Source organism: Bidens hawaiensis, unplaced genomic scaffold, assembly GCF_021521415.1.
Source record: "Bidens hawaiensis isolate Kalapana, Puna unplaced genomic scaffold, B.hawaiensis_p1.1 tig00022664_1, whole genome shotgun sequence".
Taxonomy (NCBI): Eukaryota; Viridiplantae; Streptophyta; class Magnoliopsida; order Asterales; family Asteraceae; genus Bidens; species Bidens hawaiensis.
Genome location: NW_027493531.1, coordinates 155,361 through 227,449, shown reverse-complemented (window position 1 = coordinate 227,449; position 72,089 = coordinate 155,361). Strand labels below are relative to the sequence as shown.

The window sequence follows — 72,089 nt, the reverse complement described above, 5'->3', positions numbered from 1 at the left end:
AAAATAATAAAATGAAGCATTCTTGAATTCCGTACCATTGTCACAACGAATGCCCTTCAGCTTCAGATTCAGCTGATTCTCCATAAGCACCACGAACCTTTTGATCAATTCTGCAGTTTCACTCTTATTTGACAAGAAAAACACTCAAGTAAAACGTGAGTAGTCATCAGTAATAACTAGACAATAAGAGCTACGAGAAAGACTCAAAACATGAACCGAACCAAAAAGGTCCATATGCAGTAATTGAAAAACAGATGAAATGGTATTAATCAATTTTGTCTTATGAGTTTTTCGACTGTGTTTACCCAAGGCACAAGCCACACACTTTTCAACAGTTACAAAATCTTTGACGGGTAAACCATGCACCAAATAATTTTAGCAAGACGGTTTAAGTTTTTCACATTTGCATGACCAAGACGACGATGCCAAAGCATGGCATTATGTTCAGACACTTTTTAAAGCAAACAGGTTATTTTATCAGGAACATTTTTGTTCATGTCGATCACGTAAGCTTTATCTTTTCTTTGTGATCGAACAAGAATCCAGTCTTCTTGTGTGATGATACCATGTTTTAAAATTAAACACTCTTTCTTAGTGAAATGAGTTGAAAAACCTTTATCACATATCTGTGACACGCTTAACAGACTGTGCTTCAACTCAGGAACAAAATTAACATTTTCAAATTTCATGACACCGTTACTTACAGTACCCTTCTGAGTGATCTTCCCCTTTTCTCATCCCGCAAAAGACACATACCCACCGTTAAAGATTTGAATATCGTGTAGCTGGGAAATGTCTCCTGTCATGTGCCTGGAACAGCCACTATCAACATACCAAGGTCTGATGATATTCCTCCATAGTTGTTCCTGCACGATGTGCGAGATTAGACTTTGGTACCTAGTCCATAGTTACACTAGGTGATCCAGACTCATCTACGGTTGTCACAGGTTGCCATGACATATCATCACGATTATCTAATATAGAAGTTGAAACCTTTTTCAACGGAGACTTAGGCAACCATTCGTATAAGATTTACTGTTGTTTGTACAAACGGATGATTCAGTTTCTGGTTTGCGAGTACGGAAAACAGACGAATTTGTTTTCCCGACAGGCTTTGACTTAAAAACGGAGTTGGTTTTTGAAATCGAAGCACGGTTCCTATTATTCCTACCAAACATGTTAGGCTTGGTCTGATTAGGACTAAACCTACCAGATTAGTTTCTGTTCCAATCACCTTCAGAAGGATTTTCCTGGTCATGCCCGAAATTTCTTCGATAGGTATCACGATGCATATTCCTCTGATAGAATCCATAGTATGGAACATATGGACAGTTTCTAGAAATATGACCAGGAATCCCACAATTAAAATATGTTTGACGTTTGATATGAAAATCATTGTGGTGGGTTCTTTGTCTTGACCTATTGTGTGAGTCAGATTGCTTAGTTTGATGTTTACCATTTGACACGTTGTTTGGTTTAACACCCTTTTGTTTGTTTAAGCATCCTTCTTTAACAAACTTGGGTGGTGAGTAATTTTTAGTAAACTTCTTAATTTCGTTTTTCTTATAAAAAACCACATCATCATATTTCAAAGTTTTAACAGAATCAACCACACAATTGTCTTTGCTCTTAAAAACCAGAGCCCACACAAACAGTCGAAATAACATAATTCAAAACAAGTAGTTTTAAAAAAACATCAGAATTAATGTCTTTATTAAGTGAAACACAGGAGTCATCATCCTCATCAGTACATTCCTCAACGACTACTTTCTCTACACATGAAGCAAACACATTAGAATCGTTCACTCTTGAGGTGGATGCAGGTGCATTCACAAGATCAGCCTTATCATCTTTATCTTGTTTACCATACTTCATGCCCTTTACCTTTTCTTCCTGCTCTTTGGTAAGAGGAAGACCAGTATAGTTTAAAATCTATGTTTTGGAGGCTTCCAGTTTAACTGTTAATTCAGCGATTTCCTGTTTGGCATCTTGGTGGTGACAACACTTTATACTGAATTCAGACTTAAGGTTAGAAAAATCCTTCTTATGTGCTTCTATTTTATCTAGGAAGGCTTTCTCATTTATCTTAAGTTTAGAGTTTTCCGATTTTACCACTTCCATTTCTCTAATCAAGTTATCATTGTGAAGCTTATACAAATTTGTCTTATCAATACAATCTTTAGAACATGATTGAGAACTTGCCTCAGGTGAGCTGGGAGAAGTGAATGCCGTGAACGCGAATTGAAGTTCCTTAACTTGCTCCTCAGCAGCATTTTCTTCTTTAGTGTCTTGAACATGAGCATAGTTAGCAGTCTTATTGCTAATGTTGAGAGCAGCTATTTGATCAGCCCAAGATAATTGTTGAGCAACCAAACCCCTTTCACCATTTCTGGAGCTACCCCCAACTTCTCCTCTAGTAATTTCCACTGGAACCAATGCCCTTTCCGTGTTTCCTTCCTTTGGTGGGTTGGTACATTCACGAGCAAAGTGACCCGGCTCGTGACAATTGAAACACCTCAGAGTGTCCTTGTTGAAGCCCACCTTCTGATTATTTGGCATATTCCAATTATTCCTTCTCGTTCTCTTAGTAAATTTCTTATCCCGATACACTGCCATGGCGATTTGCCAAGAGATATTCATTTCATCTACATCATCTGGATGAATTTGATCAAGCTCAGTAGCAACTACAGGTTGAACCAAATCTTCAGCAAGGAATGCATTGTAGCGGTTCATGAATCCCGCCATAAAAGCAATGTTCTCTTGAGTTTCCTTTGGAATAGAGGGAATCTGACTGGAATTCTGACCAGGAGCAACACCAAATGATTGGTGTTTAACATTAGCATCAGGATATTGAGCAGGTTTAGTAAAAAAGACTGGAGCTGGTTGCGGTGAGGTTGAAGTTGATTGGCTCTGAGTGGATTTAAACATTTGGATGTTGCTTTGAGGTGGAAATTGTTGTTGTCCCTGAGTAGTCTTGAACATTGAGAAGTTGTCTTGTGAGATGAGTGCATTAATGGAAGCAACACTGTAACCAGCTGTACTATAGGAGTTTGTGTGGTTTATAGCATGTTGTTTGTCATCCATGTCACATGCCTTAATAATAGCCATCATCTCGGATAATGACAGCCTATTGAGATCTTTTGTCTTTTTGATAACTGCAACATTCATATCCAAACTTTTAGGGAGTGAGTTCACCAACTTATTGTTTATTTCAGCAGTTGCTAGATAGATGCTCGCAGATCTCATCTCAGTTACAAGGGTAATGAACCTCTGAAGTTGAGTCTCCAATGATTCTCCTAGAACTTGACGACTTCTCTTCATGTCTTCATTCCCTTCATACACCTCAATCAATGCTTCCCACAGTGCCTTAGTAGATTGCAGTTCTCTAAAACCCAGGGAAATCTTAGGTGACAGTGCCATAGGTAAATTTGAAAGTGCCTTTTCATCCTCTTCTACTTTAGCGAGATCATCCTCATCATACATCGCAACAGGCTTCCCGGCAATTTCTGTAGAGTTCTCACGTTGGTAAGTAATGACTTGAGGACCCCTAACTATGCTTCTCCAAATTTTAGCATCTTTCATTTTGACATATTTCTCGAATCGAAATTTACACTCGCTAAACCCCTCATGAGACAGCAGCCGGGGTACGCGAGTAGTTGTTCCCATTATGGAATCCACTTCTTGGTAAAGTATGGAATTGGATGATCCACTAGTTATTGAGTCCATTTTAGTTTTAACAGTCCAATAGTTTTAAAATCGAAGAATCAAAGCCTAAACAAAATTTGTTAGGTTCAAAAGTGGAATTAATTGAGATCTGATTATTTCAGCGTTGACTGAGAACTATTATTGACCGAGAACACGCATTGACCAAGAACACGCTCTGACCGAGAACAGTTCTTAATCTTGGCAGAGAACACTAAATATTGGCCGAAAACTCTTGATATTGGCCGAGAACACTAATCTTGGCCGAAAACGATGAATCGAGGCCGAAAACTCTTGAATTTGACCGAGAGCTCCTTGTTTTAAGCCGAAAATGATGAAATACACCCAAGGACACCGAGAAATTGTTTGACCAGAAGATTATGGTAACAACCAAATCCCTATATTGATGGGATTTAAATTGTTTCCAAGGATAATGCAATCTTTGACCAAACCAGGCACTATCCCTCTTCTCCGATCAACACTTCGCCGGAAAACAAATGGAAAAACACCAAGAACACTAGATCTGAAATCCGTTGATATCAAACTGAGCCTTGAATGGGTCAAAAGGTTCTAATACCAATTGTAAGTCCCGAAATCAAATCTATGCAATATGATATCAACCCACCAACGTTATTGCGGAATATAACGTAGGGTGATTCAAGACAATCAATAACAAAACGAAGAACAAACACGATTATGCTTCAAAACACACGTTGTATTAACGTCGGGTGCTTAAGCACTAGGTTACACAAACTTGTTCACAGCTATCTTCCTTATGAACGCCAACCATAAACCCTATACATGTTATCTATATATAGGGAAACAAACAACCTAGCCCAACAAAGCCCAAGCCCACCGAGGTCCTTTTAAGGGATCTCGGTGGACATACACAAACACTTAAACACAAAATACATCAAAATGAACTAAGTACAAACCACTAAAAGTAGACCCAATAATCCCCCTTGGTTTGTAGCTTCGTTCTTAATCGTGTTCCATGATATCGAAATCCGCATCCTTTAGACCACCTGCCCAAAAGCCAGTTCTGATAATGTAAGCCGCCATACTGGTGTATTCCTTTGTAGCCGTTTCAAAAATTGGATCAACAATGATTTGAAATGTGCTGAGGGTCTTGATGTATCTTTCTTCGAACTTTAGCAGATCTCTTGGATCAACAAACCGGTATTGACCCTTTCCCATCTGTAGACGTATGTCAACAGTAACGGTTTCACTGTCAAACATCCAGAATCTCATATTATCCAGGATACCATCCAGAATGGCGTTAGGCACATGAATATGAGTAGCCTTATTTGTTGCAGGCCACATAACGTTCACCATGGTCTTTCCTTTCCTTGGATCCCTAACCCCTTTAGCCTTCTTCAGAAATAAATCATTAGTCTTTATGTTTGGGAACCCATTATCGACTTGTCATCGTAGAAAATTCCAGAAATCAGTGGCTCGCTTATCATAAGTTGGGTTGTAGAACGGAGCGTTGATCAGGTTGCTGAGATCTACCATCATCCAAGATCCGAAGTCTTTCATCTTCTTATAGGTATCAGTATTCCCAGACTCGTTTAACCCACCACATGTTCTTTTCAGCATCAAAACCCCATGACATGACTCCAGAACGATCACCATATTTATCTGAGAATCCCTTCTGAAAGTGACAATAAACTTGTCTGGATGATCGAACGATTCAACATTCTTATTAAATTCTTCATAATGAGGAGCTTTTTCTGAATGTGATCTAATTGTTCAGCAGTCTTGGGTGGAATTGAGAGATAGTGCTCCAGTGACTCGGCAGCGTCAACATGTGCAGAAGGTTACTAGAGCTCCCACCCTGATCAGTAGTAGTTGTCTTTACTACAGGGTCTTCACTGCCCTTGAATTCGTCTCCAAATTTCTGAATAAGTTTCTGTTGGAGGTCTAGGTACATAGCAGTTAAGCCTCCCATGTTGGACTGAAGCTCTTTGATCTTAGAATCTTTGTCAGAGTTGCTAGCTTCGAGTTCTTGAATACGTACGTCCTTTACAACCGAATCTTGTTCGAGTTCAAAAAATCAACGTTGCAAAGCTTGTACGTCTACAGGAGCATCTTCAAGTACAACCCCCTTTCCTTTATTCTGCAAATAAGTGTCTTGCATGGCGAGAATCTAAGCAATCTTCTCGGATGCACTAGAGCTTGACTGGCCCTAATTAATTGGGTCAGATGATCCAGATGGTGCATCAATGTGTGGGATATCAGCCTTAAAATCAAACTCACGAGCAATGTCGTCAAAAATTTGTTCTTGAGTTTGAGGCTCAGCAGTGGATGGACTAGTGTCAACATGAGTCTTAGGAACTTCCGACTCATGTTGTTGTTGTTGGCTTGTTGTTGTTGTAGCTTTAGTGACCAGCACGCCAGGTCTCGGATCTTTCTTCCTTTGTTTACGTGGAATAAGATCGGCGGCTGGTTCTTCAGGGGTATCATCATCTTCATTCACAGTGACTGCTTGAGGAGGTTTCAAGGCAATCGACTGTAGCAGTTCTTTGAAGCTCTCGAACTCTTTTAATTGCTCAGTAGACGGAGCATTTTCTGTTTCATGATGTTCAGTTTCTTCATCATCTGAAATAATCTCAGGTGTAGCAATACGCCTCTAAACCGGCGTCACATGCTCTTCAGCAACCTAAGCACTGACTGACACAATCTCAGTTTCAACAAACCTGTCAAACTTAACCAGATCGTGAAGACCCTGGTAAACAACTTTCGCCCCTTTCCTTGATTGTTTCATCAGCCCAAAGGAGTTGGGTCCCATTGACTTCATATCCAGCGTCTCGACAGACCTTGCAAGATCAGGGTAATGTGAATCGAAGATCATTTGCGGAAACCTGGGATACATAAGAAACATCTCCTTTTTCTTCCCTTTCAAGTTACTCATCATTTCATCGAACACGAATTTGGAATAGTTGTAGTTCCAGTCCATGATCAGAGCAACTACCACAGACAATTAGGTGTGACTAATCTCATCAAATCCTCCTTTTCGTCCTGACACACAAGTAAAGAATGTGTGTATCAGAAATCTCCAATAAGGATGGAACAGTTTCTTAATTGCAGGAGGATAAGATCCCTCGTAACCCATTCTTGTTAACACTTCAGTAACAGCAGCGGTCGAGTATTCCGCTGGGTAATCGGGTTGATCCCCAAATAACAACACTTCACGTATAATGGCCTCCGAGATGACGTCCGGCTTTGTCTGAACCTTGGAGTCTATAGTAACAGCTCCACCTATTCCCCACTGGTTGATAGAAGCATGATTCCAAAAATCCGTGATCATTTTCTTGCATATGACAGGATTTTCTCGTAAGGTGTGAGAAATCCTGCAAGTATTAATGTGACATTTGTGACAAAACGAGGTATACTATATTCACTACGTAACAAGTAAACGACAAATCGGTTAATTCGTAGTGCTTAAACGAGTAACCGACCGATACTAATTATGACCCGTATACATACTGAGGGGTCATATACGAGTTATATATATATTATAGAGGCTAACATATTGATATTTAGGCCCCAGTACGTTTAAAACTCTTTAAACGAAAAAGGTTTCGTTTATCGATACGTTATAAGCTTAAACGCAATCGTTAATATCAAAACGAGCATTGTAGCATCCGTTAAGCCGAAAAAGAGTTATAAAACACTTATATGACATGTTCTAAGCAATCCGTGAAAATATTTTGGAATTTTACAACGAGTCAGTACGTTTTTCTTATTTTACAAAACTAGGCTGAAAAACACTCGTTTTCGCGCTGGTTTTCGCACTCGAACTAGTTTTCTTGCGAAAAACCAAACCCGAACTAAATTTTGGACCAAATTTTACGCGTGGCACGAAAACCGAGGCACCATTGGGCCAAAAAGAGGCCCAATGGGCCCTTATATCCTTGCGGCCGCAAAAGGGACAGCCCACCCCCTTCTAGTATCTTATATATAAAAAAATATTTGGAGATATTTTGTACCAAATTTTCTAGAGAATACACCCTTGCTGTTCTTCTTCATCAAGCTTCATCAAAACCCTAAGGTAAATAGTGATTTTCCTTGATTTTTAACCATGATTAACATAGTTTAACCATGAAAAATTAATCCTTGATTAGTTTTAAACATGTTTAACCATCCAAAAATCATAAAAATCAAGTAAAATCATGTTTTGATGTTAAACATGTTTAAAAACCAGGAACATATACTTTTTTGGTCAAAAAGGAGGATTAGAACATGAATACAACGTTTTTACGGTTTGAAAGTTCGGTTTGAACCCAAAACCGAAACCCTAATTATCAAGGCTGTCAAATGGATGATTTATGATTGGTTTGATGTTATATGATATGTAGATACACTGAGTTTGCAATCCGAGACCCGGAAAGTCGTTTAAGCTAGCAAAACTCATCGAAAACCGACAAGGTAAACCCGTAACACTCGTTTAGGGGCTGTTTAGTATTAGGTTGTGACGTGCTTGTTTTTAGCTTGTGAAAATTTTCAGGGACATTAGAGATCATATAAATGAGTCCCTTTTCAAATTTGGTAATTTTTCGATAAACGGAGAATATTTGGTGAATTTATTTCCGTTTATGAGTGTTTAATTGGGAAAAATAGCTAAACATATTGAAAAATTATGAAACTTGGTTTTGGAGATTAATATGTGTTGGTAAGATTACTGGTAAAGTTTGGGGATCATTGGAAATGCCTAAGTATGGTTTGTGCAATTGTGGTTTAACCGAATTTTAACAGCCGAAAAACACACAAAAAGGCATTTTGTCAAAAGAGTTAGGTTCTGGAGATTTTTCAGGGGCTATTTAATAACATTTAGGCCATTTTTTAAAATTATCGGATTTTTCGGAGGTCGTTTGATATAAACAGGCCATTTATTACACGATTATAACCTATTAAATGAATTTTTATAAGTAAATAATTAATCATAAAATTTCTGAAAATATTTTTATAAAATTCTCCATGTCTTAATGTATTTTTCAAAAAATTTACATAATTTATATATAAGTACATATTTAGTTATGATTAATCAAAGATTTAAATTATAATTGTTTTAACGAAACCGGCAGTTTTGTGTTTAACGGACTGACTGGTATGTCAAAATGTCAAAAGTGGTCAAATATCATATTTTTGAATGATATTGATAAAAATGAACTTTTTACGAGAATTCCGGACAATTCGGGTGGATTGTACGCGTTTTGTATAATCAAACCCGTGTGAAAACGGAAACGAACCCTGCGATCAAACTAGATACCGAAACCTTAAAATTCTTTAATAAATCAAATCATTTTATCAATCAATATATTTACTTAAGTTTATGTGATCTTACCTAATCCCGAAACGCATAAACAATCAACTTGGCCAGGCTCGGGAAACGGTGAAACTGAGCCAAATCCAGTTTTTAACATTTCATAGTATACAACGTCACAATCTAAGACTATGGTCATGTTTTGGGCCTAACAACTATACCCAGATTAGTTATACAGCCCGATTTAGCTTAAACACTGTACTAGTATTAACGATACGATACCGTTTATAGGAATCAGGCTATAAACGAAGCACCTGACCTATTGATACATAATTTCTGTGCGAACTACGATAAGGTGAGTTTCACGACCCCCACTTTCTAAACTGTTTTACGAACTTTTGGGGTGAAAAGCATGTTTACATATACTTATATACTTGAAAACGTGTGATGATGTGGATTATCTAAGTACTAACACTTGACAAGTCCCGACAAACATAAGTGATTAACTTCGTGCCGGTGACGTGTAGATTGTACTATCGGTTTGACAAACCCAACTGACAGAGCCGGTGGGGTATGCCGGAACATGTTAACCCAGTTGCACATTGTCATTTAAACTTATTACATACTGCTATGTGGTGTTAGACATAGTACATACTTGGGGCAAAGTGGCTGTTAAATGCCAACGGGAGTGCATGGGCAGGGGTGGCCATGTGTTTTAGCTCGTTTCGGTTTCACTTGTGGCTTAGTATAATACATCATACACATATATATATACATACACACTGTAAACTTTACGAACTCGTATACTGATTTCGTTGATACTCGTGAAACTTGAAACTCATCAACTAGACGTAGTTGACCCGTTTTAACATGCTTTTCAGGTAAAGCAAAGGTGGAATGATTTGCTTACGTGCTTGGTGTTAGAAGGAAAGTTGAATAGCTGTGAATAGATGCAAATACGTACTAATGAATAAGGAACCGAGAACTGGTTATGTGTTTTTCATCTAGTTTGTAAACATAGTACCTACCAATGTAATATGATGTAAATTAGTTGTTGAATTTCTTTATAAACAATGTGGTTGATACCAGTGTTATCTGTTACATTCCCGTATTACGCTTCCGCAACTACCTAGTCGGGGTGTGAGAATTAAGACCGACGATCATGGACTTGAACTCCTTGTGTGCCAAAGGAGGATCAAACAAGTATCCAGCAATATTGTGAGTGTCAACGAACTTTAGTGGTGCTTGATCGGCCATTACTGCAACAAACGAGACAAGTTAGCAAACGTTTACATAATTTGAAGAACAATCATAAGCTTAAGGACATAAATTTTCAATCTTTCAAACATTTAGAACCAGTTGTGAAAGAAAAAAATTTATAAGGACCATAAATGAAACTTAATAATGATTTTATAATAGATTTCGGTCCATCAGTTTGTTCTCTGTTCACACACACTTAGATTTCGGTCAAAGATATGAGTTCTCTGTCCAATCCCACCAAGAACCCGAGTTCTCGGTCAGTGATGAGAGATCTCGGTTAACGAAAGTCAACCGAGAAATCTTGGTTTGACCAAGGGTTTTTGGTCAAATAGACGGAAAAGAAACCCTTTTGAATTCTGCTTAGAAACTCGTGTCATCTTCCCAAACGACCGATAACTCCATTAACAATTAGCCTGCAACAGATTTGTAATACACAACCCTGACATATTCCAATCAAAGGTCTAACAAAACATTGATTTGTTATTTGAATCGTCAGCATAAACTTCATCTGGTCTCGAGAACATATCACAATCAAATTGAAAGCTAAACGATTCATCCTTTGCATTTGTTACCTGTCGTTAAGTCAAGGAGCACTAATGTGAGAATAAATCAGGTTTTCGGCCAGAGAGAAATTAGAGAGAGAACGATTTGAAGGTAATGAAAATAATTGAGATCCAAAGCCACTTATAACCCAAACCTATTGGGCCGAGAACCCATATGGTTCCAGCCAAACGAGCCCAATTTAAAGGTTCAACCCAAAACAAGTTATCAAATAGACATTTAAACAAACTCAAGGCCCAACATGTTTTAACCAAATCAAAAATATCCCTTTTATAACATATGTTTCGAGGAGATGAAAATACACGTAAGTAAAATAGAAGAACAATATATAATAAATAAAAATAAACAAAAATAACACGAAACACCAGTCTTCTTGAAGTTTAGCTAATTTGGGATCAAATTTCAGTTTTGTTAAAAGCGTCGCCTTTTATAAAAAGTTCCAAACATGGAATCATATTGTTTAAGGTGCTGTCACAAGGATTCATGTTCAGCGTTATTATGAGAAAAAGGGACAGGTAGATAGCAGGTATAACGAACTTAGCATGATTTTTATTGCATTAGTGATATGAATTAGATTAAGTTCGGCATAAAGCTTAGATGGACATCACTCATGGATTTGTAATGTCTCCTATCTCTTCTTAAAGCGTATTTGGCTTTCTCCAGATCACCCCAATTTGACTCCAACCCTCTAGTGCTTGATCAAAAGATTTTATAGACAGACAGATAAAAATTTTGGCTTCAAGGTTGAACGTTGGACTTAAATGCCTTTCATTCAGAGTGTTTAGAACTTATTTGAGTGTCCCACCCCTGTAATTCTAGTTTGACCCTTTAAGCCTTAAAAACGAATTTTTAATACATATATAAATGTATATATAACAAAAAAATTTTTGATAAATAATAATAGTAAGCAGAACAATACAATATTTTTGGTGATCAAGACACTAACGTGCTCGTGTATGGCTGGGTAATTGCTTTTCTGCATATCCTTCGAAGAGATGTATATGGAGACATGCACATTTCTTCAAAATGACTCTCCGCAGTAAGTTTAGCAAATTTAGTTTATATCACTTCAACTTTTACGCATCATGGAAAGCTACCATACAGATAAGTGACAGTTCTAGAGCCTTTTAAGCTAAGTAACTTCACTCGTTAGGCATACAGAAACAATTTTTCTATCATTTTCCAAAGGTTGGATCAATTTTCATTTGAAAATAATTTTCAAGCTTCAAAAAGCTGTTAACTGAATAATCATATCACTTCCCATAACATTACAAAAGACATATTTTAAACTCAGTCACCTCGGTCACTCTTAGTTTTCAGGTGAATGGACATCCCGTTTGTCCACAAGTGGTTAACAGGACCAAACACATATGAGAATACATGCCCCTCCAACTTAGAGTTACCGACATAATTTTAAGTGAGAGAATTCAAAAACAAAACTCATCACAATCGCCCCAGATGTTTTCAGTCTTTAGGTAAATGGCTATCCTGTGAATCTACGAGTAGATGACAGGACCAAACATATACATGTATATGTCCTTCAAACTTGAGCGGCTGACATAATTCTAAGCGAGAGTGAAGCATAAACAAAGAAAAACGCACACACTCTTTTTGAATTTTTTATTTTTAAACGCACATACACTCTTTTTGAATTTTTTTTATTTTTAAAACGCACACAATCTTTTTGATTCCCCCCCCCCTAAATATGTGCAAATTTAAAAAATATGTACAAATTTATTCTCAAAAAAACTCAATCCTCGAAATGGAGCATTTTAAGAAAACCACAAGCACATTAAATCTGGTTGTTCTGATCGGTTTTGTAAATAAGTCCCCCACATTATTATCAGTGTGAACTTGCTCAAGATTAATTAATTTTCGGTCGTAACAGTTGCAAAAAAATGTATTTTAATATCAATGTGCTTGGTTTTTGAGTGTTGAACCGGATTTTTAACGATTGCAATGGCAGCATCATTATCACAAAAGATAGGGGTGCCAAGAAATTCCAAACCGTAATCCAGCAATTGATGTCGCATCCAGATACCTTGTGAGCAGCAAGCTGACGCAGCATCATACTCAGCCTCGGCAGTCGATGTGGACACTTTTTGTTGTTTTTTGCATTACCAAGAGATGAGACGATCGCCCAATAACTGACAACCGGCAGATGTGGATTTACTGTCAATGTCATCTCCACCATAATTGCTATCAGGAAAAGCATAAAGATCAAAATCTGAGTTTTTGGATACCAAAGACCTAACTTTGGTTGTCCCTTAAGATATCGAAAATCCCATTTAACAGCAATTAAATGAGAGAGTTTAGGGTTAGCCTAGAAACGGTCACATTGGCAGACAGCGAACATGATGTCAGGACGACTGGCGGTGAGATACATCAGGGAACCGATCATCGATCTATAGTACGTTTGATCTACGGGACTCCCTTCAGATTAAGAGGACAAGAGAGGCCTTTCCGCCATAGGAGTGGTAGCACTCTTGGAATCTTAAAATTCAAATTTGGCAAGCATATCTTCAACATACTTTCCTTGATGCAACAAAATTCCCGTCGAACTCTGATGAACTTGCAACCCTAGAAACGTTGTCATTTCTCCCAAAGAGCTCATTTCAAATATCTTCTTCATTACTTTTTCAAATTCAGAACACAACTCAGCACTGGTAGACCCAAAAATAATGTCATCCACATAAATCTAAACCAGAATCAAGTCTTTCCCAATGGTTTTAAGGACATAAATCTAAGCCCATGAATGATGCATAAGCCAGAAAAATCCGGATGGCTTCGAGTCTAGCTACGGGAGATAAACCTCAGTGTAGTCTAAACCTTCAGCCGACGAAAACTCCAAACAACCAGCCGCGCCTTGTTTCTAACGATAACCCCCATGTCATCTTGCTTGTTTCAGAAAACCCATGTCGTATCCAACGCTTTCTTTCCCACCGGCAGTTCAACCAATCTCCATACCTGTAACTTATCAAATTGATTTAATTCTTCATGCATCCACCCGGCTTGGTTCTTGAAGAACCATTTCAACCGACTTTCGCTCAATATGAAAAATAAAGCAAGAAAACAAGCAGCTGTTTATGTGTCCAGTCTGACTTCAGGTGGACACGCCTGTTTCAAGAGGACCAATGACATTTTCAATCGGGTGATTTCGCTGAATTCTCAATGAAATTGATTGTTCGGGAGCAACACCGGTAGAGGGTAAGTTTGACAAATTTTCATCAACCTCAGTGAGAGGGTTTTTCCATCCAGAGCCTGTTGTACTATGTGAGTAAGAGGTTCTGGCCATGTATTCATTCGGAATGACATCGGGGAACATGGTACTTTCGAATATTTGACGAATAGAACTCTCCCCCTCAACTGTTGGAGCATTTTCTGAAGAGGTTGAAGACACGGTTTCAGTAACTTCTTCTGGTTGATTGACGGAGACGGGCGGAGTGACATCAAGTGGTTCTGTAAGATTATCATCTAGAATTGGAGATATGTGAGATACCGCATGTAGGTCTTCTTTCTCAGTATCTACGGTAGCACCACCTGAAATTTCCGTGTTGATAACCGGAATCACATTGAACGATTTGAAGAGTTCATTGTAATCGAACGGCCAGTCAGGACCAACATGGGCATCGGTCTCTTTTTCTTCCAACCAACGAACATCATATAATTCTATGTTGGGTCAAGAGTTTGACCCAAATGAGGAGATTTGACCTAAACGAAGAATATGAAAGATTGGAATCTTCTCAACCTCCTCAGAAACTGCTAAGTATTGAATCCGAGCACACCTTGGAACTCCGAGCAAGCTTTTACTTAGTCGAGTACGAGATTTTGCCTTCCGGGCAAGGTTTACTTCAAATAGTCTTCTTAAGTGGATATCCGAGCAAGGTATGCTTTTTAGTGATTTCCCAAGTAAGGATCACTGATTTGGCATCTCCGAGCAAGGTTCACTTTGTCAAGCAGGGTTGTTCTTCAAGACCAAGTATTTTACTCATCCGAGTAAGGTCTGGTTAACCAAGTCTAAGAAGCCAAGTAATTGGAAGACCGGGCAAGGTATTTATTAATAAATATGGTCCGAGCATACTTGATGAGTTAAGAGAATATTTCTAAAGTTATATCGAGTAAGGTTCAGCTCAAGCAAGGTACGGTGATTCCCGAGTACGCTTTGCTAATAAGTTATTCAATGACAAAGAGCTGAACAGGACCATAGAAGAACAGGGTTGCTTGTAAGGAGTCATCGGGCAAAGTCTGATAAATTCAAGAAGACTGAAGTCTACTCGGTGAATATTTTACTTGGTAAAATATTCTTTAAGTAAAGTCTACCCGGAAACTGATTCTCGAGTACACTTCTATGTTTACCAAGTCTGAAGGAAGATCGAGTACACTGCGTACTCGGAGACTGAAGATTAATGAAAAGCCTACCCGGAAGACTTGTTTTACACTTAGTTTTATTTTTGAATATGTAATTTGAATATGTATTATCGGATAGGGTTTCTAGAAGGAATGACAGTTGTCCTAGGTTGGCAGGCCTATAAATAGAATATTTAGGGCACGCCGCCACGGGAGGCAAGAGGCAGATGGACACATGATACGGATAAGACCGACACATTAATTGAGAATATTTTGTGTGTGCCGGCTGTCCTAGGATTCCTTATAAAACCCTAAATCGATTACCCCGTTTGTATGATTAACATTATATAAATGGAAATCTTTTGAGTGAATCCTGTGTGTGCCATCTATCTTTGAATATTTATTGCAACCGTATGTTTGTTATTGATTCCGCCTTTAACAAACGGTTATCTTTCTAAATATAGTAACCCGTCATTAACTCTCTTGTCAACACGATTAATTTTGTGTGAGTTATGACATGATTGATTAAGATCCGAGCCGAATTGACCATATCAAGAGGGACCTGACATTCTAAAACCTGCTTAGTTGACTTATTGTAGACTCTGTAGGCGGTATGACCAGCATAACCAACAAAATAACAATCATCAACTTTGGCCCCGAATTTTGGAGTTGACTCGAGATTCAATAGAGTACACGGGCAACCAAACGCTCTGAAATGTGCAATTGTTGGCTTATGATCATAGACAATCTCATATGGAGTTTTCATTTTAGACTTGTTTATTATCACCCGATTCTGAACATAGCATGGTCCTTGCTCAGAAGAATAATGGTAGTTTAGAATCACACAACATGGTCCTTGCTGCCTCGATAAGAGTCATGTTCCTCTTTTCAGCCACACTATTTTGTTGTGGTGTCCGAGCTGAGCTGTACTGACGAAGCAACCCCCCCCCCCCCCATTATGAACAAAAATAATTCAATGAAGCATTCTTGAATTCTGTACCATTGTCACAAAGAATGCCCTTCAGCTTCAGATTCAGCTGATTCTACATAAGCACCATGAACCTTTTAATAATTCTGCAGTTTCACTCTTATTTGACAAGAAAAATACCCAAGCAAAACGTGAGTAGTCATCAGTAATAACTATACAAAAAGAGCTACGAGAAAGACTCAAAACATGAATCAGACCAAAAAGATCCATATGCAGTAATTGAAAAACATATGAAATGGTATTAATCAATTTTGGCTTATGAGTTTTTCGACTGTGTTTACCCAAGGCACAAGCCACACACTTTTCAACAGTTACAAAATCTTTGACGGGTAAACCAAGCACCAAATAATTTTAGCAAGACGGTTTAAGTTTTTCACATTTGCATGACCAAGACGACGATGCCAAAGCATGGCATTATGTTCAGACACTTTTTAAAGCAAACAGGTTATTTTATCAGGAACATTTTTGTTCATGTCGATCACGTAAGCTTTATCTTTTCTTTGTGATCGAACAAGAATCCAGTCTTCTTGTGTGATGATACCATGTTTTAAAATTAAACACTCTTTCTTAGTGAAATGAGTTGAAAAACCTTTATCACATATCTGTGACACGCTTAACAGACTGTGCTTCAACTCAGGAACAAAATTAACATTTTCAAATTTCAGAACACCGTTACTTACAGTACCCTTCTGAGTGATCTTCCTCTTTTCTCATCCTGCAAAGGACACATACCCATCGTTAAAGATTTGAATATCGTGTAGCTGGGAAATATCTCCTGTCATGTGCCTGGAACAGCCACTATCAACATACCAAGGTCTGATGATATTCCTCCATAGTTGTTCCTGCACGATGTGCGAGATTAGTTAGACTTTGGTACCTAGTCCATAGTTACACTAGGTGATCCAGACTCATCTACGATAAGAGGAAGACCAATATACTTTATCTTGGTAAGAGGAAGACCAGTATAGTTTATCTTGGTAAGAGGAAGACCAATATCTAGGTACCTAGTCCATATTCACAAGATCAGCCTTATCATCTTTATCTTGTTTACCATACTTCATGCCCTTTACCTTTTCTTCCTGCTCTTTGGTAAGATGAAGACCAGTATAGTTTAAAATCTATGTTTTGGAGGCTTCCAGTTTAACGGTTAATTCAGCGATTTCCTGTTTGGCATCTTGGTGGTGACAACACTTTTTACTGAATTCAGACTTAAGGTTAGAAAAATCCTTCTTATGTGCTTCTATTTTATCTAGGAAGGCTTTCTCATTTTTCTTAAGTTTAGAGTTTTCCGATTTTACCACTTCCATTTCTCTAATCAAGTTATCATTGTGAAGCTTATCCAAATTTATCTTATCAATACAATCTTGAGAACATGATTGAGAACTTGCCTCAGGTGAGCTGGGAGAAGTGAATGCCGTGAACGCGAATTGAAGTTCCTTAACTTGCTCCTCAGCAACATTTTCTTCTTCAGTGTCTTGAACATGAGCATAGTTAGCAGTCTTATTGCTAATGTTAAGAGCAGCTATTTGATCAGCCCAAGATAATTGTTGAGCAACCAAACCCCTTTCACCATTTCTGGAGCTACCCCCAACTTCTCATCTAGTAATTTCCACTGGAACCAATGCCCTTTCCGTGTTTCCTTCCTTTGGTGGGTTGGTACATTCACGAGCATAGTGACCCGGCTCGTGACAATTGTAACACCTCAGAGTGTCCTTGTTAAAGCCCACCTTCTGATTATTTGGCATATTCCAATTAGTCCTTCCCGTTCTCTTAGTAAATTTCTTAGCCCGAAACACTGCCATAGCGATTTTCCAAGAGATATTCATTTCTTCTACATCATCTGGATGAATTTGATCAAGCTCAGCAGCAACTACAGGTTGAACCAAATCTCCAGCAGGGAATGCATTGTAGCAATTCATGAATCCCGCCATTAAAGCAATGTTCTCTTGAGCTTCCTTTGGAATAGAGGGAATCTGACTGGAATTCTGACCAGGAGCAACACCAGATGATTGGGGTTTAACATTAGCAACAGGAGATTGAGCAGGTTTAATGAAAAAGACCGGAGCTGGTTGCGGTGAGGTTGAAGTTGATTGGCTTTGAGTGGATTTAAACATTTGGAAGTTGCTTTGAGGTGGAAATTGTTGTTGTCCCTGAGTAGTCTTGAACATTAAGAAGTTGTCTTGTGATATGAGTGCATTATTGGAAGCAACACTGTAACCAGCTGCACTGTAGGAGTTTGCGTGGTTTATAGCACGTTGTTTGTCATCCATGTCACATGCCTTAATGATATCCATCATCTCGGATAATGACACCCTATTGAGATCTTTTGTCTTTTTGATAACTGCAACATTCATATCCCAACTTTCAGGCAGTGAGTTCACCAACTTATTGTTCATTTCAGCAGTTGCTAGATAGATGCTCGCAGATCTCATCTCAGTCACAAGGGCAATGAACCTCTAAAGCTAAGTCTCCAACGATTCTCCCAGAACATGATTAAACATATTAATTTTTTGTCGCAGCAGATCTTGACGACTTCTCTTCATGTCTTCATTCTCTTCATACACCTCAATCAATGCTTCCCACAGTGCCTTAGCAAATTGCAGTTCTCTAAAACCCAGGAAAATCTCAGGTGAGAGTGCCATAGTTAAATTTGAAAGTGCCTTTTCATCCTCTTCTACTTTAGCGATATCATCATCATCATACATCGCAACAGGCTTCACAACAATTTCTGTAGAGTTCTCTTGTTGGTAAGTAATGACTTGAGGACCCCTAACTATGCTTCTCCAAATTTTAGCATCTTTCATATTGACATATTTCTCGAATCGAAATTTCCACTCACTAAACCCCTCATGAGACAGCAGACGGGGTACGCGAGTAGTGGTTCCCATTATGGAATCCAATTCTTGGTGAAGTATGGCATTGGATGATACATTAGTTATTGAGTCCATTTTATTTTTAACAGTCCAATAGTTTTAAAATCCAAGAATCAAAGCCCAAACAAAATTTTGTCAGATCCAAAAGTGGAATTAAGTGAGATCAGATTATTTCAGCGTTGACAGAGAACTATTATTGTCCGAGAACACGCGTTGACCGAGAACACGCTTTGACCGAGAACAGCTCTTAATCTTGGCAGAGAACACTAAATATTGGCCGAAAACTCTTGATATTGGCCGAAAACGATGAATCTAGGCCGAAAACTCTTGAATTTGACTGAGAGCTCCTTGTTATAAGCCGAAAATGATGAAATACACCCAAGGACGCAGATAACTTGTTTGACTAGAAAATTATGGTAACAACCAAATCCCTATATTGATGGGATTTAAATTGTTTCCAAGGATAATGCAATCTTTGACCAAACCAGCCACTGTCCCTCTTCTCCGATCAACACTTCGCCGGTAAACAAATGGAAAAACACCGCGAACACTTGATCTTAAATCCGTTGATATCAAACTGAGCCTTGGATGGTTCAAAAGGCTCTGATACCAATTGTAAGTCCCGAAACCGGATCTATGCAATATGATATCAACCAACCAACGTTATTGCGGAATATAATGTAGGGTGATTCAAGAGAATCAATAACAAAACGAAGAACAAACACGATTATGCTTCAAAACACACGTTGTATTAGCGTCGGGTGCTTAAGCACTAGGTTACACAAACTCGTTCACGGCTATCTTCCTTATGAACGCCAACCATAAACCATCTTCCTTATACATGTTATCTATATATAAGGAAACAAACAACCTAGCCCAACAAAGCCCAAGCCCACCGAGATCCTTTTAAGGGATCTCGGTGGACATACACAAATACTTAAACACAAAATACATCAAAATGAACTAAGTACAAACCACTAAATGTAGACTCAACAAATCTAGTTGACTTTATCTCAACATAATAGTGATTGTAGACGAGTAGTGTTCATCTTATTGGTAATAAATGTATTTATCAAAATGATTTGGATTAAGACTTATAAGTCAATGGTGAAGCCTTGACGATCAAAGGCAAAAGAGTTGTGTTCCTTAAATGAATGAAAAAATTATTTATGTTCTATATACAATAACTTGTGAGACTTTCCTGAATATTAAGGTTTGGGGATTGTGAATAGGTCTCATAATTATGTCTAAACAAAGGGTTGAGTGTTTCAAAGTGATATTGTAATGGCTGTGAATGATCAGAATGATGCATCTTCTGTTCACATGCTAAAGTATTGTAGTCTAAAACATGCTAGACTAATACTTGTTAATTATGGTGCTTCATGGAGACTAATTAAGGTGAAAATTTGAAGCATCAACAACACAAATATTGTGTATAGACAAATTTAAAGAAATTTTCATTCAATATAAGGTGACAATGTAACTATAAGGATCTTGAGAAGACCTCAACTTTCTAGGGTTGCCTTAGAGAGTGATTTAGAAAACTTCTGGTGATGTTTGATAACAAACTTTTGACAAGTGTTTTTTATTAGTAAGCAATGATGAACTCATTGATACAAAAACATGGTCTTGTTCAAATCATGAGTGTCAAGTTGTCTTCATAAGTAAAGTTAAACAGACTATATCAAAATACAATAAATGTGGGGGAAGTCATTTAAGAAACTACTATTTAAAAGTGTGTAGAAATGGTAGTTGATATGATTTATCAAACTTGTGTAGAAAGGAAGAACCTTTCTTTATCCCATTATGTTATCCAATAGCACTTAAATGTAGAGGTGTCTTGCATTTGAACTTGGAAGGTTTATCAATGAGGATTATTGTAATCCAATCTAACATTGCAAACACATGACTTAGTGGAGGACAAAATGGTCGTAGTGCATAATGGAGATGTGTTTGCCTTAATGATAAGTGTATCTTACAAGACAAATATTATAACCAGATTCAGGTGGCCACTGAGGTTATAGTCTTACAAAGTTGACAACAGAAAAAATTAACTTATAAGTTAAGAACACATCATGACAACAGATCTCAACTATGCAAGTTATTTGTAGTGACTAGGCAGAGTCAAAGATAATGTTATGGATCCAACAACCTGAGGGTTTAGTAGAGATCAAGTTGTGAAATTAGACTAAAGCCCATGAAAAAGGGTATATAAAGGAAACCTAACTTAGTTGACTGGAGATCCCAAAATCTAAGTTCAATAGGACAACCTAATTATATATCTAAGGGTGGTCACTGTGGGGGCGTAGCTTATGTATAGGTTGACACATAAGCTTATATATATATATATCCTCCTAAATTATAAAGGGAGTCTAATTACTTTCTAGTCCATTCCTATAACAACAGTGACATGTTGTGAGGCTAAGCATAATATATGGTTAATGATTTGTGTAAATCATTATAACCTTAATGCTTTAAATGATTAATGGAGAACCACCTATGTGAAAGAGAAGTGGGGTTGCTTCGTATGAAATTGTGGGGTGTGCAATTCCTATAGCTTTCACAGAACCAGGCTAGTGTTCCAGGACCATAGTGGACACAACAATGAGGGGATGTGCCCGGCTAGGGAGAGTATTGTGTGAAGTGTATTGTCATATACACAAATGGGGGTTTATTAAAGGACATCACATCTACTAACCGCTAGGAGACTAAGTATGCTTCACAAAGAAAGGCTCAAAGCTAACACCTACCTATCCTGCAATACTCAACTGTCGAGATTCCATTGGATATCTTGTGTGTTTTGATCAATCTCCATTCATGTGGGGGAGTGTTGGAAAATATAATGAATGGATATTTGGTGGTTTTATTAAATATGACTCTTCAAGTGGTGAATTGAAGGCTAACTCTTAAGTGATGATTTATGTCTCTTAACTAGATCATTATGTCACTTTATTAGAGTTTTAATGTCTAATAATAAGTCTTTAATTAATAAGAGACTCTTCATCAATGCATGGATCTATATAAGAGTTCTTGTATGTCTCACTCAAAAGTGAGAGAAAGAATTCTTGGAGAATAACAATTGAAGACTTCATATGTGAAAACTTATAGAGGGGAGTACTTTCTACTTGTTTCCATCACCATCTTATTCTTTCATAAATTTTCTTTTCAATAACATCACTTTACTTAATGCAATCTTGGGTGCGAGTGCGATCTCCGGCAGTACACACACTGTTCCAGTTGTTGTACCATGGGAGACAGACGGCTCTTTAGTAGAGACCCGAAATCTGTTTTAAGGGAAACGTATTGAATATGTGTCTCAATACGCTCAACATATATTGTTTCGTTCATCTTTTGTTGCAGTCAACAGAGTTGGGTCAAGAACACGAATCTATAGCCATAACAAGGAAAACTAAGTCAAAGATGAAGATATTCAATGGGTAGACGACTCAAGTCAAGAAGTTTATGTTGAAGCTTTCACCAAAGACGTCGGCTTGAATATTCATATTTATATAAGTTGTATTACTTTTTCGCTTTTGTACACGGTATTTCCCTTATATAACGAGAGTATCGTTATATTAATTTTATTTTAATAAAAAGTGAACATATGTCCAACTTCATTTTTACTCTAAGTTTGCCTCTAATGAATTGACAAATTTTTATACCAACGAGAATGTCATGCAATGCTTTAAAACGACAAAATTAAAAGTTAGGGGCGTGGTGTGTTATTATTATTGTAACAAAAGTTAAAGCTACAAGTGTCGTAGTTAAGTTACAAGTACGAATTCTTATCAACCGGATTAAAATCCAGTTTGCTTTCATTTAACTTATATTTATAATTTGATATTTCATTAAACACAAAAAAATTCATGCATGATTTGGTTAGGCAATATTTAGAAGTAAACACGTGGTTTCCCTGATGTAACAATACTATTTCATACATATAAACTGACATTTATATATACACATTTCATTCCTAGGCTCAAACCATTTAAACCACAATCGTAACGGCTGGCTGGCTGGCCTATTTATTATTAGTATTATTATCATCCTTCCCAACCAACAAGAAGGAAAAAATAGAGAAAATTAATTCATCTCATTGATCCAATATATATTCCGATCTGCAAATTGGTAATTGGTTAATTCAGGAATTAAGAATGAGAATCATAAAGGAGATGTTTGAGCACCCGGACGATCTGTATCCGTTGTTGAAGCTGAAGATGGCGGCCAAGCAGGCCGAGACGCAGATCCCTACCGAGCCACATTGGGAATTTTGTTATTCCATGCTTAACAAGGTTTCAAGAAGCTTCGCTCTCGTTATTCAAATGCTAGGAACCGAGCTTCGTGACGCTGTAAGTTTCATTTTATTATGCATGCATGCATGCCTTCCCTTATGTGTTTATTTCGTGAAAACTCTACGTTTATTGTATCGATTTTGTGCATGTGGATGCATGAATGATTTTATGTTAATTGGGTCAGTCAAACCATTTGCATAATTAATTATATTTGCACTGATGAAAAGAATTCTTGGGGAGGCATATATGCAGTTAGTAATCTTTTGAACATGCATGCTTGTGATGCAGGTATGCGTTTTCTATCTGGTTCTTCGAGCCCTAGACACTGTTGGTATGTCCGTCCTGTACTATCTCTTTGAATAATTAATATATATGTTGTTTTACACATTTTGGTTGTTTAATTACCTTTTGAGCAGAGGATGATACAAGCCTCGATACCATGGTTAAAATACCAATTCTCATGGAATTTCATCGCCATATCTATGATACTGATTGGAAATTTGAATGTCAGTATATATATTTGCTGCTAATTTCTTTACATCTCTAAATATAATAAATAAATAAATGATGTTCTTTTTTCATAAAATTAGGTGGTACAAAGGAATACAAGATTCTCATGGACCAATTTTGTCATGTTTCCACTGCTTTTCTGGAGCTTAATGACAGGTTGATAGATTGATTATATATAATAACATTACTGAATCAACAATTAACAACTATCTATTAATGTGCAGTTATCAGAAGGCAATTGAGGATATAACCATGAAAATGGGTGCCGGAATGGCAAAGTTTGTATTCAAAGAGGTACATATTATAACTGCTTCAACTTTTCAAACAATAATCTGTTTTGTATACTTGCTATGTGTTGGTTATTGTTTGCTACTTTAATATGTAGTTAAAATGCTCAGTGAAGATTTGTTATCCAACAGGTTGATAAGATCAAAGACTACGATGAGTATTGTCATTATGCCGCGGGACTTGTTGGATTAGGGCTGTCAAAACTCTTCCATGCCTCGGGAAAAGAAATGTTGTTTCATGATTCTATTTCCAATTCAATGGGCTTATTCCTCCAGGTAATATATAAATATATAAATAATGTTGTTTCAGGTCACTTGAAGAACTATAATCAATGTATTAACGGTGCAGAAAACAAACATCATCAGAGATTACCTTGAGGACATTAATGAGACACCCAAGCCGCGTATCTTTTGGCCACGGCAGATCTGGAGTAAATATATTGATAAACTAGAGAACCTGAAACACAGGGAAAATTCTTTAAAGGCTGTTCAGTGTCTGAATGAAATGGTGACAAACGCGCTACTACATATTGAAGATTGTTTAAAGTATATGTCCAACTTACGTGATCCCGAAATCTTCAAGTTTGGTGCTATACCGCAGGTATTTATTATCTTATTTAAGGTTTTTTCCTTATTATTTGTCCTGCATTGCTCACAAAGTTTTGCAATATCTATGATCAGTACGTAATATGAGTGTTAATAAAATTATGTGGATGTTTTAATGTTAATCTATGATCAGATTATGGCAATTGGAACACTGACTTTATGCTACAACAACGTTGAAGTTTTTAGAGGGGTAGTTAAACTAAGACGCGGTAAGATCACTGTTTCTTTCACCACATTAATTCTTCATGTTCAATTATTTATTTTCCGTGCTCTTGTTTGTAGGTCTTACTGCAAAAATAATAGACCGAACGAAAACCATGGCAGACGTGTATGGTGCTTTTTTTGAATTTTCATCAATCCTCAGGTCCAAGGTATTAATCAGTTTTATAATAAATTAATTTTATTGAAATTATATAAAGTTATTTCTGAGTTGTTGTTTTTACCAGGTTAACATGAAGGATCCAAATGCCAATACAACAATCAGCAGGATAGAGGCTATCCAAAGGATTTGCAGGAAATCGGGCACCCTTGACAAACGGTATGTTAACCAGTGTAAATGATATGCTAAAAGACAGGCGGGCCGGTTCGGCTGTGTTTAGGATTGCGTAGGCCTATAAACTAACCGGGCGTTCAGTGTTATGTTCGTTTATGAACAAACATGAACACATGTCCCGTCTGATCATTTATGTTTGTAAATGTTCGTTTATTTTTGTTATGTTCGCTGAGTAACGTCTGTTTATGTCCGTTCTTTCATTTACGTTCATTTGTAATCGTTATTTTATGTTTATTTGAATATTCGTTCAAATTAATCTATTACTAATACTAATTTGAAATAGTTACTTTTAAAATGTTGAATGTAGTGATGATGGTATATTAGACTTTAATTTGGATATTTACTTTTAGTTGGAATTCATTTATTTTCGTTCCTTTATGTTCACTTGTGTTGGTTTACGTTCGTGAAGCATTCGTTTATACTATTAACAAACAAACATAAACGAACACGTACACACTCGTTTTTTTAACAAACGAGCATGAACAAGAAAACGTCATTCATTTAACTGTTCGTGTTCGATCGCTTGTTCAGTTAAAGTTAAACAAAACGAACGAGCATAACCCGTTCATTTAGGGTTGGTAATGTGTTGACTCAGACCCACACTCCTTTTGTATATTTATTATTATTATTATTATTATTATTATTATTATTTTTATGTAATTATAGAAATAATTACTTTAACAAATGGAGTTCATGAGGTTTGTGAATTTTAAATGCACTTGTGAACTTTTCAGCCCTTTTGACCCTGCTCATTAGAATATTAGCTGAATTTTATTTTTGTGTTTTGCAGGAAATCATACATATCTGGTGACGGGCCGAGCTACGTTCCAGCGCTGGTGAGAATTCAAATTTCCATTTTGGTCAACCAATCTGTTTCATCGTAACAATATATATACAATGATCTTAATGCAGATTGGTTTTGCTATTGTTATATTGGCAATTCTGTACGCGTATCTATCTCGACTCAACAAAATCAGTAAGCATGTTCAGTAAACAACCAACTTCTATTGTGTGTTCATTTTACGAACGGGTTATTTTGGACTGTGTTTTTATCTCAAACGGGTCAAAGAAAAAGTACAGCTAAAAGTGGAACGGGTCAACAAGGTCAAAGTTGTCTAAATGAGTCAAAGGGGTTGTAAATGGGCTGTGATGAAGTTGTAAACGGGTTGGAGGGTTGTAATAAACGAATTAAACATCAGGATAACCCAAGCACGGACCCTTTGTTAAACGGGCTAGACATGACAGCCCGAAAACTGATTATTTTCATGTCAATTACTGTGTCTAAATAATATTATTTTGCATAATCATAGTTACAACGTTAATCCTACAAACTATCTATTTATAGAAAGTTTATACCTGACAAAAAGATTTGCAAATCAAATTAACTTGACCTGGCCCGTTTTGACACAACCCTGTTACCAACATACATATGTAACTGAGACTTCCTTGATACCGAATGGGCACTGTTATGTAGGTGTATGATGCAATAACTTGAGGTCCGGGTTCTTCTTAAAGCCGTTGTGATACAGATATCGGATTTATATTACTTGTTAGGGTGGTAAAAATGATTGGATAGTTGATTGTTACATATTTGATTGATTTGTTAAAATGCAACTATTATTATATTATGCCTTCAAGATGCATTAAGCAACTAGTTTATGTACTCTCAGCATTTCTACTTATTGCTTGCAGTCGTGAGAATAATTGAAAAAAAAAAACAAATCTTAATAACTGAACCGGTCGTAGACTATAGTTTGGTTATGGTTTTCTTATAACAAACTATTATCGTTTAATTGTTCGGTTATTATTTTGTGTATAGATAACGGTGTCATGAAAACCAGCCTTTATTTATTTTTATTCTTTTTAGCAATGCAATGCTACAGAAAATGTTACCATTTGCTATGAGCAAGCTTATATCATCTTAAAATGTAATATCATATGCTTTTTTCTAAAAGAAAAAAAATAATAGTCCGAGCACATATAGATATTAACAATCCAGATTAATTCAATTGAAATAATGGCAAGCTTATTTCATGCGTTGACATCTTTGGAATTATTACAAGTTAATGAAATATTTACTGTATACAAATCTGTTTATTGACAATACAATGCACAAATCAAGGAATAGATTTGTATACAATAAATATTTCAATAACTTATAATACTTCCAAAGATGTCAACGCATCAAATAAGCTTGCAATTGATTCAAATAAATATAAGAGAATGATCAACCACGATATATGAACCACACTTTGAATAGAATGTTAAAATGGGCATAAATACAAGGAATACAATCCAGATTAATAATAATAGATAGATAGATAGATATCAGTGTTATTAGCTTACTAAATTGGAGATATATTTTAAATAGCTGGTTTGTAAAATAAATGTTATCGGGTTCATGAGGAAGCACACGGGTTTACCCGATTTGGGTTCGTTTTATGGATCGTGGGTGATCTGATTTCAAAAGGAAACAACGTGGATGAGGGAGGATTCGGTGTTCGGACCCTGACCTTGTCTGCGGGTGAGCACCGAACTAACTGGGCTAAGCTAAGTCACAGTAAATTCGGTAATAATAAAAACATTGTTCACAAAAACAACGGTTCATATCCTTGAAGAACCACATGTGCCTATTTTGTCACGCGTTGACTCGTTACCTTGCCCAGCCTGACCTGACCTGACCTGACCTGACCAGCCCGTTTTTTTTAATACGGTTATAATGTCTTTGTTTAAGTTTCAGGGCATTTCACTTGTAGTACATGCAACCAAGTGCAGACCGAAATCGAATGATAACAGGTTGTCTATTGGAACATAAAGATGATTTTATCCAAAAACATGCAACCATGTAGTTAATTATCGACATTGTAACAAATGAACAATGGCATTGTAACAAACGAAACCTCCAAGCATATTCATGATTCTTGATGTCCTTGCGCGATTGCTAGCCAAGACTTAAATATCAAGTTTTTCTTTTCATTGTAAAACCGGAGAAAGATGAAATCGAAATAATGTACATCAGGGGAAAACAAAAGATGTATAAGAACGAAAAATATAACAGTTAAAACAAAAGCATGTTCATATGTCTTGTTCGTTTTTCTTTTCTTTGTTATACGTTTGAAGACCAAAAACGCATAGAAAAAACATTCTTGAACCTCCCGCCAAAAAGACGTGAATCCTAAAAGATGTTTGTTACCTTGCTAGCAAGAACGTGTTCTCGTCTTTCAATGTACCCCAACGGAAACCAACCCGCTTTCCCTTTGCATTCACCTTCCGCCCAACCATTATTAGAAACCTAAAAAAAATTAATCACTTGCTTAATCAATCTATAAAATATCTTTTGTTCCAAAAATATCCCTCTCTCATCACCACCCAATTCAAATGGGGGACCCATTACCCGACCCAACCTGCCCAGTTTGATATGCTTACCTTTCTAATGATGACATAATCACCAACTGACAAACCGAGCTCCGAATCAGACTCAGCATGAAATGCGTGCATCACCTGAGGGAAAAACGATATTAAAACCTTTTACTATTAAATATTATTATGGTTAAAATTTGATAAACAATTGTGGATTTAGGTACCTCTCCTATAAAGTAATCCACCTCATCATTTGACCCGTTTGGCATCGGAGACGTAGAGGCGTTATTTACTTCTTCATATGACGGAGGCAGAGGTGTTTCCACTGGTGCAGTAGGCGGAGCTGCTTCAATTCTTTGTCTCTCGGATACCATCTACATATCGCCCAAAACCCATCAATCAAGAAATTATGGGGGAAAAATGTGTTCATGGGTCGGTTTTGCTAGAAAATGGGGGTAGTGAACGAGTCACACATGTAGAAATTGGTCACGAGTTAAATGGGTTGGAACTTGAGAATAGTGTTCCCAAACACTCAACTCTAAATCACTAATTAGATTATTAGTTTACCAATGCAATTTTATTTGTTGCTTAACACATTATTACTTACAATATGTTAAAAATCCGGAAAAAAAAAGCTAGCCCGTACTAAAAAGTATCAAATTTGACCCGACCCGTTTTGCAGCCTCTGTTTCATTCAGAAATCGCACTTCTTGAGAAGATTACCAAAATATTTATTATAATGATCATATAAAGATTCATTATCACTCTCATTTCTGGGTGGCGATTTTATTCCATTTACATAGAAAGGTCCAACTGGGACATATGTCTCCAACGTGTCAAATGGGTCAGAAATCCAAACCCAACAGGTTAGAAGTATGGATGCCAGGTAACCCGGTCCCAAACAGAAAAACATTTGAGATGGGTAGTGGGACGAGTACTCAGGTATACACTGGGTATCGTGGTAAGGGATTAGTTATAATATATTTAGTATGAAGTGATATCCACCCGATTACCCAAAACCAACCCATACCCGTTTACTCGCATCAAAACCGAATACATTAATAATTAATTATATAATCTACAAAGTATGATTAATAGTATTTTAAAGATGTTGAGACTTGAAATTATTAAATATATATAATTGTTAGGACTATAAGTACTTAATATTCCAAATAAGTTCTTCGGGTGAGTTTAAGATCACGTTTTCAGTAATGGGAATCCCGAAAAATAATTGTTATTCACATAAGATCATAAACGGTCAAACGAGTCGATACAAACAGGGATTACACACAGACCCAACAGGTCAAAAGTAGCATGTGCCCAATGGGTATGGGACTAGGGTTGCCAATACCGAGCCCATTTTCTTCTAAGTAAAAACTTCCAAAATAGTCAGACTTCTAAATGGCTATAGTAAAATGCTAGATTATATAGTTTGTAGTCATTTTAGTACATAAAATATTAATAAATCTCAACAAGGACAAAAAGTGTTGCTAGGTCACCAAATATTGACATTGTAAGAATAAAAATGTATTGCATACCTCGCTTTCAAGCTGATCCAAAATCTGAAGAACATTTTGGTGGTATCCACGCTCTGACACAATCTTACGAAGAAGAAAAAGTGGTTTCAGATACCACCTCATAAGACATGAATTAACATTTAAAAAAACAGATTAAAGCAAAGAGCTTTATTCTACCATGGAAATTAACCTCTGAAGGGTCATTTTTTGCTGTTGAGCTTCAACAGCAGCCATTGCTGATGCAGCTTCTCTTCCCAATATTGCCATATTGGATTTAAGATCTTGTAATTTTGATTCGGCTGCCTCGAGTTTCATAATCATGTCGGGATTTCCCGCCCCTTCTCGAGCTCTTGCTTGTCTTTTGGAAAGTTCAATGGCCTACCCGTTTTAAATGGAATTTTTACTATTATAATTCATAAAAAGATAAATGAAAGAGCGTAAAAGCCAATTAAGAAAAAACCTGGGCTTCAGCTTCTTGTCGCATTCTATCGTAGCGTTGAGCGAGATGCCGAGCGTCTTCAAGTGGTGCTCCCATTACCATTGCTCTTAATGGCTCTGCCACCTGTGCACAAATTGGCCATAATTACAAGGATACACATAAATATATATTGTTGAGAGATTTAAGAAACCTGTGTCCCAAAAGATTTAAGTAGGTTTCCCCGTTGTTTCTCCATATGGGCACGGGCTCTTGAGAAGTTTTTTGCAGCTCTAGATAGTGTAGTACCAGTAGTGCATGTATTCTCAACACCATATTTGCGACTATCTTCAGACAATTTGGTTCCTATTTCAAGTTGCTTGGAGCCAGTAACTATGTATCCTTCAACACCACGAACAATGTCCCTTTGAAAATGCTGAAAAGAATATTATTTTATTTTAGTTAATGAGAATAGAGAAATGTTAATAACTAATTAAAAGGAAACCTTGGCAGCACGTGTTGAAATGTAGAGTTTTTCAAGTTTCTGATGAAGCCTGAGTTCGGCCTCATCTGTGACAACATTGTCAGAAGTGCCGCCATAGCCAGCGCCACCGAACTGCTTGAAAACCGCCTGAAAACATTGAAGGAAAAAGCCCTAATTATCTTCACAGTTCTTGAGTAATCAAGATTTCCAATAAATAAAATTCTAAAAAGTCCCCAAATCCAAGTTGGCTGTAAAGTAGTAAGGGAGGGCTATTATTATTATTATGTTAGGGCATGAGAGTGCGAATTCATTCATCCATTGTATGAATGGATGGTTTAGAAAGACACTGATTCATTACATTTAGATTAAATCTACTACTATACATACATACATACATACATACATAACAATACAATACATACCTGTTGTTGTCTGGCAACCTGTTCTCGGAGTTTCGTCGCCTGTTTCCTGATCGCTTCCATTTATTATTATTATTACAGATCCACTGCTTGCTTCAATCCAATTCTTCTTTCTTACAATAATCGTCCCTACGATATCGGTTTTAGATATCAAATCAAATTATTCTCTGATAACATTCATTATTATACATACTTCATTTTTTAACCAGGAGAATGCCAGCGCGATGCAGCGGAAAACATATACTTTTGTAATCATGTAACAAATCTACGGGTGTTCATTATTTCGTTTTTAAAGTGTGAGATCACGAATAAGTTTGGTTTAATGGTTGAAACCAGAACTGATCGTACATATTGAAATGTTAATTATTTACTCGTTTAGTATTATATATGTTTTATAATATATATTTGATATAGTTAAAGAAAGTTTTATTTAATACGAGTAAACTCGTCTTTACAACATTAATTTAGCCAAATTTCCAATATGATTTTTTGTAATCTTTGTTCTTGTTATAATTTCGCCTTTTATTTGTTTTAATAAGATTTATCAGTTATGTGACTAAAGTTGTCTTTGTTCATATTACGATTCACTTAAGTAACGTATTAGTTGGTGTTTAATTTGAAGTGAATGTATTGGCAGATTGATAATTCTTATTTTAAACTTAATTTATTATTGAAGTACAAACTATATCGACCTTATCGTTGGAAATGGTTCGGCTTAGTTGGGCACTAATTTCAAACAGTTCAGTTTCGGTTTTCGATGGCAAAAAAACACGTGTAAAGTTGATTCATGGTTTAATTTAAAACCATCAAAACCTAAGCGCAAATAATGCTACATAATTTATTTTTTTACTTCGAAAATTATGAGAATATCATACTCAAATTAAAGATAATAAAATAATCGTTTTATGATGGCATTTATTTTAAAAAATGTTAACGTGGGAAAAAGTTATGACCGTTTAAAAATCGTGGGGTAGTTGGGTTAAAAGTGAAAATAAAATAATATATAAGCAAAAGATTAGATACTAATTTTGTAACTTCAAGGGATGAAAATTATAAATATTTGAAAAGAATTCATATGCACGTGAGATTTAATGATATATTGACATTTTTGCCCTTATTGAATGTTGTACATATTGCATTAAATTTTGTAAGTTACTTAATCCAAGCGTCTTAATTTACCCTTCATTAATGTATTATATATAGTATAGATTATTACTTATTATATGTGTAACAAAATATTATTATTTATAACATATATCCTTATTTATATGTCATTATTATTATTATTATTATTATTATTTTTAACGAACAAATAAAGTCCGACTATATGGGTTAACTAATGGTAAAAAAAGTGACCTCAAGTTCCCACTATCACAGAAAATATTGTGTAGACCAAGTCCACTGTCTCTTGTTTTTAAGGAATGGTTACCAAGTAAGGTAAATTGATGCATTTAAAGGTTAATGTTGGAAATCACATGTGTGATGTGTGGTACTTGTAAAGAAAAGTACGACGTATCTTATATGTATCTGATAGTATATTGTCAATTTGCTAGAACGGTTTCAAAATATCTACTATGAAATATTCCAATCCTTTACAACAAAGTAAACTTAACGAAGGAGAAGACTAAATTGATCCAGGCTATCATAGCAATTACTTATTGGTTGTTATGGAAATCAAGAAATGATTTGAATTTCAAACAATAATTTCCAAAACTATTTTACTAATAATAATTGACATATCAGAAAGCACCAAACAATTAAGACTTAGTAAGTTGATCAATGATGAAAGAACATTCACTCTAGATTGATTCTGCTGTCATTTCTTTTAGTGAGAATGTCAAATATCAACAACACACTCAAGTTATGAAAAACAATAATAAGAATTAATATTAATTTTTAATAATAAGAATTAATATTAATTTTCTACATGGCATGTGATATGTAAATTATGAATTTTATAGAAAAGCAACAAATGTTTTATATTGTTGGTGGACTTGAATATAACTCATGACCTATTTATATATTCATGTATAACACACCAAGTTGTAAGTTTAAAATCAATTATAACAATTCGAAATTTGTAGAATTGTAGTAAGTTTTTGTGGGATGAAAATATCTATGTAAAAAAAATCCAGCTACCCTAATCATAAACGAGACGGACTGAATGTCACAACTAATCATAACAGGGGCCTCAGAAAAACGACCCGTGACAGTATGCACAACTAATTCACCATATCAAAGACTTCAAAATATACCTTAAGTTTTATATAAAAATAAATTATTTTTTAAAAAAATAAAATAAACTTGTATAAAAATCAAGAGTAATCAAAAGCTGAAAACATAAGTAAATTAGCCCATGTAAAAGTAAAAGCCCGCTTAAAATTTATGTCCGAAAGCTGGAAAAAAAAAAAGAAGAGTTGTATAGCATCAACACCAAAAGTCTGTCTAATTCAAAAATTGCTGTACAACCACTTTAGCTGCGCTAAACAAAACTCTTCACCATCGTAAAACGGGCAGCCTACTGGTCAGAAGTTCTAGAAACATCTCCATGAGCCGACACACCATCATTACGAGTTGACCCGTCATCGTTATCCATCGACCCACCATCTCTATGGAACGATTCTTGCTGATTATTATTATTATTATTATTAAAACTCCTCCTGTTACCATCAGAACCAAAACCTCCCCTGTTCCTCCTCGGTCCTGAGTGATTACCTAGGTTCTCATTCCCGCCACGGTTCCGGGGACCCCAGTTTGGGCTGGCGGTTCCAGGCGGCGGCGGTGGCGGTCCTTGGTTCCCAGCAGGTGGGACCCAACCCTGGTTTGGAACCGGTGCACCTTGATTCGCAGGTCCACCGACCCACCCAGTGTTCATATCAGTGGGTGCTTGGTTCACATTCGGTGCAACCCAACCAGCACCAGGAGCCACTTGATTGGTGCCGGGTGGCATGGGTCCCACCCAACCCGGGTTCCCATTTCCAGCAACCACCGGTACTTGAGTTGGAGTAGCAACCCAGCTTTGATTAGGCACGGGTCCAACCCAGCCTGCTTGCATAGCCCAGTTTGGATCAACCGCTCCGGTTACTTGCGGGCCTTGAACCATGGGGGCCCAATTCATCGGGTTTCCAGCATTCGGGCCAACCCAGCCCATGTTTGGATTTGCAGCCATTGCACCCCAGTTAAGATTCGGTTGTAACTGTTGCTGTGGTTGTTGCATAGTGGGTTGATTGACGGAAAATGGGTACTGCTGGGCCCACTGGTCTTGGGGTACGGGCATAAAGTTACCAACTGGGTTCTGAACCATTGTTGGAACACCAGGCCATTGGTTATAGACCATCGGTTGTAGTCCAGCCATATTCATAGACGGGTTCTGTTGCATATTCTGGGGCCAACCCTGAGGGGTTTGACCGCTTACAGACTGAACCATTTGAGCCTGCATGTTACCATCGGGTGGTGCTACCGGTTGACCTAATTGATAAGATTGGACCGGATTCTGAACACCCGGGTCAACATTTTGTGGTGCACCCGCAGCCGCAACTGGAACCAAGACAGTATTGGTGGAAGGATCATGAGGTTGAAATGGAGAAACACCAATCGACCCAGCTAAATTACCATCATTGTTTCCACATGCAACCAAAGGTGGGTTAGGACACGTTAGTGGGCCTGAGCCCGGGACCGCGCCCGTTTGCCCTGCATTCCAACCAACATTGACTTTGTTTGGTGTGGGAGACGGAAGATTACGGGTCAACTTTTGACCATCTTGACTTGCTGCTCTCGGGTCAGCAACTTTAAGCTTCCCTTCTAATGCGTCAGTTAATAAAAACCCGTCACTTTCCTTGTCAGTTTTTCGCCATATTTTCAACCCAACAGGAAAATAACCATTTTTGCTCCACTTGCGCAACTGGACCATCGAAAACGGGCCTTGAATTTTTTCAGATGGATCTTTATAATGCCACATTTTCTCGCTTTCATTTATTTTAAGAGCCGATTCTACACTCGGCTTCTCTAATATGATTGGTTGTTGCACAAACGGGTCTTGCGAATTTTCCTTATGCGCCTTGAAACTAGTAGTTGCTTCTTCTGCTTTCATGGGGAAACTTTTATTTGACAAATTTTTGGAGAATTCATATTTTTTGCTTTTAGAACTCTGTGGGGTCCCGCCCCAAGATTCTGCAAATTCAAGATTCTTGGCTGAAGAACTTCTAGGGGTCCCACTCCAAGATTCTGTAAATTCATGGTTTTTCCCAGAAGAACCACCACGAGGGGTCCCGCTCCAAGATTCTGTAAGCTCGTGACTTTTTCCTGAGGAACCCCGAGGAGTCCCGTTCCAAGATTCTTTGGAAGTGTAATCTCCTCTTCTGTTGAATCTGAAACTGTCTGATCTCTTGTATGATTCTGCATAAACGAGTCAAATAAAAAAAGTCAAATGAGAGTTGGTTACTTCTAGGGAGTTGTCAAATATCTGACCAAAAAGTGTTTGTGGCCATTGGTCGACCCGACACAGCCTAAATTCACCCGCTCATCTCCACTTCTAGACAATAAAGGACAAATTCAAAAGTCATAACTTAAAAGAAAAAAACCTTGTTTCTTATCATCAGGGTCAGTGTCATCTTCGGACCCATATTCTGGATCCATAGTAGGATCCTCATGTATTAATGGGACCTCTTCTAGCCTGCGGGCCCGCTCTTCAGGTGTCTTTAACACATTCAACTTCTCTACACATTCTCTAAGCGTAATGCAAGTTAAGGATCACTAATGCTTTACAAAAGTGAGATGCCATTTCTGCCCCTTTCAAAACTAAATTCTTTGTCGCAGATAAAAAGTAAGAATTTTATGTTTTAGTATGATAAAAAAACATCCACCCACATGATTATATAAATATTATGTATTTGTGTGTGATCAAAATGAATATAAGGCAAAAAGTAACCAGAAAGTATATATCAGAAAAGTTAAATTAAAAATAAAGGATATTCCTTCTTACGCCCTAAATCACTTGCTCGATCACGAAGATGATTAAGCCGCACAATCTCTGTTTCAAACCACTGCAAAATCAACAAACTTTTTTAAACCATAGCAGAATTAGCCCATTATGAAACACTATTACTTAATTTGACCTGTTCATGGTTTATGTAAAAAGATCGGGTTTCATGAGCAAAAAAAGTCAGCTGTACAGAACTTACATCATTGACCCGAACCGGCTGAAGTTCCATGGCTTTGTCCAGAACATCACCCTACAAAACAACAATAAATGTTAAGAGAAATGGTTTTTGAATTTATTAATCAGCATGGAATTATAATGGTGTAAAACATACCACAGTCAGTCTATTTATAAGCCCACACTTTATACTTTGTCGCAGACGTTTGCATTCATCCTACAATAGCAAAACACACACAGAAACAAATTTATTATTTAATCAAAAAGAGGACTCAATAGCAAATTAGATCCAATCACCTCCATGAAATCCTGATTTGAAATGCTATCAATGGATATGGTCTCCTTTTTGTCAAGATTTAAGATTTCAAGCATTGTACATGTTGTCCTTTTGCTAAGTGTATACCATGATGCTTCACTAGTACCTAACACAAAAGTCAAATCGAAAATATTACACCAACAATCTCCTTTAACATCATTATAACTAGGCTTGTAAACAAACCGAACGTTCAACGAACCGTTTCATGATCAGCGAAAAGTTTGTTTATGTCTGTCTATTTAATAAACAAAACAAACATGACCAACTGTTTATGTCCATTTAGTTAAACAAATCAACACGAATACATGTCTCGTTCGTTTATTTATGCTTGTAAATGTTCGTTAATTTAAATTTGTTTAAGTTAGTTCGTTTACATTATTTTATATGCATTAAAATTTTTTAGGTCAATCAAAAATTAGTCTACTTTTAATATATTATTAGGCCCAACACAATCACATTAACTTTTAATTGGTTTTGGCTAGTTCTGTTTGTTTATTTATGTTCAGGCATGTTCGTCCGTTTACATCCGTGAACCGTTCGTCATGCATTCAATGAATGAACATAAACGGACACGCCCATTTTCTATATGAATAAACACGAACAAGAAAACTACTTTCATTTGATTATTTCGTGTTCGATCGTCTGTTTGGTTAAAGTAAAATGACAAGATACCTGTAACTTGCACCAGTCTATATATGTCCTGCTTCTGATTAGCTCCAGAAATTCTTATTCTAACAAAAGTACCAACAATGATATCATGAATTTTTTCCATATCATCGAGCAAATCCTCCACTAACTTGCGTCGTAAGTAAATCAAATTTATGTTGTGAATATCAATAGCAGCATAATCTTCCCGGTTGGATTGTGGACCCCGTCTATCACTTTTCTTTCGCCCTTTACGTTTCTTGTCTTTATCATTAACCGGGCTAATATCAGTATCAACAACAGTCCCTTGAACTTCATCTATCTGAGAATCCTCTTTCACAAGAAAATGAGATTCTAGAAGCTTCAGCATTTCAATATGCGCTACTCGTGGTTTACCAAAAAGGTTTTCAAGCCTCGCGTCACAAATTATTTGACTCTTATGGTTTGGATCACGAAGTTTGTTTCTTTTAATGTATTCAAACAACATGTCTTGCACTTCGGATTGAGAGATAGCAGAGGTGTCATCGTTTCTCATGTGGGTCACGAATTCTAAAAGGTCTTTTGATACCCACTCAGCGTTTTCAGGCTCCGGTCCCACAGAGTCCCCGTCTTCCTTATTTGACTTGTGTTTTTTTGTGTTTCTTTTGCTTTTTCTTGTTTTTAAGTTTTCAGGAGGATTGTCTGAACCTGAAACATTGTCATCTTTACAAAAGCTCTTGGCTTGCTCAAGTTCGGTTGAAGTCAAATTATGCTTTTCTTTTGTTTCTATCCAATAATCCTTGAAAAGATGCTCCCAGCTATTCTTGTCATCAAAGTTCAAATCTCCCTATGAAGCAGAAAACAATAAAACAAACAATCTTAAGCTGCTTGTTTTCATATTTGTGTTTTATAGCCTAATATTACACATCAATTACCTGATTTTGACCCTTTTCAATTGACATCACAACTTTTATGCAAGCGCTACATAAGCCTCGCTTCTCTTTCTCTCTTACGCATAACATATCAGAGGTTTTAGAGCATGCTTTACACAAAGAATGTGTGCAAGTATAACACATGTACTCTGCTTTTTTCTCACAGTGACTGCACAAGTGCCAACCTGAAATCCATGGTAAATATTATCAGAATGCTAGTCAATGTATATAGTTAAAAACACAAACAACATATGAATATGAATATGAATATGATAGATGACTCAAAAGAATATATTTTTAAAACAAAAAAAGCCCAAACTTAGATATCCCCTGTTGAACCCTAACTGGGATAATTATTATACACAGGTAATTTAGGAACCAGTAAGGCATTCAATACGATAAGCTATAAATTGACTATAAAGTATAAACAAAACTGCACAAGTATAATAAAAAGAAAACCAGCTCACCACAAGTCCAACTACCCTTAGATTGGAAGAAAGCTTCATCCCGGTTAACACAAGCAGCATGATAAGCTTTAGGGCAATTCCTGCAGGAAAAAAAAACACCAACAAATCCAGTTAATTCAAACCCTAATGAATCATCAATTACCACACTCACTCACTCACTCACCTCCTATCACACAGCACAAGATCTCCACCGTCATAGCAAATGAAACAAACATCATCCTCAATTATCTTCCTTTGTGTGGGGGTAGCTTTTCCTCTTTTCCGTTTTCCTCCACCGCGTTTTGTAGAGGATTCCGTCTCGGTCTTTGCTTCTTCCTCATTCTCCACTTCTGTATCCAGTGATTTCTCATGCTCCATTTCAGTATCCAATGATTTCTCGGTCTCTGTTTCTGTATCTAACGGTTTCTCAGTCTCCATTGATGGTTTCTCAGCCTCTAGCTCTGTTTCTGTATTTAACGATTTCACATTCTCCATTTCTGTATCCAACAAACTGTCAGCATCTAAAGATTTGACTTCATCTTCCAGAACGGTGTCATTTTCTAACACACCATCACCAACTGCCTCTTGTTTCTTGGCATCAAAAGCTTCCTCTTTATTTGCAACCACTTGTTCTTCTTTCTTCACAGCGGGTTCTTCTGTAACAAGTTGTTGAACATTATCCACGAGGACGTCAGTCTCTTTATCTGCAACAAGTCCTTGACCATTATTATTAGACGAAAGGTTATCACTCTCACCACCGAAGCCCACGCTCCCTCCATTAACACCCAACGAATCGCTCAATGCCGAGGTGGCTTCTTCTTCAACAACCTCCATCACGTAAAACCCTAACCCTAATTTTCTTTCTTTCTTTCACCTTTCTATTCTATTCTATCATATCATATCATGTGCTCCTTTCTCACAGGAGACCTGCCTTATTATTATTATTATTATTATTATTATTATTATTATTATTATGTTAATCGACTACAATAGTAGCCCTTCAGATATTACTCGCTTTACAAACATAGCTCATATATTTCATGTTCCCTTAACCATTGGGTATGTTTGGCCAAAACCTTTTAAAAGTTTCAAGCTTTGAAAAATAACTCATTAAAAATAAAAAAAAAGTTTTCTTCCTCTAACTTTATTAAATTGTCTGCTAATGTGCCTTGTGCTACTTGTGAGACAAATAAGTCTAAGTTAGAAACTTTGAAAGCACATAATGATGTTTTGGTGAAAGAAATTGCTTCACTTAAGGACACTTATACACAATCATTAGAATATTAAATGAGATCTAGGGAGAAAATTGAAGCATTATCTGTTAGTAATCATGATCTTAAAGCTGAATTGTCTGTCAAAATGACAAATAATGATCAAAATTTCAAGAACTCTTGAAACATCGTTCCAAGATAACAGAACTTGAAAATGAGATTCTTGAGTTGAAGAATAAATTGGGAAAATTTAGAAATTCTTCATTTTTGCTAAATGAAATTATTGAAGTATCTGGTAAGCAAAAAGATTCTAAAAAGGGTGTCAGTTTTGTTGAAATACCACCACCATTTCATAACGATTACACAGCAAATCCTTTTGCTGGAAATGAAGAAACTGTTGTTAATGAACCGATTGATGACACAAAATCTAACATTGCTAAAAGTGACAATGTGACTGTTCAATCTTCAGCACAAAAACCTCATATTCAAAGCAAAAAGGTCTGTGTTGAAAAAAATGCTGAGAAAGTACTCGTTGAGGATGTATTTGAACCAGAAATCATACATAAAAATCAGAACATACCACGTTCGAATCACAATTTATGTGAACCTCATGAATTTGAGGAAGCTGTGTATGGTTCAAATACAACTCAAGTGAAAAAGGAGAAACAAGTTAAGGTTAAACCAAAGAAATCTGAAAAACCAAAGATTTCGGATGAGGATTTGCTACGTTTTGTCAATCCTCCAGTTTTTGATTCGTCGACCGGACGTGTGTTTAAGCTAAAAGGAATTAGCAAAGTTTTCACCGAGAAAGACATTCCGCTTAATCTAATCAAGCCTGAGTTGATTGAAAGCGTCTTTCAAAATGAAACTACCAAAATGCAAAATCTTGAACAAGAATTTGTAAAATCTAAGACATCAAATGTTGTTGATCCTTTAGTAAAAGCAAAACAAGTGTTAAAATCAGCTAAAAGGTTCAATTTGTAAAATATCATGGAACTGATTCATTGCAAAGATTTTCTAATTGTTCAAATCTAGACTTTTACATGAAAAGGAAATCTGTGACATTTGATGACTTAGATAAAGGTCCAATTACTGGAGTTTATCATCAAGCTTCGGTTGCACCTGTTTTTGCACCACCTCACCGTCAACGTGTTGATATGATAACTTTCTTTCTCTGTGGTGAACTAGGTCACGTGGTCAAAAACTATGGCTTGAAGAAATCTCAAAATCTTCATCCATTTATCAGGGACCAATCTAAAACGGTTCCTGTGATAAAGGAGATTCTGAAAAGACCAATGTCTTTGGATGATGAAACTCACATTTTGTTTGCTGATGTGAATCCTCGTAAAGTGATTCATGTTAATGAAAAATTGGTTAATGTAAAACCAAAATTTTTCCCAACCGAACCTATTTGTAAGAATGTGAATGCAAATGTCGTTCAAGCTGCCTATTTAAGACGAAAGTTTAAAAGGGCCGTAACTTATTCACAAGTTGCTGAACAATAATTGAATTTTGTTAAATTTGATTTTTCACATGAAACTCAAAAGGTGCCCAAGACTGAGGCTTGGGCTGCCTTTTTGAACTAATCACTTTCAATTTGTGTGTATGGTACATCCAAGACCGTGTCTGGTGAGAACTGGATAATGGATGTTCTCGTCATATTACTGGCAATCTTGATCTTTTGGCAAATGTTAGAAATATTCAAAGTGGGTATGTTGCTTTTGCTGGAAATTTTGGTGGTATGATAACACAATAGGGTGAAGTTTCAAATGGGCATATCACGTTAGAGAAGGTCAACTACCGTGACAAATTTGATCATAATTTATTAAGTGTGTCGCAAATTTGTGACAAAAAGTACACTACCGTATTTACTGATAAGAGTGCATTATCCTAAAACCAGTATATCTCATTCCTGAAGATATGTTTGTCATGCAATATCCTCGATCGAATGATATTTATGTCTTGAACATGAATTCTAAGGTAACTACATCGATTGAAACATATTATGTCTCTAAAGCAACTGAGAAGGATTCTATTCTATGGCATCGTAGGATGGGTCATATTCATGTTCGAAAGATGAATTATTTAATGGCAAATGACTTGGTCGAAGATGTTTCTTTGAAACACTTTAAGTTAACTGACCACTGTGTTGCTTGCAAGAAAGGAAAACAGAAGAAAAATTCATACCCATATAAGTTAATTAATTCCGTTGATACTCCTTTAGAACGACTTCATATGGATCTGTTCGGTCCAATGAATCGTGCAACTATCGCTGGAGATTGAAACTGTCTAGTCGTCACTGATGACTATTCAAGATATTCATGGGTTTTATTTATGAGTTCAAAAGATCAAACACCCATTCTGATTCAAAATCTAATCACTAAGATCGAATCATTATACAAGTTGAAGGTGAGACGTATTCGAAGTGATAATGACACGGAGTTCAAAAACAATGTGTTGGATTTCTTTTGTATTCAGATAGGAATTCATCGAGAATATAGTGCTCCTTAGGTACCACAGCAGAATGGGGTGGCTGAGAGAAAGAATAGGACACTAATTGAAACGGCTCGAACTATGCTTGCAGATTCTAAGCTTTCGGTTAAATTCTGGAACGAGGCTGTGAATACTGCTTGCTATACGTTGAATCGTGTCTTGAAGGTAAAGAGACTCCAAAAGACGAGTTATGAACTTTTGAACAAACGAAAGCCTAATTTAAAGTACTTGGAACCGTTTGGGTGTCCTTGTACAATGTTGAAAAGAGATGGGGGGAAATTTGAAGAAAAGCCTATTGAAAGATATTTCTTAGGTTACGCGTCACCAAAGAAAAGGGTATTAAATTTTACTTCGGGATGTGTTGAAGAGTGGTACCACGTTGATTGCCAAAGGTACACCACACCTCCTCAAGGTAAAGGACCCAACTGGATGTTTGATTATGAAGGTTTATTTGACTCATTCACTCGATTAACCGAGCAACCGGATGAAGACTTGGTGCGTGCTTAATTTGAAGATCAGTTTTTACCTCCAAGATCTTCTGGTCCTATTTATGTTGATGCTTCACAAGATGATCTTCCTGATACGTCTGATGTGATTTCGATCTCATCTGATGATAGTCATTTTGTTGATTCCTCCTTAGCTCCTCTTCCTGACTCACATGAGACTGGTGAATCGTTTCATGATGCTGAGGAGAATATCACTAATTTATCTGAAACAGTTGTTGTGTCTGAAAATCTAACTCTTTGGATTCATTCTTATCATCCGCAGGATAATATCATTGGTGATCTTGATGTAGGTGTGCAAACGTCATCAAATTGCTAATTCTACTGATTCTATTTTATGTGAATATGCTGACATGCATTATTCGGGAATCATGAATCTCGCAAAATACACTTGCTTTCTATCTCAAGTAGAACCATCAAATGTTCGTGTGGCTCTCGTTGATCCATCTTGGGTAGAAGCTATGTAGGAAGAACTGCAACAGTTTCATCGACTGGGTGTATGAGATCTCATTGATAAACCCGATAGAGTTAAGAAACCAATCCCTACGAAATGGGTATTTAAGTGTAAAAGGATGATTGTGGTGTGATCGTTAGAAACAAAGCAAGACTCGTTGTTCAAGGATTTCATCAGCAAGAAGGCATAGATTATACTGAAGTGTATGCTCCTGTCGCTCGATTGGCGAATTGAAGAAAAACACTTCGAATTTTTGATTAATCGCCAGAGATGGCTTAGAACCGATCCGATAAATCTATGAAGGTTCTGAAATGAAATAAGTTATTTATCTTATTATTAAACACGGATTTCTTATATAGCCAGAACAGCCTTCACAAATTGCAAATACTAATTTGTTAAGAATTAATCGGATTGAAGAAATAGTGTCATCATTCGCTGGAATCGAAATATCTGCCAGATCATGGTCACAATTTGTATCAATTAAACAAATTGTTGGAATTCCCAATGTGATACATTCTTGAAGGTCCGTATGTTCTTCCTGCTGATCAACGATGATTACAATATTGGGTAACCCTGTCATATATTTAATCCCGCCCAGATATGTCTGCAAATGAGATAATTGTCTTTTCAACATAGCCGCATCTCTTTTCGGAAGATGATTGAGTCCTCCTGTTTTTTGTTCGGTTCTCAAGTCTCTAAACTTATGACGTCTCGTTTCTGTAGTGGACCAATTTGTTAACACACCACCGAGCCATTTTTTATTAACATAATGACACCGGGCCCTTATTGCAGCCGATGCTACTGAATCAACTTCTTTATTTTTAGTGCCAACAATTAAGAATTGTTTTCCCCTACTTGCAGCATCAAAAACCAAATCACAAGCTTCTGATAAAAAACGAGCAGTTCTAGTAAGATTTGTAATATGAATACCTTTACGTTTTGCAGAGATATAAGGTGAGGAATGGATTATATTGCTCCCAATTTTTATGAAATACAAGATGCTGATTGAATGATAAAAAACAAATCTTAACTTCTACAATTCTTACAATTCTTATATTTAAAAAAATATAAGGAGTTGGTTAATGATGCTCGAACATGTACTTTTTTTGAGTGCTTATTTATTTTCTATTGGTCTATATGGATTGATTACAAGTCTAAATATGGTTATGGCTCTTATGTGTCTTGAACTTCACAAGCTATGCTATCTAATATGGATGGAACCGATTGGTCACAAAAGTTGCTATGCAATGATAATCAACCTAATCTGGCTATGTTCGGGTTAAATGAAAATTTCCAAGATGCAAGTGGGAGTGAGCTATCTTCTGATAATGATACTGAGTCTGATTATGATGACTCGTGTGAAAAGCTTCCAACTATTTTTGCTTGCATGGCCAAAATTAATGAGGTTAGTACTTCTGTTCCTATCTCTGTTAATGTGACTTCTAATGTGTCTTGTGTTGAATGTGAGAAAAACAAGCCTAAGTTAAAATCTTTGAAAAAGCATAATGAATGTTTAGTGAAAGAAATTGCTTCACTTAAAGACACTTATCGACAATCTTTAGAATCTCAAATGAAATCTAGGGAAAATATTGAAGCATTGTCGACAAGTAATCATGATCTCAAAGCTAAGTTGTCTGTTAAAATGACAATCAACGATAAAAAATTTCAAGAAATCTTGAAAAATAGTTCTAAGATAACCGAGCTTGAGAATGAAGTTCTTGAGTTGAAAAATAAGTTGGACAAATTTAGAAACTCATCCTTTTTGCTAAATGAAATAATTGAAGTATCTGGTAAGCAAAACGATCCTAAAAAGGTATAGGTTTTATTGAGATACCACCACCATTTCAAAATGATTATAGAGAAAATCCTTTTGCTAGAAAAGAAGAAGAAGTGTTTGTGAAAGAACCCATTGTCTCTGACAAATCAAAACAAGTAATCTGAAAATGTTAAAGCCCAACCACCAACTCAAAAACCTCATGTTGAAAGCAACAAGTTTTGTTGAGAATGTTGATAAAGTCCTCACTGAGGATGTGTTTGAACCCGAATTAATACACAAAAACCAGAACATTCCAAGTTCTAATCACATTTTTTGTGAACCTCATGAATTTGAGGAGGCCGTGTATGGTTCACACACAACTCAAGTGAGAAAGGAAGAACAAGTTAAGGCTAAAACAGTGAATGCTAAGAAATCAGAAAAACCCAAAATTTCTGATGAGGATTTGATGCGTTTTATCAATCCTAATGTTTCCAAGCCATCAACTGGTCGTGTGTTTAAATTAAATGAATAGACACAATGTTCACTGAGGAAGACATTCCTATTAGCATTATCAAACCAGAGCTGATTGAAAGTGTTTTTCACAATGAAGCCTCCAAGATACAAGATCTTGAACGTCAGTATGCTTGTGCCAAAACATCAAACACGTCAGACCCATTGATTAAAGCTAAACAAGTATTAAAAAATGCTAAGAAAGTTCAGTTTGTGAAATCTACTAGAACTGACACTTTGCAAAGTTTTTCAAACTGCTCTAATCTTGATTTCTATTTGAAAAAGAAATCGGTGTCGTCTGATGATTTGGCCAAGAGTTTTACTAAGAATGTGAGTCATCAACCTTCTTTAGCATCTGTTTTTGCTAAATCTCAAAATGATCGTGTGGACATGCGAAGTTGTTTTCTTTGTGGTCAACAAAGTCATGTTGTGAGAAACTGTGGACAGAAGAAATCTCAGAGTCTTCATCCATTTTTCAAGGACCAATCGAAACCGGTTCCTGTGATAAAGGAGATTTTGAAGCGACCTTTGTCGTGTGATAATGATACTCACATCATGTTTTCAATGTGAATCCACGTAAGGTAATTCATGTGAATGAACCATATGGTCATGTTAAACCGAAGTTTGTTCCAACTGATCCAATATGTAAGAACGTGAACTCAAATGTCATTCAAGAGGCCTATCTGAGATGAGAATCTAAAAGGCCTGTAACTTATTCTCAAGTTGCTGAACAACAATTGAATTCAGCTAAATTTGTTTCTTCTCATGAAAATCAAAAGGTGCCCAAGACTGAGGTCTGGGCTGCCTTTTTGAACTAATCACTTTTACTTTGTGTGTAGGGTACATCCAAGACCGTGTCTGGTGAGAACAGGATAATGGATAGTGGATGTTCTCGTCATATTACTGGAAATCTCGACCTCTTAACAAATGTGAGAAATATTCAAGGGGGTTATGTGGCTTTTGCTGGGAATTCTAGGGGTATGATTACACAAGAAGATGAAGTTTCAAATGGTCACATTACATTTGAGAAGGTCAATTACTGTGACAAAGTGGATCATAACTTATTAAGTGTGTCGAAAATATGTGAGAAATACACTACTATATTTACCGACAAAGATGTCTGATTCTGAAACCGGGATACGTCATTCCCGAGGACATGGTTGTCATGTGATCACCTCGATCGAATGATATTTATTTCTTAAATATGAGTTCTAAAGTATCAACATCTATTGAAACATGTTTTGTCTCAAAAGCAACCGAGAAGGACTCTATGGCATCGTAGAATGGGTCACATTAATGTTCGAAAGATGAATTATTTAATGGCGAATGACTTGGTCGAAGGTGTGTCTTTGAAGAACTTTAAATTATCTGACCACTATGTTGCGTGCAAGAAAGGCAAACAGAAGAAAAAGTCACATCCGTCTAAGTTATTTAATTCCATTAATACACCTTTAGAACGACTTCATATGGATCTTTTCGGTCCAGTGAATCGTTCTAGTATCTCTGGAGACTGGTATTGTCTTGTAGTTACCGATGATTATTCAAGATACTCATGGGTATTATTTATGAGCTCGAATGATCAAACACCCGTTCTTGTTCAAAATTTAATCACTAAGATCGAATCACTATACAAGCAAAATGTGAGGAGAATTCGAAATGATAATGGTACTGAATTTAAAAATACTTTATTGGATTTCTTTTGTGTTCAAAATGGAATTCATCGAGAATACAGTGCTCCTTATGTACCACAACAGAACGGTGTTACTGAAAGGAAAATTGAACTTTGATTGAAGCAGCTAGAACTATGCTCGCAGATTCTAAACTTCCTGTCCAATTCAGGAATGAGGCTGTTAATACTGCTTGTTATATGCTTAATCGGGTTCTAACTGTTAAGAGACTCAAAAAGACGAGTTATGAGCTTTTGAACAAACGAAAGCCTAACTTAAAATACTTGGAACCATTCGGGTGTCCATGTACGATTTTGAAAAGAGATGTGGGTAAGTTTGAGAAAAAAGCCATCGAGGGGTATTTCTTGGGTTATGCTTCTCCAAAGAAAAGGGTATTTAATTCCACTTCCGGTTTTGTTGAGGAATGGTATCATGTGGACTGTCAAAAGTACACCACACCTCCTCAAGGGAAAGTTCCCGACTGGATGTTTGATTATGATGGTTTATTTAATTCATTTACTCCAACCACTGAGCAACCAGATGAAGACCTAGTTCGTGCATATTTTGAAGATCAATTGGTAATTCCAAGGTTTTCAAGTTCTAATGATGTTGAAGCTCCAATTGTTTCTCCAACTGAAGATCCTAGTGATGATACTCCAGCTTCTTTTGATAATGCTTCTACTTCTTCTGATGATAATCAAGTTGTTGATCAACTTATTGAACTTGACAGTGATGATTCATATCATGAGCTTGGAGAACATTACACTAACTTATTCGAAAATGTTGTTGTGCCTGAGAATCCTACTCTTAGGATTCATAATTATCATCCAAAGGAAAATATCATTGGAGAACTTGATGTGGGCGTTCAAACACGTCATCAAGTTGCTTCTTCGAGTGAGAATAATGTCTTGTGTGCTTATGCAGATTTACATTCCTCTGGAATTGTAAATGTTGCCAAATTCACTTGTTTTCTATCCCAAGTTGAGCCAACGATGACTCGTATGGCACTTCAAGATTCTTCTTGGGTAGAGGGAATGCAAGAGGAATCGCAACAATTTGCACGATTGGGTGTTTGGGATCTTATCGATAAACCCGCTAGAGTTAAGAAGTCTATTCCAACTAAGTGGGTATTTAAATGTAAAAAAGACGATCGTGGGGTGATCGTGAGAAACAAGGCACAATTAGTGGTGCAAGCTTTCCATTAGCAAGAGGGTATATGTAACACCCCGTAACCGCAGCGGAAACGTACACGGGATGCAACAGACGCCTCTGATATCAACCACATTGTTTATAAAGAAAACCGAATGCATTAATATACTTCAAAATTACATTATCTCATCTTTCATTATCGTCTAGGTGATACACACATCATACAATACGGTTCACAATTCTATCTGCTATAATGTACCCTAACGTCCAGCACGCAAACCTTACACACATCAAGCACTTAGCACGTAATCAATCACTTTATCTTAGTTGTACCTGAAAAGCATGTGAGAAAACGGGTCAACTACGAATAGTTGGTGAGTTTCACAATTCGAGTAAACCATGATAAATCATTATCATAAAATAATATTATTATCGATGTAATTATGCTGAGCCTACAAGTGAAAACTCTGTTAACCCCAAAACATATCGATTAACCTCCGGGAACTCTGTTACCCCAGAATACTTCCAATAACCTCTGGGAACTCTGTTACCCCAGAAACACATTTAATAACCTCTGGGAACTCTGTTACCCCAGAAACACATTTAATAACCTCTGGGAACTCTGTTACCCCAGAACACTGCTTCGGGCCTTACACTGTTAGCAACTCAGACAATTACCATCTTAATTCATTACCGTACGATTCCCGTACAATAAACATTATATAAATACGTTCATTTCCATGCGATCAGCATGTACTTAATCACTTTGATAAAAACATGCTTTCCGCCCCGGGAAAATATTTAAAGCAGTTCAGTAAAAAGGGGCTCGTGAAAACTCACCTTAGCACATGCAAGTAGGTAATAACAATCAATATCAGTTAACTCGTCCAATCTGTAATATGATCCCTACGATCATTATTATACAATTATTGTTTATATAATCTTATCAATCGGTACACCTGGGGACACTGTCAACCCAGCACTGTACCCGTTCTGGGGGCAAGGTTAACCCAGAAACACTTCTCCGGACTCAGATTGTGATGTCGTTTAGAGTTCCAAGGTCACAACTACTATTAGTCGTTTTTCTCGTTTTGCGTGCCTAGCACTGTTATCCGTTTTTATGTTTCAAAAATGAGTTTGGTCACACACGACCCGAAAATAGTGGTTGACGGATAATTTAATTAATGATGTGAAATTATAGCTCGGTTTAGACGTCCCGATTGGCCGCGGGACCCGTTTCCGTCTTTGGCGTACCGGAAACTATTAAAATAGATTAAAATTACTCAAATCATCCGAATTATTTTCGGATGATTTATTTTTACTTGTTTAGCTCATTTATATGAAAATAGTTCATTTTTAGGATTTTTGTACACCAGTCAGCTCGCTTAAGCGAACTTCACCGGTTTACGCGTTTTACTTTAAAAGTTTGATAATTAGCACGATTAATTATCCGTTTACTCTCGGATCTTGAAATTTTGCACAAATCACTTTTTAACAGTGGGGAATTTTATAAAAATATTTCCAGAATTAATTCTTATATTTAACATTTACTTATCTATTTTTAAACACCATTTAAACACTAAATATGTCGTAAATACCAAACGATTTTAGAAAAATCCCAAACTTCTCCTGGATGTCCCCTGCCATCCACATAGTCCCCTGTAATTTTTCCAAAACCAAAATCTTCTTCTAAATGCCATTTTTACTAAAACCGAGCTAGGAATCCCTAGAACTCGTTTAACCGAAAAGCCTACTTAGACTTCTCCAACGGACCTCAAATTTTGTGTGTGACTTATACATGATATGAAAAGCTTATCCACAATTTTCCAGAATATTTCATGATATTTAACTATTTTTCACCATTTTTGGCCAAAACCGAGCATTAAATTCACCAAATATTCATCCTTCATCCAAATATTACCAAAAATTCACAGAACTCATATTTCTATGTGTTTAACACCTCTGTAAAATTTCGTGACCTAACTCTAAACGACCAATAATCTGTCCAAAAACACATACACCGACAAAAACCGAATATACCTTTCGTTTTCCGCCACTACAAGCTACAAACTCATCTTTCCGCCTTATCTACCACTAAATACAGAGCCTACAAACAACATACCACAATACCAAGTAAGTTACACTCACGATCAAGCCATTTCTTTCATGGTTACGGTTATGATACTAAAACAAAGATTTAACGTAAAAATTCGTTTTTGACTCATTTAACTCATTTCTTGGACCAAGATCCTTTGTATAACCCGTATACATCACTTGATCATGCAAGAATCGGTTTCATCCCGGGTTTTCACCCATTTTTCATTTGAAACCTCATTTTCTTGAAAGAGAACTTAAGAAAAGAAGATAAACACGTATATAACACGATCATTACCTCGTTATTCTTGCTAGAATTGTCGGTTTTTGGATTATGAGTTAGAGAGAATTGAAGAATGTTGAGTTTGGGTTTTGAAAAAAAGAAAATGAATTTGTTGTTTGGTGAGGTTGGTCCGACCGGACCTAGTGGATGGGTGGGGTGGGACCCACTTGTTCAATCTTGGCCACTCATTCGGATTACGCAATCCGGATAATGTTGTGGATAATCTGGTTCAGTTCGTTTTTCGGTTAAACGTTTAATTCGGCTTAAAACGGTCGTTTTTTTTTTCGAATTAAAAATGAAATTTATATAAAACCGATTTAAAAACCTTAAAAACTTAAACCATGATGTTTATTAACTTAAAACATCATATCGTTAATTATCGCGCAACTTTTTCGGCTTGATCGATCGTCTCTTGCTCGGTTTGGTATTAAAGGTTTCGTTTAACGTACCGACGTACTTTTAAATCGAAATCCTTTTTCTGTGCCTTAATCCACTTATCCCGAAGCTTTAATACTTCGTAACATCGCTAAACATTATATATTTCGTCTATAATGTAATCCTCGATTCGTTCGGGTTTCAATAACCGTTCATCGATTAATCGTAATTTCGATACGACTAGCTGTATATTCGAGTATAATTGGTACTGTGAATCTTATATACTCGTATAAGCACATTATAATTCCTATATTCAGTATTGGATAACACGTAAATAGTATATTCCGGCTAGGGTATACCTGAATTTTCCGGAATCGTTACAGTATAGACTACACTGAGGTATACGCTGCGGTTGCAAGATTGGAAGCTATACAAATTTTTCTGGCATATGTCCAGATAACCAAAGACAAAGAACCCTAAAAATTTACAATCGATTGATCCGTTTAATGTTGATTCAATTAACCATAGGGTTATTATTTCTTGATTTAACGCAAATTGTAAACTCACCAGAATTACCTCGTATGATGTTGAATAGGGGGTTAATTGCTCGAACAATGGCCGTCGATGTACAAGATGATGAATAGCCACCCAAACAACGATTATAATTTAATTGGATTCAGGGTTATGGACGGCGAGTGTTCAGAGGTGATGATTGTCAGTTTAATTGAATTTATACAAACATTCATATGTATATTGATTTAGGGTTAGGTTCAGCTATGTATAAAACGATCTGCATATACGTTTTGATTCAATTAACATAATAGTGGTGTCGGTTAAGCCGAATTAGGCATGTACAATGTGTGATTGATTCAATTTCCAAGTTGGATACGAGAATTAAGGTCCAATACATGCCAAATGAAATCTGGTATAATAAAATGGGTATGGATATCGGGTTTGGATCCTGGTTTAATTAGATTCTCGATGGGTTATAAGTTAAATTTGCACTTTAGACCCTAGGGTTTAAGGATGAAAACAAATAGGGATAAAAGTTTAAGTATAGGAAATTTTTGCCAAACTTTGAAAGTTATAATTCTGTAATATATAAATAATTAAGAATAATATTGTAAGAATGAATAAATAATTATAATAATGAATTAACTTGATAAACGTGATAAAATTTTTCAAACATCGAAATAGGTCGGGTTTTAATATAATCATTAAATTTTTGGAAAGTCCGAGTTGTTACAGCTGGAGCCTTACATTTCACATATCAGTTGCATGTGTAACAGCCCCATATTCACTTTCCTCGTATATAAAAAAATATTCTTAACCTTTGTGTTATCTTTGTTATATAACACAATATAACGCAATATGTAAAATACAAAATGGTTTTATATTGTGTAAAATACATTTTGTGTGATCTTGTTCACGTGCCTAACTAACCGACCTAATTAATGTCTTTTTTTGCTAATCAAATTATTGCGTTTAACATAACACAACGATGTAGATTAGACACAATAAACATAATTTTTATAAAATGTACCCGATTTTAAAATTGCTTTTTTCTTAATGTTTTTGCATGTTTCTTTCTTCTTTTGAAGTTTAATAGGTTTTTTTTTTCAAATTTTGAAATCCGAAGTGTTGTCTCCGATAACTGTGGTTAAGTTGGAGCTTCGATCAAAGCTTCTTTTGACGTTATTGATTTGTTTGGCGGAGAAGAAGATGGATTGTGTTTTGACGTCATTGATTCGTTTGACGAAGGTTCGATCGACGAAGAAGATGACACAATATATAAGACAAAGTGTGTTTCTCTCTGGTATAGGTCGAATGGAATAAGACGACGGTTCGTCTTGTGTGAAGGTTGGCATTTACCCTTTAATGCATCCCAAAATCACTTTATTGCCCCAGTATATTTAACACCATTGATTTTGTATAAGATGTAGATTTGGAAATGGGAGATCTTGGGTTTAAGTCCTATAGACAACAAGGGTTAAAAGTTCACTATTAACAAAAAAAAAATGAAATACTTCACACTTTTTCATATCTTTTTTAGAATAATTTGACCCTGAAATGAGTTACCATGAAAAAATTATGATATGAAAGTGGGGAAAAACACAAAAATTGGGTTTTATAAATTGAACAAAGAAGGTGTCAAGTGACACAAAGATGGAACAAATAGGTGGCGTATGGCATAATCGATGGTGTAACACAAGAGCAGAATTCTCTGGTGTAGCACAAGGTGGGACGAAAACCCGGATGGGCTTAGAGTTCAAATTTACAACATTTGAACAAGACCTAGCTTAAATCCTTTATTGTCAATATTCATCCAAAAGTGACACAAATGAAATTCTTACTGGAGTCTCCACAAGAGAAACCAAGTTTCCTTCCACTAGGCCACAAATAGAGGATTCTATGAACTTATTAAATTAGGTGTTCTTTTTTTTTTGCACGACATATATTATATAAAAAACAAAGAAATCGGCAAGAAGCTGAAAACAAAATAAACAACTTACATCAAGAGGAGAGGGTTTTTTAACCACTCGTCCCAAGAAAATAAAACTTTACGGTTCCTATGAGCATACCAAAAATACGAATAATATAAAATAGAGTCAAAAATCTCTCTGTTTATTAGCTTGGATAGTTGAAAGATAGAAGTGTTCCTATACTAAATTAGGTGTTCTAACAAGAAGATTATATAAATTGTTATTTTTAGATTAACATGAAAAGATTGTCATGTGATATTTATAGGATATATACTAAAGCTCACCTGGACACATGACAATCATTCAATGTGTTTGAATATCAAACACATATATGATAATGGTAATCACTTAAAACAAAAATTCAAGCTAATAGGCTAACTGTTTCCTAGGACAATCACAATCGAAAATACATGAACTGCATACGCATTTAGCTTTACAACATTGTGGTGCGCCAAATATGCAAGTCATTACGCAATCAACTACCTTTTCACAAGTATCACCCCATGCTGAAATGAAAGTGTCACCATCATTCTTATAGAGTGCTGGCTTTGTTATCCAACATACATGAAACTTGCCAACCTGCAAAATAGTATTCATTAGTGTAATCTCAAAACAAAACATCAATTTGGACAGATGAGACCGAGCTAATTACCTGGTAAGGAAATATATAATGTGATAACGAACACCATCATCAATGAAGTTTTCCACATGTTTTGGAAGCTCCAACGTAAAATGTTATAAAGCAAAATAATGAGATTTCTTTTGCACCAAAGATTATATAGAGGTTTTGACAAGTGTGATACCACAAGATCACCATGTATTGACCATGTATTTATAGAGGTTTTGACAAGTGTGGTAGAAAAAATGCCAATCATATTCTCCCATTAATGTAAATTATAAAATAAAGTTTTCATTTATTTCTTTTACTAACATAACTTATTAAGTAAAACAATAAATTTAATACCGTTAACTCTATATCGCATTTAGTGAATCTAGTTGGTTATTATTATCTTTTTTTAACGACCAATGAATTCTTAAATAGGCGTCTAAATTCACCACATCAGGATACACTCATCTTTCGATACGGAAAAACAACCCTCACCTAGGCCAACGCCCGTGAACACTCGCCCAAAAACACGACAGTGAGGTAAGGTAAAACTCGCTCATTTGAAGGATCCAACTAGTGAACGTCACATAATCGCCTAGTTTTCCATCATCACCTAGTGACGCCGAAACCAAATGATGAGAACAAGAATCAAACCTGGGTTACATGAAACACCATTGGCAATTGGTTATTGTTGATCATGACATACCGAAAGTTATCTTAATTTAATATGGATGGTCCTTATCATCAATGACCATGATTACACCATCTCATTTAAAAAAAGATTGTCGCTAAACGTACATTCCTCCATACTATTTTTACTGAATGTACCTTTTAAACTTACCAAATCAATTATTATTTTCAGTTAACATTATTTACATATTAATTGCTTTAACATTTTTTTCACTTAATAGTCTTCACTGTATAATAATAATGATAAAAGGATGGTAGGCTAAAAAGGATGAAATTAATTATGAACTTAAGATGAAGATGGGCCTAAAGTCCATGGGCTTAAGGTGTATAAATACCCCTTAAACCCTAAATAATTTCCATCTCCATCATTCTACACCTTAGCCTATACCTTTAAAAACACACACTTAAGCAAAACACTCTCTACACTATTCTATTCAACGATCTAAGACCAACCGAAGTAAAGAAACCATTTATCTCAGCTGACCCAACGTTGTAGAAACTGACACCGCAACCCTGAGATGCTGAATGAGCCGTTTGAATCTAGATCTAGCTTTATTCGGGTGTTTAATCAACCAAAAACGAGCTTAAGGGCCACCTTAGGTTGGATCTGGACACCCCGAAGCTACATGGGTTATAAACATTCAAAATCCGGTCAACCATGGTAGTTAACGGCGGCTAACGACTCCAGAATTGAAGAAAAAGTATATATGGTTTGAACACGAAGAAGAAGAAGAATGAGGCTGGTTTGAACGTATACGGGTGTATATGTATATATGGCGTATATGTACACCGTGTATGTATGCCATGTATGTCGTATATGTATGTACAATGTGTATGTATGCATACCATATATGTATGTACAATGTGTATGTATGTATGTACAACGTATATGTATTCATGCCATGTATGTATGTATATCGTATATGTATGTACAACGTGTATGTATGTATGTATTCCGTATGTGTATATAGAGCGTATATGTATGTACAACGCGTATGTATGTATCCCGTGTATGTATGTAGTATATGTATATAGGACGTGTATGTATGTTTGCCGTATTCGTATATAAAACGTATATGTATGTATAACGTGTATGTATGTATGTATGTATGTCGTATATGCATGTAGGACGTATATGTATGAATAAAGTATATGTACATATGCTGAATATGTATGTATGACTTGTATGTATGTATAACGTAATTGTATGTATGCCGTATATGATGTATATGCATGTATAACGTATTTGCATTTATGACATATATGTGTATGACGTATACATATGTGAGCAAAGAATATGGATTTACACGGCATGTACGCTAAGAACAAGGAACCAATTAATAATGAACGGTAGTGTTTAATATGAGAAATACCTAGAAAGAAGGGCCAAGGATGCAAACGAGCACTAGAGCAGTAGTTAACTTATGTGCCTTATTATAGTCAGTCGTGCACAGGTAAGGAAGGGGATTACAATTTTCTCCGAACGTAACAGAATCCAGGTGAGTTTCTAGCCCCATTTCCTTGTTATGTTTTCAGGGTTGTATGCATACTCAATGTGATTAGTTAATACACTTACCTTAAGGTAGCGTTTGGTATGCAGTATTGGAGGACGGAATGGAATAACCCATTGTGAGGGAATGGAAAATCGTGTGTTTGGTTGACCAAAGGAATGGAATGACCCATTACCTAGTCTATTCCATTCCCTCTAAAATACCTCAATTTCATTTCATCCATACCCCATGTTATTTTTTCATTCCATTCCCTCCTTCACCGTACATCACCTCCACCACCCTCCCAACACCACCACCACCCAACATCAACACCCACCACCACTACCAACCACCGCCGCCACTGCCACCAGCCACCACCATCGCCGTCCACCTCCGCCCACCGCCGCCACCACCACCCACCTCAACCAACCATTGCCATTGGTGTCAGCCACCCAGCACCGCCCACCGCATATATCAACCATCGCCCCACCATCACACATACCGCCCACCGTCACCGCTGCCCACCACCGCCGCCACCCGCCACCAATCACCACCATCGGCGTACACCGCCGCCACCACCCACCTCTACAAACCATCGCCATCAGTGCCAGCCACCCACCACCTCCAGCCACCAGCCGCATCCATCAATCATCGCCCCACCATCACACACAACTCCCACCGTCACCGCTGCCCACCACCACCCTCCACCGTTACCGCCACCGCTCCCACCACCACCACCACTCACTACCATTTTAATTTAATTTTTTAATTTTTTTTCTTACCTACAAACAATACAAAGTAATGATTCATTTCATTCCCATGTGGTAACCAAACATTTCATTGGAATGGTAATAACCCATTCCATTCCTTTGTCCATTCCATTACCACATCCATTCCATTCCGTCGTTCATTCCATTACCCCATACCAAACAGACCCTAAGTGGTAAATGTATAATATATGAATGTGTATGCATGATATATGTATGAGGTTAAGAGTATGCATGAAAGTATATAATAAAATGTATGTTTGAAGATATGTATGTATGGTTGTATGGATAGAAGGGATCAGACCTTCCTAATATCTGAGATAGAAGGGACCAGACCCTAATAATATCTGAGTATGGACCACACCCTACAAATATCTGAGATGGTAAAGATAGTTATGCTTGTAGTATGAAAGTACGAGAGTATGTAAGTATGAAAGGATGAAAGAATGTATGTATTTATGAAAGAAATCTAGACATGTAAAGTATATAATATGTATCTTCGGATGCGTATATGTAAGTATGTGTATGAAATGTATGATGCCTGATTAACTAGAACTAACTCAGCGTAGCTGACTTTTAATATGCACGCATGTATATAGGTTAAAAGAGTTAGCATAAGGATGACACATGACATGGATTGAATGGTTGGCATCTAAAGAAGGAAAACATGATGTTTTATTTTTAAGTTTTATGTTGAGACAAATTGTGATGTTTTGAGACAAGTATTTAATGGTTTGTAAAAAATGTTTGACTTAAATATTTCCGCGACAAGTTTTAATTAACTCTGATATTTAGAACTGTGTTTATGAGTAAATCTAACGCCAAAGTAGCACATCGAAGCCGGGGCCTTACATATATCAAAGTAGAAACAATTAAGTTGTTATTTTTAACTTATTTCTATTATTATTAATATTTTAAATATTGTTAGTAATTTTAATATATTTAGTAGTATCAATATTAGTATTAGTCATACACACACACACACATATATATATAGTTTTATAAATATAATAATACACTGATATTGATAATAATAAATATTAGGGAAAATTACCAAAGTAACTCTTTTCTAGAAAGAGAAAATGTGTTTTAGCTCTAAATTCTCCAATATTCCCAAAATAGCCCACATAATTTGGACTGAGGCGACACATTGAGATAATATATGACCAGATTTCTAAATCGATTGTATTTTGACACGTGTAAGCATTTCTGGAAATTCTACCAAATTTTTGAAAATCTTGAGGGTTTCGTTCAAATTATTTCATATCTTTTGGTAGAAAAATAGTCTCCTAAGACGGGTTTTCTATGTTTCCTACCTGGTCCGTACATATTCTAAAAACATTGAAGAATGTGCCTTTAAATTCCGTCTTCCAAGATGCATATATGACGAATTTATACCAAGAAGACGATATTTTTGTTTTTCTCTTATAAGTTGAAATCTCGTCCACACCGACAAGATTTATTTTTAATACGTCCACTTCGACAAGATTTATTTTTAATTCATCCACACCGACATGTAATATAGGATAAATTTAATTTTCATTATTTTTCATGTTTGTATATAATATCCTTCATCTTCTTGACAATGGATGAATGGATTAATTCGCGACCCCAGCTAGGGGCGCTGCCCCTTGGACCCTGCTACCAGGGGCGCTTCCCCCCGAACCCGCCAAGGGGGCGTTGCCCCCTTTGAACCTCCATGACTTAGGGGTTTTGCCCTTAAGTTTCAATTATAATAAGATCGAATAAGTGTGCACCCCGCACCCCGACTTTAGATTCGTATTACAAGTAACTTGATCAACAAGTTAATCCCCAATTGCACTATAATCACTAAGAACCTATATGTGCTGTTGAGTCAAACAATTGACCTAAGGGGGAGATTGTTGAGTCAAAGATTTGACCAAGATGAAGTACATGGAAGATTGGAATCTTCTCAACCTCATCAGAATTCGCTAAGTATGGATCCGGGCACACCTTAGACATCCGAGCAAGCTTTTACTTAGCCGGGTATGATATTTTGTCTATCGGGCAAGGTTATCTTCAAGTAGTCTTCTTTAATGGATAACCGAGCAAGGTTTGCAAATTAGTGCATTGTCGGGCAAGGTTCACTAATCTATGTAAATCCGAGCAAGGTTCAATTTATCAAGCAAGTCTGTTCTTCATAGCCAAGTAAAGTTCACTCCGGAGTAAGCTTTTGGCTAACCAAGTCCATGAAGCCAAGTGATTGGAAGACCGGGCAAGGTATTCATTAATAATGGTGGTCTGAACATGCTTGATGATTGAAATGAATATCTTTAAGTAATATCGAGCAAGGTTCAACTCAAGCAAGGCACAGTGCTCCCGAGTACACTTTGCTAATAAGTTATTTTTATAGCAAAAAGTTGAAATGGATCAATGAAGAACAAGGTTGCTCGTAAGGGTTTGTCGGGCAAAGTCTGGCAAAGTCAAGAAGATTGAAGTCTACCCGGTAAGTATTTTACTTGGTAAAATACTCTTTAAGTAAAGTCTACCCGGAAACTGAACCGAGCACACTTCTATGTTACCAAGTCCTGAAGGATGGCAGAGTACACAACATACTCGGAATGTGAAGATTGATGCAAAGCCTACCCGGAAGACTTGTTTTACACTTAGAATATTTTCTGATTATGTAATTTGAATATGTATGTACGTTTGGGGTTTTCTAGAAGGAATGACAGCTGTCCTAGGGTGGCAGGCCTATAAATAGAATGTTTTAGGGCACGCCGCCAGAGGACAAGACGGACAAGTCAGACAGACACATTTATTAAGAATAGAATATTGTGTGTGTGACGGCTGTCTTAGTACGGATAAACCTTCAAGAAACCCTAAATCGATTATCCACTTTGTATGATTGATATGATATAAATAGAAATCTTTTGAGTGAATCTTGTTCTTGTTAGTTACCTTTGATTACTGATTTTGCAACCATATGTTTGTTATTGATTCCGCCTTTAACAAACGGTCGTCTTTCTAAATATAGCAACCCGTCATTAACTCTCTTGTCGACACATCTATTTGTGTGAGTTATGACATGATTAAGTAAGATCCAGCTGAAATCAAAGGACCAGACAAGTGGTATCAGAGCTTGTTGATGCTATTTTGGAAAGATTGTTGCTGATTGAAGATTTGAAGAAGAATGACTTCAACAGACCACTGTTACATTGAAACGTGACGCCAGCAGCTCTATTCTTCATTTTTCTTCTAGATCTACAATCATTTGGTGTTTTCTCTTCCTTATTTTAATCAAAGTTTTAATATTTATATTTAAATCTTGCTCTTATCGCATCAGACACCTCAGATCTGAACAATCGGTTTTCAGATCTGATTATTTTGAACTCTGTTTTTACAAAGAAACTACTTTTGATTTCTCAAAATATCTGGTTACGAGGAAAAAGAAGTCTCTACTAACAAGATTCCTAGACTGTCTGGACAGGAGAATTTCACTAAATGGAAGGTCTTGTTTGAAGGAGTCGTTTGCTATAATGATGTTGATATGTGGAACTCCATCAAGAATGGTCCACAAGGGGAAGTTGCAGAAGGTGCAAATCAGGCATCAACTGCTGCTGTAAGAGAAAGGATGAGAAAGGTAGATGACAAGGCTTTAGCTATGTTGAAGCTAGGTCTGTCTTGGGAAATACTTATGAAGGTTGCACATCATCCCAGTGCCAAGGCAATGTATGATGCAATACTTGAAATGTTTGAGGGAAATGTTGAACTCAAAAACATCAAGAAGCAGATATTGAAGCAGCAGCTAGAAAGATTCAAGTATAAAGAAGGAGAATGGTTGAAATCAATTCTGGAGAGGTTTCTGGGAATTGTGAATGATCTCAAAACCACAGATTATGTAATGACTGACTTTGACCTCAATACCAAGCTGCTCAACTCTATGCCAAAGGAATGGTATACTGCCTGCAAGTTCATCCTTACAAAGCACAACTTCAATGAGCTAAAAGTGGATGATGTAGTGTGCTTTCTTCAAGCTGCAGAGATAGAGATGATAGAGAATGAAATGATTAAGGAGGAAAGACCCTGCTTCAATGTTTCAAATGCATTGATTGCACCTATGGGTAATTTGACTATCAAGAATCAACAGCAGATTCCTATCATTGAAGAACCTGTTGAACTTAATTCTGATACTCCATAATCATTTGTTGGTGTTAGCAATCAAGGAAACCAGCAAAGATTCAATGTGCAGCTGATTGATGACACTGATTCTGCCTCTATGGCAAGTGGGAATGTTCCTCACACTACTGGTGGAAATGGTCAAGGCAGTGATACTCAAGCCTTGCTTTCAATGTTCACTGAGTCATATAATGCATTTGTTGCAAAGAATCTAACTCACACAAGTGTAGTACAAGATGATCTTGAGCAGATAGATGCTGATGATTTGGAGGACATGGATTTGAAGTGGCAAGAAGCCATGTTGGCTCTTAGAAGCAAGAGGCTTTACAACAGGACTGGTAGGTCACTCCTATCAAAACCAAATGAAAGAATTGGTTTTGACAAGTCAAAGGCCATCTGCTACAACTGCCAACAGCCTGGTCATTTTGCAAGAGAATATAACATGCCAAGAAATTTCCAAGTGAACCAATTTCAAAACCAACCAAGAAATCAGCAGCCTCAGTATCAACAACAGACTCAATATCAACAGAGACCCAACACCAACAACTTCAACAACAATCCCAACAACAACTATAATCCCAACTTCAACAACATTCAACCTCAAATAAACAATCATGATCAAGGAGTGCATCAGAATCAAGGTTTTCAAAGAAACAACAATCAAAACCATCAAAATGTTCCAAACAACACTGTTCCAGCCAATCAGAACTGGATCAGAAATCAAGGAAATGTTGCTGTAACAACACAGCATGAGGGCAACTTTGATTGGAGCAATCATGACGAAGACATTGCAGATGATATCAAGAGGGAAAATGTAGCATTCATGGCCATAATTGAGAAAGAAACTGGATCATCATCTCAGGTACATTCTGCTCCTACTATTGATTTAACTGAAGTTATCAATGAACTGAAAATGAAAGTAGGCAAGTTGGAATGTGAGTGTTTTAAGAAACAAAGTATCATCAATGCATATGAGGCAAGTGAACTAGTGAGTGAAGAAAGAATGAAAAGTTTGGAATAAGACTGTGTAAACAGTTACAGAGCTCAGAAAAGATTCACCACTGAAATTGATGGGTTGAAGAAAATGATTATAGAAGAGAAGGTGCTAAACACAAAAGTGCAAGCTGACAATGAATTCTTGAAGAACTTGGTCTCCACTGGAAACATCTGTGGAATTTTAAACCAAGTTAAAGAAGAAGACAAGTACAAAGCAGTACCACCACCTTTCAACAACAACTTTATGCCAAGAGTTGATAAAGAGAAAAGAAATGCATATCTACAACAATTCAAAGATGTATTTCAAGACAAAGAAGAACTTGTGAATTTGTACAACAATGTTGAGGTGAGTGAAGAAGGAGAGTTTGTTGTGAAGAAAGAGTTGAAAGAAGAAAAGTCAATTGGAGTTCAAGTCTCTGAAGATGACCTTGAGTCAATTGATTTGAATCAAGATGACTTGAGTGATTTGAGCGATCAAATTACTAAAAAGGAACTCAAAGCTGCTGAAAGAGGAAGAAGATACAAGAAGCCAGAATCCATTGAAAAACTTCCAAAATATCCACCTGTCACATCAAGAATGAAGAAACAGAATGAAAGAACAAAGAGAGAACATGTGTCCTTTGATATATGTGAAAAGAAAAAGGTAAATTACAATGCAGTGAGACCTCCAAGCAAAGAATTATTGGAAAAGTTAAAGCAAAAAGGCAAGAAAATGGTAAAAGAAGATGTGAATATTGAAAACTTTATTCCAGTTTACCCTATTTTCTCAAGCATTGAAGACTTTGACATTGGAGAAGTAGAAACAATGGAGGAATGTGAAAAGAGGAAATCAAGACAAAGGGAAAACATAGAGGAGGAACCTTTGAGTTTAAGGGAAATTGTCTTTGTTAAAGGGAAAGTAGAAAGAAGTGACATTAGGATAGCTGAATTTGTTCCCTTCTCAATTGATTTTGACAATTTGAAATCTAAAAAGACAATTGGAGTTGATTCACCAAGACTAAGTGAAAGATTCAAGAAACCAAAAGAACATGAAATATTCAAAGGAAAGGTTTGGTGCAAGAAGTGTGATGAGTATGGTCATCATATAGACTCCTGCAATAAAAGATTGAAGTTTCAACCATTTCATGTCCCAGATGGAACAAAGTATGGCCAAGACTTTGTGGCCTACAAAATGAAGTATGAAAAATACTTGGGTATGGGAAAGGTTTGTGAAGAGAAAGTTTTGGAAACTGAGAGCCAAAGGCATTCAATGAAAGCCAAGAAACATGTGGACAAACCTGTTAAAAGGGGTAAATCTCCAGTGAAGCATGTGAAAAATGTTAAAAAGAGCTCTCAACCCTTGAGAATAATCCCAAAAAGGGATACTCAATCCGTCAATTCTGATAGTTCTCAAGGATCATCAAGCAGTGAGAAAATAAGAAGAAAAAAAGCATATCCTAGAAAGAAACCAACTGAACTCACTGGTGATGAAAAGTTTCTGATGAAGCATGGATATGAACCACAAGGTTTTCTTTGGAAACCTAAAACAGAAACAAAGGTTGAGCAAGTTCCTGATGTGAGAGACTACTCTGAAAAGAAGGACTATGTGATAAAGTAGTATGCCTCTGACTCAGCTGAGCATCAGAACTCAACCTCACTAGTTAAAACCCCAAGAGAGTGTGATTATGAAACAGACAATTCAAGTAATCTAGAACTCACTCATGAAGATCCTGAACCAACAACACTCACTTCCCAAGCTGTGTCTGAAACTGAATCTGACGAGCTGCAAGTTGATAAGACTTGCACTTCATCACTCAACTGATCAAACTTTCTTTGTATGTGCAGGAACAGTCCACTCCTTTGAATCACATATGGTACATGGATAGTGGATGTTCTAGGCACATGACTTGTGACAAGAGGTCTCTTGTCAATTATGAAGAAAAGTATGAAGGTCCTGTAGCTTTTGGGAGTGATGAAAATGATGGAAAGATTGTTGGAAAAGGAATCTTAACAAATGGGAAAGTCTAATTTGATAATGTATTTCATGTTGAAGGTCTTCAATACAATCTATTGAGTATATCACAAATGTGTGATAAGGGATACAAAGTCAGTTTTGATGACTCCCACTATTTCATCTTGAAGCTTGAGTTTGTGATTCCACCTAAAATGATTATGATGATGGCACCAAGAAATGGTAACTTGTATGAATTGAATATGAAAGAAGCTATCTCAAGAGGAGGTGCATGTTTTTTTTCCAAAGCCACTGAAAATGAATCAAAATTGTGGCATAGGAAACTGTGTCATGTGAACTTAAAGAACATGAATAGACTTGTCAAATGTGAGCATGTCATAGGCTTACCTACAAGAGAGTTCAAATTGGAAGATCATTGTAGTTCATGCCAAAAGGGAAAGCAACACAAATCCACTCATAAGTCAAAGCTCATCAACTCAATTGATCAAGTACTTGAACTACTTCACATGGATCTCTTTGGTCCTGTGAGTGTGCCAAGTATAGGGAAGAAAAGATATTGTCTTGTGATCATTGATGACTATTCAAGATACACTTGGGTTTATTTCCTAAGTACCAAGGATGAGACTGTTGAGTTGATTAAAGGTTGTGTAACAATGATTGAGAACAAAATGAATAAGAAAGTCAAGATGATGAGAAGTGAAAATGGCATTGAGTTCAAGAATGGAGTTATGCAAGAATTTTGTGAAGTAAAAGGAATACAACAACAATTCTCAGCTCCTAGAACTCCTGAACAAAATGGTGTTGCAGAAAGAAGAAATAGAACTTTAATTGAAGCTGCAAGAACCATGTTAGCAGATGCTAATCTACCTGTCACCTTTTGGGCTGAAGCCATAAATACAGCCTGCTATGTTCAGAATAGGGTACTTGTCAACAAAAGGCATAACAAAACTCCATATGAAATATTTCACAACAGAAAGCCTTACATTAAGTTTTTCAAGCCCTTTGGATGCAAATGTTTTCTTCTGAACAAAAGGGACTATTTGAACAAGTTTCAAACAAAATCCCTGGATTGTTTCTTTGTTGGATATTCTACACACTCAAAAGCCTACAGAGTTTATGTGAAAGACCATTTGAGTGTCATAGAATCATCTGACATCATCTTTAATGAGAATCAATTCAATACAGTTGATGGTGCAGCATGGTTGTTTGATCATGAGAAATTGATAAGGTCTTTCAACATTTATCCTGAAGACTTTGATGACTCATTCTACAAGTCCAGTAAAACTGAAGAGAAAAAGAAGAAACCACTGGACTTAGAAGAATTATGGAAAAAGGTTGCTAGAAAAGAAAAGGAGTATACTTTTGTGAAGAATTCCTCATGTGACATTGGTGAACAAGATCAAGAAAATAATCACAGTCCTGAACATGATCATACTGAGAACAATCAAGACAATCAAGATGTACAAAATGATCAAGTTGAGAATGAGTATGACACAAGGAACCAAGCAAGTGGAGAAGAAGCTGCATCTACAGCAAGATTTCAAGATCTATTTCAAAGATTAAATTTAGAAAACAATGGAGCACTACTTCAGGACAACATAATGATGAAGCACCAGAATTTCATGATGCAGAAACTGATTTGATCATTGAAGAACCAGAGCTAAATGAAACAAATCTTAACACAAATTTGTCTACAAATATGATTATACAAACTCCTTATGTGGAAAATAATCATCCTTCTGAAACATCATTGGAGATTTGCATGAAAGAGTTACAAGAAGTTATTCTGAAATTGCAAACATCTGTCTTTACTCCTGCTTTCTATCCCAAATAGAGCCAAAGAACATTGGTCAAGCACTGAAAGACAATAGTTGGGTAGAAGCAATGCAAGAGGAACTGGCACAGTTCAGAGACCTACATGTGTGGGATCTTGTTGATAGGCCAATAGAAAAATATGCAATAGGAACCAAATGGGTTTTTAGAAACAAAAGGGATGAAAGGGGTTTGGTGATTAAGAACAAAGCTAGAATTGTAGCACTAGGATGTCTTCAGAAGCAGGAATAGACTTTGAGGAAGTCTTTGCTCCTGTTGCAAGACTTGAAGCTATCAGGATTTTTCTTGCATATGCTACCTCAAAGAACATTAAAGTGTTCCAGCTTGATGTTAAGTCTGCATTTCTAAATGGAAAGATTGATGAAGAGGTGTATGTAGCTCAAACTCCAGGTTTTGAGGATCCAATGTATCCCAACAGGGTGTATAAGCTAAACAAAGCCCTTTATGGATTGCATCAGGCTCCTAGAGCATGGTATGATGAGCTGCCAAATCATCTTCTTGAAAATGGTTTTACAAGATGAGCCATTGACAAGACACTCTTCTACAAAAGAAAGGGATCAGACTTACTTCTGTTACAAGTGTATGTGGATGACATCATCTTTGGATCTACAAATGAACAAATGTGCATGGAGTTTGAAGGGGTAATGAAGTCCAAATACAGCATGAGTTCTATGGGTGAAATGAACTACTTTCTTGGATTGCAAGTTCAACAGAAAGATGAAGGGATCTTCATTCACCAAAACAAATATGTGCAGGACATCTTGAAAAAGTTCAACTGTCATGAGTACAAGACTGCTTCAACACCAATGGACACCAAAGAAAAGATTATTGCAGATGAAAAGGGGGAGCCTGTTGATGAACATGAATATAGAGCCAAAATTGGATCTCTGATGTATCTGACCTCAACAAGACCATATATCATGTTTGCTGTATGTGTGTGTGCAAGATTTCAATCAAATCCAAAAGTCTCCCACATGAATGCTGTTAAGAGAATATTCAGATATTTAAAGGGAAGACCAGTCTTAGGAATTTGGTATCCAAAGAACCAATCTTTTGATCTGATTGCATATACAGACAGTGATTATGATGGATGTAACATGAGTAGAAAGTCAACATCAGGAGGATGTCAATTTTTGGGTGAAAGGCTAGTGTCATGGCAATGCAAAAAAACAGACTACAGTCTCAATTTCTACTGTAGAAGCTGAATATGTTGTTGCATCTGCCTGCTGTGCACAAGTTCTATGGATTCAAAACCAAATGCTGGACTATGGTTTGAATTTTCTGAACACCCCTATTCTTATTGATAATACTGCTGCATATTTTACTGTTAAGAATCCAGTTCAACATTCTAAAACTAAGCACATTGAAATCAGACATCACTTCATCAGGGATTGCAGTGAAAAAGGTTTGATTGAAATGCAAAATGTGTTTTATGTCAAAATTAAGTGATAAAATGATTCTACAATGAATTTTGCATAAATACTTTATTTTGATCAAAGCATGAGCATGTTATTAATGGTGAAGAGATATGATAAGATTATTCAGTTCAAGCTTGAAAGAAGCTTAAAAGAAGGAGTTTTAAAGAAAAGTCTCAAGTAGTTGTTTTTGCTGAAAATTATGTCATTTGCCCAGTTGGAAGGACATGCACTTGTGTATGTTTGGTCCTTGAATCTCTACAGATTCAAAGGATAGCCATTGACCTGAAAACTGAATGCGTTTGGGGCAATTATGACTTGTTTCTTATTCCTTCACTTAAAACTATGTCAATAGCTCTGACTTTGAAAGGACATATATTCACATGTATGTTTGGTCCTGTTGACCACTTTTGGTCAAAAAGGATAGCCATTTACCTGCCAATGAAGAGATATTGGGGTGATTGAATATTAAACTATGTTTTATTGGGAAATGATAGTACATTGACTACTTAGCCAATCATATGGATTTAATAGGCTAAAAAGGCCTTAGTATAGTCATTAACATGTATGGTTGCTTTCTCATGATGATGTAAAATCTAAGGTGATATAAACATAATGAATATGCTAATCTTTATGTGGAGATACATAGTTGTCTTTGCATGTCTCAAGATAAATCTCTCCAAATGATAGGAAGAAAAGTGATTACCCAGTCATACACAAGCCTGTTGTTATTTGGTCAACCAAAAAAATGAAACATCTTTAAATATGACAAAGAACATGTGTTAGAAAATTTGAGAAAATATCAAAAACAAGGGGAAGAATGAATAAATCAACCAAAAGTTGGTAAGTGTTTTAAATAATTTATCAAACAAGAGGGATACAACAAGAACTACAAAGATGTTGACAAAATCTGTCTCATCTTGAATGAAAGACCTGTTATTTGAACTGTAAGTCCAACGTTCAACCTCTATATATGTTTGAATATCAAAAAATACAAAAAGATCCAATAAGTTCTGTCATACAAAAAAAAAACAGTTTTTGACCAAATACAGGAGGTTGGAGTCAAATTGGGGTGATCTGGGGAAAGCCAAATAAGCTTTGAGAAGAGATATGAGGCATCATAGCACAATGTTGACCACTAATGCATTATGCTTAAATTTAACCTTAATCATATCACCAAAGAGATGAAATTCATGTTAAGTTTATACCTGCTGTTAACCTATTTATGTTGTCATGATAATGCTGAGAATGAAGTATTGAAAAAGCTACTTAGTCAATATGATCCCATTCTTGAGATCTTTTCAGAAAATGAAAGAAACTGTTTTGAAGAGAAATACAACTGAAATTTGATCTCTAAATGCACCATTTGCTCTTAAACTATGATATTGAAGAAACACTAATCGACCCCGGGCAGATTACGGATAATCTGGGGGCTAAGTAATGTTTCCCAAGAGGGTTAGGTCCGGCAGAGATGGTTATTCTGATGACTTGCAAAACAGACACCGTGAGCTCGTCACTGAGAAGGGGGGGGGGGGTTCCTCCTTGTGACCACCCTCCGGCGTGAGAATCAGACTAATCTTGCTTTGAATATAAGTGTACATTAAGAGAAATAGCTAGTGAAGATAAGATACAAGATAATGATACCGTTCCAAGATGTTGGAGTATTTATAGCCGAATGTAGGTTTCCAAGCAAGTACAGCCAGATGTATAATATTCCTTTTCCACCAACTGTGGGCTACGCACGTGCCATGCTGGTAGTTGGTGGGTAGGCAGCGCTCTTATAGTGGTATGGCCGGCTGTGTACTATTCCTTTTCCACCAACTGCAGGCTATGTACGTGCCACGACAAGGGTTGGTGAGTAGGCAGCGGCTGATAGTGACATTTTGTACTAGAGCGTGCTCCTCATACTGTTGTCGATGAGCTGTCACCCTGTGATTGGTTCATGGGCTGCTTTGGTCAGATCTTGTCTATTTTGTCCATACCTTGGCAGGTATAGTACAAAAGAACTTCCAGAAGCGTTCGGACTGGCTCATTTGGGCGGGAGTATTCCCGCCTTGCTCATTCCTTCAGGTGACACTGAATTATTGAGAGTTAGTGCCTTGTGCGTGTAGCCTTGCTATTAGTGCGGGTAGCCTTCCCTGATGGCTTGTATCCGCAGCTGTGGGAACAGGCGGGGTACTTCACCATTGGGAGGCTTTTCCTGCGGGAACAGCTGGCGTACTGCGCGTAAGGTCTTCATCTCTGAGCATGGTGGGTCCTGAGGGGCCAGTTGGTCCTTGCGCAGACGTCCCTCTTCAAGGTGAGTCTTACGGGTCCAATTGGGCTCTGCTGGGACCTACCTCTTCAAGTCCCCCCAGTCCAATGTTCTTCTCATGAATTGTTAATAAGTGAGGTGAACTTTTGGACTTAAGCAAGGGGTTTTGAAAAGGGTTTTTAGTTTTAAGGTTTTCCGTGGGGATTCTTCCCGCGGTTTTCCTAATGTCACTCGCAAAAATTCCCGACTTTTCTGCCTGATCTTTGGTTGTGATGCGGGTAGGTGTTTAACCCCTTCGCACATCGGGAGCGTTGAGTTTCACTTGCATAGATTCTTCACGAGATTTTGGTAGTTTCGGACATAGTGATCAGTTATGTTAAACCACCAATTCCGCCTTGAAGTTTCAAACAAGGTAGTTCTCAACGTTCCCGCTATGCGGAGGTGCTATTTCTCTTTCCGCAAGCACGGTCCAGAAGATCCTTCTTGGTTTCAATTCCCTGCAAGTGCTAAGTATGTGAATGGTTTCGCCTTGACACTGTACCCGCACTCGTCTTATAGTTTCTTTACTTCCAAGGTATTCTTGGCTTCAATTCCCTGCAGGTGCTAGGTATGTGAAGGGTTTCGCCTTGACACTGTACCCGCACTTGTCTTAGGGTTTCTTGGATATCAAGGTAAGGGGGTATATTCCCTCTTATTTTTGAATCTTTGAATCTTTTTGAATTTCTTTGAAATTCGAAGAGTTGGTGAAAGGATAAGAACAGTCCAAACTGTTGAAGGGACGTTAGGACGTGCAGGAAGTTATGACGACATGACAGTATATGGTCATTCCAGACGCTTTTTCAGGCGCGTGGGCGCGAGTTTTCGGGCGCGTGGGTGCGTATTTTACGGCGCGCGTCCTGTCAACAGCTGTTGCCAGCTTGCTTTTTCCACGTGTCATAGTTTCATTGCACCTCCGTTTCTCTCTCCTCCGCATTAAATTCATCGCATTCATTGCGATGAGTATATAAAGGGGGAGAGGGTTCATCTTAATCCACACTTCTCTCTTCTTTTTCTAAACGATTTCCGGCGAATACTCTAACCTTTATCGAGCATTCTCCTGAAATCGTTCCTTCTTTACTTCTGAAACATGTCTTCTGCTCAAGATCCAGAAGCTACCGCCGAGGAGTCTGACGTGTACGTCGAGAATCCGACGTCTACGTCTGATAAGGATGATAAGAGCACTGCTGGCGAATGCCAGTGCGCTCTTAACACCGAGCTTTATCAGTACATCGTCAGGAAGTTCATGCTCGAGCCGTTCGAGCCTGAGTTTCCTGAGCCTCACCAGACAGTGTATGATGCCCCCAAGGGCAAAATAGGGGTATATGCTGCCTTCTTCGTCTATGGGAATCTCAGGTTCCCATTGACGAAGTTTGTATACCGTGTTTTGGAGAGACACGGTGTACACCTGACGGAGGTACACCCAATGTCGATCGCCATTTTGAGTGGGTGTGCCTCATTCTTAGCGTGGAGCCCCATGTCGACCGCCTGATGACCTTCTACTCCTGGAGGTGCATCCAAGGCTGGTACACCCTGGTCACCCGGATCAAGGGTTTGAAGATCTGCGCTACCGAGCGCAGTCTTCGGTCTAGGAAGCTGGAGTTCTTTTACATCTCTGCCCGTGTCGTCCCTATTGCGATGACATTCAAGAACGGGAGAGCACTCCCCAGCCTTCACGCCTCCAACTACCAGGAGGCGGAATGGTTTTCCAAGATTTCCCGGATCCAGAGTCCGGTTTACCGCTTTGCGGAGTCCGGCATGGTGATGCTCGGTATGAGCCGGTTGTGGAAGGATGCGGAGGCGCCACAGATTCCCATCGTCCTTGAATACGGTTTGAACTTTATCCCTTACGGTATCCTCCGTCTTCTTTGTTGATTTAGGGTTTTCTTCTAACTGTTTCTCTTTTTATTTCAGAGGGGAATGACTTGCAGTAGCTCCTGCATCCTCGGGAAGCTGGTGGTCCCGCTCGGCTGGGTACTCGTGCTCTTGATGAGAACGAGTTGCCCATCCTCGAGCAAA

The 72,089-nt window shown here is 36.9% G+C and overlaps 3 protein-coding genes across 3 annotated transcripts; 1 reads left to right on the top strand and 2 right to left on the bottom strand.

The window, feature by feature from the left end:
- Positions 1-23,151: 23,151 nt before the first annotated feature.
- LOC143565940 (squalene synthase 2-like) lies at positions 23,152-26,422 on the top strand. The gene is made up of 12 exons (XM_077052772.1): positions 23,152-23,346; positions 23,578-23,620; positions 23,706-23,795; positions 23,880-23,955; positions 24,024-24,093; positions 24,219-24,362; positions 24,436-24,687; positions 24,826-24,901; positions 24,975-25,063; positions 25,139-25,230; positions 26,036-26,081; positions 26,158-26,422. The coding sequence occupies exons 1-12, from the start codon at positions 23,152-23,154 to the stop codon at positions 26,236-26,238; spliced, it is 1,254 nt and encodes a 417-aa protein (XP_076908887.1). The 3' UTR covers positions 26,239-26,422.
- Positions 26,423-28,121: 1,699 nt separating this feature from the next.
- On the bottom strand, positions 28,122-31,552 carry LOC143565939 (SH3 domain-containing protein 2-like). Its single transcript, XM_077052771.1, has 9 exons — positions 31,444-31,552; positions 31,043-31,168; positions 30,752-30,973; positions 30,583-30,684; positions 30,300-30,500; positions 30,144-30,206; positions 28,830-28,979; positions 28,672-28,746; positions 28,122-28,537 (listed from the first exon to the last, which is right to left on the bottom strand). The coding sequence occupies exons 1-9, from the start codon at positions 31,501-31,503 to the stop codon at positions 28,421-28,423; spliced, it is 1,116 nt and encodes a 371-aa protein (XP_076908886.1). The 5' UTR covers positions 31,504-31,552; the 3' UTR covers positions 28,122-28,420.
- Positions 31,553-33,752: 2,200 nt separating this feature from the next.
- LOC143565941 (zinc finger CCCH domain-containing protein 19-like) lies at positions 33,753-39,640 on the bottom strand. The gene is made up of 10 exons (XM_077052773.1): positions 39,098-39,640; positions 38,935-39,014; positions 38,471-38,652; positions 37,584-38,382; positions 36,893-37,017; positions 36,753-36,812; positions 36,621-36,671; positions 36,412-36,482; positions 36,021-36,172; positions 33,753-35,835 (listed from the first exon to the last, which is right to left on the bottom strand). Exons 1-10 carry the CDS (start codon positions 39,406-39,408, stop codon positions 33,959-33,961), a joined length of 3,708 nt encoding a protein of 1,235 aa, XP_076908888.1. The 5' UTR covers positions 39,409-39,640; the 3' UTR covers positions 33,753-33,958.
- Positions 39,641-72,089: the final 32,449 nt, after the last annotated feature.

What these genes read in the sequence shown, in the direction of transcription:
- LOC143565940 (XM_077052772.1), top strand. Translation starts at nt 23,152, where the DNA reads ATGAGAATCATAAAGGAGATGTTTGAGCACCCGGACGATCTGTATCCG. An exon ending in GAACCGAGCTTCGTGACGCT is followed by an intron (nt 23,347 to 23,577) that starts GTAAGTTTCATT and finishes CTTGTGATGCAG; the next exon opens with GTATGCGTTTTCTATCTGGT. An exon ending in CATCAATCCTCAGGTCCAAG is followed by an intron (nt 25,064 to 25,138) that starts GTATTAATCAGT and finishes TGTTTTTACCAG; the next exon opens with GTTAACATGAAGGATCCAAA.
- LOC143565939 (XM_077052771.1), bottom strand. Translation starts at nt 31,503, where the DNA reads ATGGAAGCGATCAGGAAACAGGCGACGAAACTCCGAGAACAGGTTGCC. An exon ending in GACAAGAAGCTGAAGCCCAG is followed by an intron (nt 30,501 to 30,582) that starts GTTTTTTCTTAA and finishes TAAAACGGGTAG; the next exon opens with GCCATTGAACTTTCCAAAAG. An exon ending in TGGATTACTTTATAGGAGAG is followed by an intron (nt 28,747 to 28,829) that starts GTACCTAAATCC and finishes TTTTTCCCTCAG; the next exon opens with GTGATGCACGCATTTCATGC.
- LOC143565941 (XM_077052773.1), bottom strand. Translation starts at nt 39,408, where the DNA reads ATGGAGAATGTGAAATCGTTAAATACAGAAACAGAGCTAGAGGCTGAG. An exon ending in TAAGGGTAGTTGGACTTGTG is followed by an intron (nt 38,653 to 38,934) that starts GTGAGCTGGTTT and finishes CATGGATTTCAG; the next exon opens with GTTGGCACTTGTGCAGTCAC. An exon ending in AGCCGGTTCGGGTCAATGAT is followed by an intron (nt 36,483 to 36,620) that starts GTAAGTTCTGTA and finishes TTGATTTTGCAG; the next exon opens with TGGTTTGAAACAGAGATTGT.